Source organism: Helianthus annuus, chromosome 15 (genome assembly GCF_002127325.2).
Source record: "Helianthus annuus cultivar XRQ/B chromosome 15, HanXRQr2.0-SUNRISE, whole genome shotgun sequence".
NCBI classification, from domain to species: Eukaryota; Viridiplantae; Streptophyta; class Magnoliopsida; order Asterales; family Asteraceae; genus Helianthus; species Helianthus annuus.
Genome location: NC_035447.2, coordinates 32,187,041 through 32,259,129, shown reverse-complemented (window position 1 = coordinate 32,259,129; position 72,089 = coordinate 32,187,041). Strand labels below are relative to the sequence as shown.

Sequence of the window (72,089 nt, the reverse complement as noted above, 5' to 3'; positions counted from 1 at the left end):
TAGAGTTCGGATAGTTTACGCATAACCAGCACGTACACAGAGGAAAACGAAGCATGTTAATTATCGACATGGACCTATCGATACCAATGACTGCGGGTTGACCGTCCAAGACGGTTCGCAATACATTATTACCACCGTAATCCATGCAAGTAATTGTCCTTAACAACCCCCGTGTGAACGGGTGCTGAGTCCAAACTATAATACTATGTCGTTAAGGCAGGTAGACAGCATTCCACGTGTAAACACAATCAACAAGCATTCATTAAGTCATATAATACATGCATATTGGTTAGCGTTCAAATAGTTTGAGTAGTGTGATTGTTTGTGTTTTGATATAAGCAACGTATGTAACACCCAAAAGTGCTAAAAGCAAAAGGGATCGAGTATACTTACAGTGATTGATTATGGATTGAAGGGAGCGCTGGGAGTAGGGTTAGCCTGAATAGTTCGATAGCATAACAATGAGTAACGCGGGAATGTAAACAAATGAGGATGAATCGAATAGGCTGGTCGATCGTGTCACACCCCAACCGTTGGCGGAAACATCGGGATGAGACGAAGTGTGTATAGATTGCTAGAGACGTCATAACACTATGTGACAATATTTAATTTAATTCAAATTTCATTGCAATACTAAATGTCATACAAATTCATAAGGAGATAACAACATTGTTTCGACAAAAATCATAACAACAAAAGATAGATAGATTTAGGTGTGTAACTAGTCCACCCTAAACTTGTTTCATCAATCACCCATACTTCAATAATCAACCTGCAACATGTATTAAAATAGAGTTTCAATGCAAAAGCAAAGAGCGAGTATACAAGTTTGTTTACATAGCATAATAGAATAAAAACTCGTATCCAACATGAACATATTAAAATAGTTTCAACCATGCTAGTTTACGCAGTCCAAGTGATAGCCCAAGTTTCCAATGCGTTAAAGTACCTAACCCAAAGTTTCACAGGAGGTTAATATGTCTCCTCCTAACAATACCCCAAAGACTAACGGGGAGGTGCATTACCCCTATAGCGCTACCATTGTTAAGGCGGAACTACACACAAGGATTAAACGTTCACATAGCACCAAATAGTCTCAAGTATCACAAGTTTCATGTTTCATGTTTAAAAGGATAGAGCATGTTTCAAATAAGTTTCAAGTGTCACGTGCGTTTAATATAGAATACATGTTGCACCCAAAGTGTTTAAAAGTAAAATGGGTTCGAGTATACTCACGGTTTACAAGTCTTGACTTGAAGTTCCGAGAGCAAGTTTGGTGGATGAATTAGTTTGGAGCACCTTGTCCTTCTACACGAGGAAACGTAGGTGTGTGAGTTTGGCGTATAACGGAAGATTATAATTTGGAGTTTAACATAGCATAAGGTAGGATATCAAAATAATCATCCTTGACTTATACTCTTATATGACACTACGTAACCACTAGGGTTATATTGTATTTCATGGGTAGTAAGCCCATTAGAATCATACTTGGAGTGTTAAGTCTTAGATGTCATTCTACTACTTTAACATGTAAACACGAGTTTAATATTAAAGGTTCGAATGTGTCTATATATATATTTAAGTATTACATATTATTAAGTTCAATATTTCAAGTAGGAGGTAGAAGATTAGGATCTTCGTTTAGGTACCTCGAGTCATTCATGAATGTCATGTATGGGGTAGGAAGAACATGCTCCCATTTAGGGACCCCTTGAATGTTCACCACTTCACTTGACGTAAAGACAACCAAGGAGGGTCACGAACTAGGTTTAGTACAATAATACAAACAATCTAACTAAAGAGAAATCATCAAATCATGTGAGTATTTTATGTTGGAACAACCCAAGTTGTTCCATAATCACTTCTCATCAAGAACCAAGCTTGAACATGACTTGTGGGTGAAATACCCTAATAAAACAGAAAGTATTTGAGGTTTTAACCTCTGATTTATAGTGTCTCAACCTTGTTTTTAAGCTTTACCAACCATAAGAGAGGTTGTAAGCATTAGGACATAGGCTTGAGATGTGTTAGACACAAGTTGGATGAGTTTAAACAAACTTTTGAAGAACTTGAAACAAAACAGAAAGTTTGTGGACAATTTCGGAGCAATTCCAGGTCTGATTTCTCCAAGGAGAAGTCAAGGAATCAAACCCCATGATTATCCAAGCAAGTAGGAAGAAGAATCGAGTGATTTCGTTAAGAAATGAGCAAGTTATACTCACTTTTGTGCAAGAGTATGAATCTGTCCGAAAATGCAGATTTACAGCTGAATTGAGAGTGAATTTGGAGTGATTTGTGAGTGTTGAAAGTGTAGAAATGCTTGGAGAAGGTGTATATTTATAGTGGAAGAGTTTGAGCATGATTGGAGGTGTTTAGAGGTGGCTTAATGGTGATTGGGGAGTGTTAGAACTTAGGATTTCGTGCAAAAATCGCGTCAAAACGCAGCTGAATGTGTTTTCTGCGAATCTGAAGCCCATGCGGGCCGCGTAAGGGGACAGGGTAAGTCCACGCGGGCCGCGAGCCTCCAAGTTTCCGGATAAAGTTTCATTTTTTTACAATTTGGCCCCTGAAGTTGTGTATTTGATGTATTTAGGGTATTTTAAGGGCCATATTTGCCATAAAGGCATAGTTTAAGACATGATTAAGTATGAGAAGTATAAACCAAGTATAATCACGCGTATAAGTATCAAATCAAGTGTCGTTCTCGTTCAAAATACGTTCCATGCATAAGTTTAGATTATTTACAAGTTTCGCACATAGTTTCCAAGAATCACGATTAAACATAGATTGATTCACCAAATCGAACATACGAGTATACCTAGAATGCGTTTAACATAGATGTAACAAAATATAAGCTTCATTAATGATCCAAGTCTCGGTTTGACAATGATTACAAGGAAGAGAACGATTACAGGATTACAAAGTTTCCAAAAATAGAAATACGACCAAAACCTTTTATAAATGGAAAGTACAAAAGAGCCGGGCGTTACAGATCGAACGGCAGGTTCGATCGAACGGGCTGTTCGATCGGCTGTTATATCCGTTTGGACAATCCTGTTCGATCGACCGGTAGGCTCGATCGGCTAGGCCATTCGAGTGGATTGTTTCTTCCCCTGGTGTGTTTGTGTTTAAGGATTTGAACTTTTGAAGTTTTCGTTGTAGTATATGAGAACACAAAAATGTCCTTACCTTTCAGGTTGATCGATCGAACGGTCTGTTCGATCGGCCGGCTTAACCGATCGGCTGGGAACCTTAGAAGTGATTCTCAACAGGATGTCGCTCGATCGAACAGACTGTTCGATCGGCTGGCATTCCCTACTACGAACGAGTTGTAAAATCACTTGAGTGTTGAAGCATAGTATCTCATGATCCGAAGAGTAATGTTTACCAATCGAGTAGCATACTTGATCGAACATTACTTCGTCAATAGCATACTTCGTAAAGTTTTAAAAGTGTGAGACCATGTGCTAGCCGATCGGCTGGCCCGGTCGATCGGCTGGTATGCCCGATCGGCCTTTCGTCTAACTCTTGGCTGTTTAATTACTTGTTGTCATATCGAGGTAGTTTGATAACGAGTTGAACTATGATATCCTCCGTTCCTACTCGTTCCTTCGGCTCGGACAGGAATCACCCAAGTCTGGCCGGTGAACGGTTCGGAACGTCGGTTTAGAGTTTAACCCATCGTCGGTGAACCTTGTATATAGAATCCGAATCTTGAACCTCTTAACTGTTAGAACGATTAGTTAGCCGGTTCAAGCTCTGTTTCTATCGGTTTTTAAGGTTTCGAGTGTAAAAGGTTGAAGAAAGTTGGAAATAATTCATAAAAATGTTAAGATTCTCACAAATCTTAGTTTGTTTATGTGGAAACCGGTCAGATCTAAGCTATTCATGGTTGAATGAGGCCACCATGATGACATCACCCAAGAACACTTAGATCTTGGTGATTTCACGGTTAGAAATCAAGTTTCGAAAGATAGAAAGGTGTAGAATCATGCAATGATAAAAAATGTACAAGAATTAGAGTGAAAACTTACCGGAGTTGAGAGAAATCTGAGAAAAGGTGAAGAAGAAGGCTGGTTCGGTCAGAGCTTTCCAAAAATAGAAAGTGTGACAATGACAGCCCTATTTATAGGCTCCAAAAGAGGAAATTGGCAGCCGATCGGCCAGGAGCTCCGATCGAATGGGCTGCTCGATCGGCTAGGAAGATGCTAGCCGATCGGCTGGCCTGTTCGATCAGGATGCCTCCTGTTCGATCCGCGACCCACTTTGAGTACTTCGTGACGATTTGCGATGTTTCGATTTCGATGGACGATGATACGAATACGATAGAGTTCCTAGTCAAATTACTTTCAGTCCCAATCACTATATCTACATACAAGCATCTACATTTCACGTTTCGTTGTCAGTTTCGATTGAGTTCGATTGCTTTCCGAGTTTCGATTCGATTTTCGATTGATTTGCTTGAATACCATACCAAACATATAAGTAAAACACGCACAAGTAACACATAAGGCACACACACACGTAATACAATACCAGAGTTCACATAATTCGAGTCTCGAGCTTGATTGATGAATCGATTAACTTGATTATTGATTGATTAACTTTATCGCATTGTTACTTCCTACTATTCACAGTCGTAAATCGATTGCATTGATTAAACATTCGATTACTTCGATTCTTTCTGATTACAACACTTACTCCACAGAATACAACCAAAACATAATATAGACTATCTATAGTCAAAGAAAGTCAAAGTTGACTTGGACTTTAACTTTGACATTCGAAAACACGGGGTGTTACAGCCTCCCCTTGTTTAGGGAATTTCGTCCCGAAATTAGGTCAAAGGCTACACAACGCTGTGATTTACCAATTTGATGCTTCAGATCTATTTATTTAAACAACTGCGGGTACTTGGCCTTCATGTCGCTTTCGAGTTCCCAAGTGAACTCCGCGCCTCGTTTGCCTTCCCATCGGACTTTCACGATCGGGATGCGAGAGCGCCTGAGTTGCTTGGTTTGGCGATCCATGATTTCGACAGGCTTTTCCATGAAGTGTAACGTTTCGTTGACATGAAGATCGTCGAGCGGTATGATTGAATCATGATCAGCTAAGCACTTTCGAAGGTTTGACACATGGAAAGTCGGGTGGACGTTACTAAGTTCCTCCGGTAAGTCGAGTCTGTAGGCGACTTTTCCGATTCTTTCCAGAATCCTAAAAGGTCCAACATATCGAGGGGCGAGTTTCCCTTTCTTGCCGAATCGGACTACACCCTTCCAAGGTAATACCTTTAGGAGTACGTAGTCACCAACTTCAAATTCAAGGGGCTTGCGTCTTTTATCGGCGTAACTTTTCTGTCGGTTCCGAGCTTTCACCAAGTTGTCTCGAATCTGTTGGATTTTGTCAGTCGTTTCTTGCAGAATCTCGGGACCGGTTAGTTGCGAGTGACCGATCTCGTGCCATACAATAGGCGATCGACATCTTCTACCATACAAAGCCTCGAAAGGTGCCATTTGGATGCTGGCATGATAGCTGTTATTGTACGAGAATTCCACCAATGGCAGGTGTTTGTTCCAACTACCACCAAAATCTATGACACACGCTCGGAGCATGTCTTCAAGAGCACGGATCGTTCTTTCAGTCTGTCCGTCGGTTTGAGGATGGAATGCAGTACTTAGATTAAGCGACGTACCAAGGGCCGCTTGAAACGTTTCCCGCAAACGTGAAGTGAACCGAGCGTCACGGTCTGAAATGATGTCACGAGGCGTACCATGATTACAAATGATCTCGTCGGTGTAGATTTGGGCTAGTCGCTCCACCTTGTAGTCTTCTCGTATCGGTAAAAAGTGGGCTGATTTCGTTAGACGATCGACTATGACCCAAATACTGTCGTGACCTGATGGCATGGGCGGGAGTTTTGTTATGAAATCCATAGCTATACTCTCCCACTTCCATATAGGTATCGGTGGTTGTTCGAGTAAGCCAGAAGGTCTTTGATGTTCAGCCTTGACTCTTGCGCAAGTTAGACAACTTCCAACGTAGAGGGCGATATCTCGTTTCATGCCCGGCCACCAGTACTTATAGCGAAGGTCCTGGTACATCTTATCTGCACCGGGATGAATAGAATACCGGGATTTGTGGGCTTCATTCATGATAATCTTTCGCAATTGGGTCCGCTTAGGGATCCAAATTCGGTCCAGATAATAGAATATCCCATCGGATTTGCTTACTAACTGAGCTCCATCGTGATAGATTCTCTCTTTCTTCAATGTACGCTCGTTAAAGCAAGCATGTTGAGCTTCGCGGATAAGGGTTTCGAGATTGTGCTGGGCTTGGATGTTTCGAGTACTGAGCACGTAACTCTTTCTGCTGAGCGCGTCGGCAACCACATTCGCCTTGCCTGGGTGATAACGAATCTCACAGTCGTAATCGTTGAGAAGTTCTACCCATCGGCGTTGACGCATATTAAGCTCTCTCTGATTAAAGATGTGTTGTAAACTCCCGTGATCAGTGTAGATCGTACACCTAGTGCCATACAGGTAGTGTCGCCAAATCTTCAATGCAAAGACAACCGCGCCTAGCTCGAGGTCATGGGTTGTATAGTTCTTCTCGTGGATCTTGAGCTGACGAGATGCGTAGGCTATAACCTTGTCTCGCTGCATGAGCACACAGCCGAGACCAAGGTTAGAAGCATCACAGTAGACAATGAAATTGTCGCTTCCGTCGGGCAGCGTAAGAATCGGAGCGTTGCACAGCATATTCTTGAGGGTTTGAAAGGCAGTCTCTTGTGCGTTTCCCCAGACAAAAGGCTTGCCCTTATGAGTAAGAGCAGTAAGTGGCACAGCGATCTTGGAGAATCCTTCAATGAATCGTTGATAATAGTCCGCTAGTCCGAGAAAAGAACGAACTTCTGACGGGTTCTTAGGCGTAATCCAGCTTTTGACGGCTTCAATCTTCGCGGGGTGTACATGGATACCCTGACTATTCACGATGTGACCCAGAAACTGAACCTCCTCCAACCAGAATTCGCACTTGGAGAATTTGGCGTAGAGTCGGTTCCCCTGCAGTAACTCGAGAACCAAACGTAGATGTTGCGCGTGTTCGACTTTCGTTTTGGAATAAATCAAGACATCGTCGATGAACACGATGACGAAACGGTCAAGATAAGGCTTACACACGCGATTCATCAGGTCCATAAAAACCGCGGGTGCGTTGGTTAGACCAAAGGGCATAACAACAAATTCGTAATGGCCATAACGGGTTCGAAAAGCGGTTTTGGGGATGTCTTCCTCTTGAATCAGTAGCTGATGATATCCTGAATGCAGATCGATCTTAGAGAAACATGATGCACCTTGTAGCTGATCAAAAAAATCGTCGATTCGGGGCAAGGGGTATCGGTTCTTGATGGTTAGCTTATTCAATTCCTGGTAGTCGATGCACATCCGGAACGATCCGTCCTTCTTTTTGACGAAAAGGACTGGCGCGCCCCAAGGAGAGGTGCTTGGGCGAATAAAGCCTTTTTCGAGTAATTCCTGGAGTTGATTCGAGAGTTCCCTCATTTCGGATGGTGCGAGTCGGTAAGGGGCTTTGGCAACGGGGTTAGCTCCAGGAATGAGGTCGATGCGGAAGTCGATATCACGACTTGGTGGTAGTCCAGGAAGATCGTCAGGGAACACCTGAGGAAATTCACGAACCACTGGAACGTCTTTGACTTCAACTTTCTTTTTCTTTTCCTTCTCCGCTACTACAATGTTGGCCAGGAAAGCTCGGTATTCCTTGCGGAGATACTTGTTAGCTTGGACGCATGACATAAGCTTGAGACCTTTCGACGCTGTTTCACCGTATACACATAATAGATCACCATTCGCGAGCGAGAAGCGTATCATCTTTTCAAAGCACACAACTTCAGCATGGTTTTCGCGAAGAAAGTCCATGCCTATTATGACATCAAAGCTTCTGAGTTGCATTGGAATAAGGTCGATTGGAAAGATGTGATTGTTGAGTTCGAGAGTACAATCACGGAGTACAGAATTAATGGCAATAGTTCTTCCCGCAGCGACTTCGACTTCAAATGACGAGGACAGATAAGAGCGCTTACGACTAAGGAGCTTCTCGAATTCAAACGACACAAAACAGTTATCGGCTCCAGTATCAAACAAACATGATGCATAAATACCATTCACAAGGAACGTACCTTTAACCACGTTGTTATCCGCCTGAGCCTGACGGGCATTGATGTTGAAGGTTCGGGCATGGGCTGCTTGCTGCTGTTGCTGAGGCTGCTGTTGTGGCTGTTGCTGCTGGGGCTCTTGCTTAACCACCCTGTTCGGGCACCTGTTTGCAAAGTGGTTAGGGTCACCACATGCAAAGCAGACTCGAACATTGGTTGCTGGTGCTTGAGCTGCTTGTTGGCCTTGTGGGGCAGGGAGTAGAGCTTGGTTGACAGTGGCTTGAGCTGGGGCATGACGGGGACCATAGCGACAGTTCGCAGTGAAATGACCGTAAAGGTTGCAGTGAGCGCAAAATAGACAGGCTAGACCCACCGGGTGATGATACGAACACGTTGGGCAGAGTGGGTGAGGGCCTGTGTATGCACGCTTTGCTGGCGGTGCATTGATCACTGGAGCTGAGCGGTGCTGTTGCTGCTGTTAAGCTGGTACAGCTTGTAGAGGAGCAGCATCGGTTGTCACAGCACAGTTCTTGTTGCTGGAGCTGTTGTTGTTGTGCTTCTTCTTTCTCCTCGATGACTTGGAGGATTGAGCAGACGAGTCGGTGGGTGTTGCAGTGGCTTGGTGCAGAGACTTGGTTTGCTTATCCCAAAAACCAGACTTTACTCGCTTGTCATTGATCTCAGCGGCGAGTAGGTAGGTTTCTTTGATCGTTGCTGGCTTGGCGGCGTGAACAAAGTCGGCTACACAGTCGGGCAGGGCTCGAATGAACTTCTTGATGGCTTGATCTGAGGTCTTGACTTGATCGGGACAGATGATACTGAGCTGCTTGAAGCGAGCGGTGAGAGCAGCGTTGTCTCCATCCTTCTGCTTAATGACCCAAAATTCATCCTCCAGCTTTTGGCGTTCATGAGGAGGGCAGAATTCATCGATCATAATCGCCTTCAGTTCCCCCCATGTCAGTTCGTATGCTGCATCATTCCCACGCTTGTTTCGTTCAGCAGTCCACCAGTCTAAAGCACGGGACTGGAATACGCCGGTAGCATTGAGAGTGCGGAGATTTTCGGGGCATCCGCTTTGTCGCAGGGTGAGTTCGACCGAGTCGAACCAATGAAACATGGCAGTAGGGCCATCCTCACCGGTGAACTCCTTCGGTCCGCATGCTTTAAACTGCTTGAAGCTAAAAGCAGTCTTGCTGGAATCTTTAGGGGTATCAGCATGAGATCCTTCAGACGACTTGCTAGCGTTTTCATACACCTCACTCACAGCTTTCGCCACGGATTTGGAGATGATAGCAGCGAGACGCCTGTCTCTCTTTTCTTGGCGGGTCAGACATTGACGTGATCCAGACGACAACATGGTCTGCAATAGACATCGTCACAGGACTCAACACAACGTAATCGAATCTCACCTCACCCGTCTAGATTGCTAAAGCTTAGGAACACGTCGAAACACATATCACGTAATCTTATAGACACAAAAGCGCAAAATCCACATAACCACAGAAGCACATAAGCAAGTAGAGCACAGAAGCACATAGTCACGAAAGGCACATACGCATTTAATCACAGAGGCAGTCAGAAAACAGAAACCTATCCTTCCAAGTCGAGTGTCGTTCATATAACGATCGCGCATGGTGTATCGGGTGGCATAGTATAGTATAGCCTAACTTAGTCGTATAGCATAGCATAGCATAATATCGTCTAGATTGCAGCAACTGGAGTTCGAATAGGGATAGAATAACAGTACGAGTCGTGTGTGTCGATTGAAATGGTAGCAAAATCGAATAACATCCCAAAATATAAACACAAAAACAGAGAAAGCACACATAAACACATAAAAATCAACGAGTCATCAGAGTACACGGTTGCGGTTCTCATAATCGAAACACATAAAATCGAGAGGTAGATTGTCTACGGCTACTAGACATCGACTGCCCAAAGCAATCCGACTATTCACAGTGGACTTGTCGTCACTTTCGACCTTAAGGGTCGTGTTTCTGCCTCGATTCTTGGGCATTCAACACACATTCCTTAGGTCATACTTGTGAGTTCAGGTCGTTGGAGTCCGTCGAATGCCTTGGTGAGATGGAATAATATTCGGACAATTTGCCAAGGTTAGGGTTTCACCCTTGGCTTAGCAATTTCTTCCTTGTTTTTAAGAAAACCTAAGGTGGATTTTCATCAAAATGGGGATTTCACTCCTGATTTGGTATAATTCTCCTCGTATGTTATTGAAAATGTCAGGATAAGCATGAGTAATGGATAAATCATCATAAGTCAGTCAATTTAGTCGGGAGTTTGCGGTTTTCACACCTATTCCTGACTGAATCGCCTGACTTTAATTGAAAATTCGAGTGCAGTGATAGTGAAGAATTGCAGAATAAGGCACATAAACTGGGTCTGTTGGTTCCTAACTATAGTCTAGGTCTCTAAGACAGCGACCCGGACTAGGTCGTGTCTAACCTAATTCCCTATAGTTATGGCTCTGATACCAATCTGTCACACCCCAACCGATGGCGGAATCATCGGGGCATGGCACTGAGCGAAACAGATTGTCCAGAAGTTTCCATAACAACTATTCATAAAATCCAGTTAAAGATACGTCCCATACCGTATCCCGAATAAACAAATATATATTATTACAGATAACAACCAAACAAGTAATTCTGTTCCGACAACTCAGATTCAAATATTATTACAGCAATTGTTTATCTGCTTCTAGACCCCTATTCTGTTGACTTTCTGGCTGTAATGCCAGAGGACAAGATCTGCAGACAATTATGCCCCAGACACTTGTTCTTGGCAGACAACCATTTGTTGGGGGCTTCTAGAAACTTATTCTAGCCTCGCTTTCCTAGCAAATAAGCATCCTAAATACCTGTCACATACGTTAAAATAAAGTCAATACATATAATGTAAAGGTGAGCATACAAGTTTGATAATAGCATATAGAGTTTGGATAGTTTACGCATAACCAGCACGTACACAGAGGAAAACGAAGCATGTTAATTATCGACATGGACCTATCGATACCAATGACTGCGGGTTTACCGTCCGAGACGGTTCGCAATACATGATTACCACCGTAATCCATGCAAGTAATTGTCCTTAACAACCCCCGTGTGAACGGGTGCTGAGTCCAAACTATAGTACTATGTCGTTAAGGCAGGTAGACAGCATTCCACGTGTAAACACAATCAACAAGAATTCATTACGTCATATAATACATGCAATTGGTTAGCGTTCAAATAGTTTGAGTAGTGTGATTGTTTGTGTTTTGATATAAGCAACGTATGTAACACCCAAAAGTACTAAAAGCAAAAAGGGATCGAGTATACTCACAGTGATTGATTATGGATTGAAGGGAGCGCTGGGAGTAGGGTTAGCCTGAATAGTTCGATAGCATAACAATGAGTAACGCGGGAATGTAAACAAATGAGGATGAATCGAATACGCTGGTCGATCGAACGGGCTGTTCGATCGGCTGGTATGTCCGTTTGGACAGTCCTGTTCGATCGGCCAGTAGGCTCAATCGGCTAGGCCATTCGAGTGGATTGTTTCTTCCCCTGGTGTGTTTGTGTTTGAGGATTTGAACTTTTGAAGTTTTCGTTGTAGTATATGAGAACACAAAAATGTCCTTACCTTTCAGGTCGATCGATCGAACGGTCCGTTCGATCGGCCGGCTTAACCGATCGGCTGGGAACCTTAGAAGTGATTCTCAACAGGATGCCGCTCGATCGAACAGACTGTTCGATCGGCTGGCATTCCCTACAAGGAACGAGTTGTAAAATCACTTGAGTGTTGAAGCATAGTATCTCATGATCCGAAGAGTAATGTTTACCAATCGAGTAGCATACTTGATCGAACATTACTTCGTCAATAGCATACTTCGTAAAGTTTTAAAAGTGTGAGACCATGTGCTAGCCGATCGGCTGGCCCGGTCGATCGGCTGGTATGCCTGATCGGCCGGGCTGTTTGAACAGCCTAGCCGCTCGGCAAGTAAGTCTGACCTGGTCGGCCTTTCGTCTAACTCTTGGCTGTTTAATTACTTGTCATATCGAGGTAGTTTGATAACGAGTTGAACTATGATATCCTCCGTTCCTACTCGTTCCTTCGGCTCGGACAGGAATCACCCAAGTCCGGCCGGTGAATGGTTCGGAACGTCGGTTTAGAGTTTAACCCATCGTCGGTGAACCTTGTATATAGAATCCGAATCTTGAACATCTTAACTGTTAGAACGATTAGTTAGCTGGTTCAAGCTCCGTTTCTATCGGTTTTTAAGGTTTCGAGTGTAAAAGGTTGAAGAAAGTTGGAAATCATTCATAAAAATGTTAAGATTCTCACAAATCTTAGTTTGTTTATGTGGAAACCGGTCAGATCTAAGCTATTCATGGTTGAATGAGGCCAAAGTTTGGTTTTCTTCAAGAACACCATGATGACATCACCCAAGAACACTTAGATCTTGGTGATTTCACGGTTAGAAATCAAGTTTCGAAAGATAGAAAGGTGTAGAATCATGCAATGATCAAAAACGTACAAGAATTAGAGTGAAAACTTACCGGAGTTGAGAGAAATCTGAGAAAAGGTGAAGAAGAAGGCTGGTTCGGTCAGAGCTTTCCAAAAATAGAAAGTGTGACAATGACAGCCCTATTTATAGGCTCCAAAAGAGGAAAGTGGCAGCCGATCGGCCAGGAGCTCCGATCGAATGGGCTGCTCGATCGGCTAGGAAGATGCTAGCCGATCGGCTGGCCTGTTCGATCAGGATGCCTCCTATTCGATCCGCGACCCACTTTGAGTACTTCGTGACGATTTGCGATGTTTCGATTTCGATGGACGATGATACGAATACGATAGAGTTCCTAGTGAAATTACTTTCAGTCCCAATCACTATATCTACATACAAGCATCTATATTTCACGTTTCGTTGTCAGTTTCGATTGAGTTCGATTGCTTTCCGAGTTTCGATTCGATTTTCGATTGATTCGCTTGAATACCATACCAAACATATAAGTAAAACACGCACAAGTAACACATAAGGCACACACACACGTAATACAATACCAGAGTTCACATAATTCGAGTCTCGAGCTTGATTGATGAATCGATTAACTTGATTATTGATTGATTAACTTTATCGCATTGTTACTTCCTACTATTCACAGTCGTAAATCGGTCACATTGATTAAACATTCGATTACTTCGATTCTTTCTGATTACAACACTTACTCCACAGAATACAACCAAAACATAATATAGACTATCTATAGTTAAAGAAAGTCAAAGTTGACTTGGACTTTGACTTTGACATTCGAAAACACGGGGTGTTACAGATCTGGTTGAAATTTTTAAGTTTTACGAATCTGATGGTTTTTTGATATGTTTAGGGGGTTTTGATTTGTGTTCTATGAATTTGTGGGTTTTGATTCGATGGATGGGCGGCGATGATGCAAAAAAAAAAAAAAACGTAGATTTTGCTGACGATGGCGCGGCAAGGACGGCGGAGGGTAGGTTTTTTGAACCTGCAACCCCACTTTTTTGCAGCCTCTTGTTTTATCGTATAATCTGAGCCAAACCCCGTTTATTTTTTTTCGAGATACACTTTGTTTTGATGTTGTTGGTTTTTTTATTTCCCCCCTTAGTCGATAATGATAACAATATATCTGAGACACCTCCCGAGTTGCGATTTTTGGGTGCGTTCGTTTTTGCGTAAAAATGTTTTTGCAAAAAAAAAAGTTAAACCGTCAACTTTTTTAACGTAAAACGTAAAAACTTATACGTAAAACGTAAAAAATTTTACGTAAAACGTAAATTTTTTAACCTAAAACGTAAAACGTAAAAACTTTTTTACGTAAACCGTAAACTTTTTAACGTAAAAAGTTTTAAGTAAAACGTAAAAACGGCGCGTTGATAAAACGTAAAAACGGCGCGTTAGAAAACGGCGCGTTAAAAAACGGCGCGTTAAAAAACGGCGCGTAAAAAACGGCGCGTTAAATTTTTACGTTTTACGTAAAACTTTTTACGTAAAAAACCGTCAACTTTTTTAATGTAAAACGTAAAAAGTTTTACGTAAAACGTAAAAAATCGTTGACGTAAACAACCGGGATGTAAAACGCAAAAAACCGGCGCGTAAAACGTAAATAACGTTAACGTAAAAAACCGGCGCGTAAAACGTAAAAAAACGTTAACGTAAAAAACCGGCGCGTAAAACGCAAAAAAACGTTGACGTAAAAAACCGGGACGTAAAACGCAAAAACCGGCGCATAAAACGTAAATAACGTTAACGTAAAAAACCGGCGCGTAAAACGTAAATAACGTTAACGTAAAAAACGGGGGCGTAAAACGTAAAAACGGCGCGTTGAAAAAACGACGCGTGAAAAAGCCGGGCGAAAAAACGGCGCGTCAAAAAACGAGGCGTGAAAAGGCCGGGCGTAAAAATCTTAAAAATTAAAAAAATTATAATAAAAATTTGATTTCAAAAAAATTGTTTTACAAAAAAAGTCTGTTTATAAATAAAAAATAATTAAGTCAAAAAACTAATTAATGAATAGGACAAAAAAGGTAATTTAAAATTAATATATATAAAAAGACAAAATAGAGTGATTTTACTTAAATACCCTTTTGGATTATAATATTAAAGACATAATAAGACAAAAAGCTTTTAATATTAATATTAACTAATTTTAATCGCATCCATCCATCAAGTTGATCTAAGAGCCAGAAAGTGGTTCCCATGGTTCTTACAACTAGAGGTGGTTTTCATTTTAACGATTCCCTATTGCGAGAACCACCTTATTGCGAGAACCGTGAGAACCAATGTGAACACAACCTAAAATAGCTAAAAAAACCCTAAAAAAAACCTAACCCCCACCCCCCAAAAACCTAACCCCCCCCCCCCCAAACTAACCCCCTCCCCCCCCCAAGCTAAATGCTAAAAACTAAAACCCTCAAAAAACCTAAAAAAAACCTAACCCCCCCCCCCCAAAAAAAAAAACCTAAACCCCCCTCCCCCACCCCCCAAAAACCTAAACCCCCACCCCCTCCCCCCCCCCCCCCCAAGCTAAAATGCTAAAAACTAAACCCCCAAAAAACCTAAAAAATCTAAAAAAATAAAAAAAAATCTAATTTTTTTTTTTAATTTTTTACTATTTTTTACGTTTAAATCGCTACTTTTAGTAGCCAAAAATTTTTTTTTTTTTTTTAAAATTAAAATTTTTTTTTTCTTTTTGGATACTAAAAGTAGCGATTTTTATATAAAAAATAGTAAAAAAAATAAAAAAAATTTTTGGGTGTTTTTTAGATTTTTTTAGGTATTATTGTTTGTGTTCACACTGGTTCACGCGGTTCTCGCAATAAAAGGTGGTTCCTAACGGATCTTTGTCCTATATATATATATATATATATATATATATTTAGGATTAGGTTCAATAGTGACCACTAGTGTAGTTTGCGAACTGAGCGAATTAATCCTGGCCATACATGTGTGTACATCAATGGCCAGGATTTGATGATGAAATACACTAGTATATTTTACGATTTGATGATGAAATCCTAGCCATCCACGTGTGTAAATCAATGGCCAGGATTTGTTCACTCAGTTCGCAAAAACATTAGTGTTCACTCTAGAACCTCACCCTATATATATATATGGTAATGCTCCATAGAAAACCTTATATTTTTAGAAAACTTTGTAAACCCATCCAATGGCCTACATTTGGCCACATGTCCCAGCTTCCATAATATCCTTTTTAATCTTGAGGGCACATTGGTAATTCTACATATTCCTTGCCCACTCAAAAAGTTATCTTGTCCAAAGTGATTTGACACCCTCATTAATATCTAACATCACATTATTCTCTTTCATCCTCCTCCATTTTCGATGAACCAAATTCAAATTAGAAAGGTTGTTTTTTCATAATTTCTTCATCTTCTTAAACCACTTATTTCAAACTAGATCCACCATTAATGAACTATGGAGCATCCATCAACAATGGTAGATCTATGGAGCACCATTAATGTACTGTGGAGTATTCATCTTCCTAAACAAGATCTTTACTACGATCTGGGCTAGTGGGCTTTGGTTCGCTTTTCTTCTTCTTCTTCTCTCACCTTCCAATGTTCGTCCAGATCTTGTGGTGAACAGGGGTTTGAATAAAGTTTCTTCCTTTTTTATTATTTGATTCGATTTGGGTCCAATATTTGTGGTGATATTTGCGATGAGGTAATCTTGATTTAGTTTCTTGATTTGATTATTGCATTGTGGGTTTTTGTTTGTTGTTTGGATATGATGATTTAGGGGGATCTCGTTAATGTGAAACACGAACAACAAGTCTATTAATGTTCACGTTTTTATCTTGCTTGTTTGCTTCAGTAGTTTTTTTCTTTTCAGCCGATTATAGAATATGGGTTTTGAAACACGAATGCCAAGTATAATAGTTAATGTTTGTAATTAGACCGTTAATGTGTCATATAGATTACAGATTACAGTTTGTATAATTCCTACCGTTATTGTGAAACACGAACAACCGTTAATGTTCGTATAGATTACAAATTATAGACCGTTAATGTTTCGTATTTTAGATCTTTAATGTTTATGTCATTATCTTCATTTGTGTCCTTATTTGATGTTGTTTTCTCATTTTCAGCCGTTACACTTGCTGAATGAAAAAACCATGGTTATGAATGTGTTAATAGTTATGGATACAAGGGAAACAAGATCCACTTCTCGGGACCATTGGTTTCGTCAAACGTGGATCGGATGCTTAAGGATCATGACCATGTTTATGTTACAGCACAACACAACTAACACGTGTTATAGTTTAAATTTCTGGACATGCATGTGTTACGTGTGACATGAAACCCATGTACAACATAACATGTGTTACGTGTGACATGAAAACACATTTTTATAACTTCTCTGGCATACGCACACCCACATGTTTACAAACCGTTTCAAGACCGACCCAAACAATAAAGCAAGGGTAGCCGCTGAAAAGCTAAGGCAGCAAAGGTAGCCGCTGAAAAGCTAAGGCAGACCGTTAAAGGAAGCTCCACCATTTTCTTAGTGCTATGTATTTTCGTTTACTAGTAATATGTAATGTGAGACTCTTATTATCTTGTGTAGTACATGATGTTAAAACGGTATCGACTTAACACATTTTGTGTTGGAGTCGGCCGTGTTGGTACTTCTGCTGTTACTAAGTTACTATTGCTGTAACATTCACCAAAAACGGGTGTCTTAACACACGTTATAATAGACGCTTAACACACGTTATAACAGGTATACTCTGCTGTTAATAAGTTACTACTGGAGTTTATGCATCCATTCTGAAAGTCTTAACACACGTTATAATAGAGGCTTGACACACGTTATATCAGTATACGGGTATGGGTATAGTAAATGGCCCACCATTTTCTTAGTGCTATGTATTTTCGTTTACTAGTAATATGTAATGTGAGGCTCTTATTGTTTTCTCTAGTACACGATGTTAACTCGGTCTAGACTTAACACATTTTCTGTTGGAGGCACCCGTATTTGTACCTCTGTTGTTACAGTTACTATTGAAATAGGCGCTAGTCGGGCGGTGGAGTACCGACTAGCGATTAATCGGGATTAGTCGGATTGAGATATTTACATGTAATTTTTAATTATATATATGCACACCCATTTTTATACGTGGTTTTTAAAGTAGACATGCTTTAACACCTTATTAACCAATTGTTTATAAGTAATTGGCATAAATTTATAAGGTTTGGTCAAAAAATAGCCGACATATGGCCAAAATTTGGCCAGAATAGGATCGTCATTGACCGCCTAGCAATTAATCGCTCGTTAATCGGTGAACCACCGATTAGTGATTAATCGGGGACTATTCGGAGACTAGTCGGGATTTTTACAGCAATGGTGCTATGTATTTTCGTTTACTAGTAATATGTAATGTGAGACTCTTATTGTTTTCTCTAGTACACGATGTTAAAACGGTCTAGACTTAACACATTTTCTGTTGGAGGCGCCCGTATTTGTACCTCTATTGTTACAGTTACTATTGAAGTCTATGTATCCATTCTGGAAGTCTTAATACATGTTATAATAGAGGCTTAACACACGTTATATCAGGTTTACTCTGTTGTTATTAAGTTACTATTGGAGCTTATGCATCCATTATGGAAGTCTTAACACATGTTATAATAGATGCTTAACGCACGTTATATATTTCAGTCGATTAATACATGTTATAGTATGTATATACACATCATGGTGTTTTGGAAACCACTAGCTTATACATGACACCATGTTAGGTTAAACCAAGATTATAACAGAAGCTTAACACATTTTATCCCAGGTATACATGACACCATGTTAGGTTAAGCCAAGATTATAACAGAGGCTTAACACATTGTAAACCACTAGCTTATACATGAATACATGTCAGGTTACAAAAAGATTATAACAATGGCTTAACACATGTTATACATTCCAAATGTGCAAAACAAATGACCCGTTTCATATTATATATTCCAAAATTACCGGTACATGTGTTACCATAAATGGCTCGTTTCATATTACACGTTACATACTAACTTGTTCATTTATTACTTGTACAAGTTTTACGCTCAGTATCCACATTATCGGATATTTTAAACATCAACAAAAATAAAATAGATATTACTTGTTTTTTTTAATTAACAAAAGGTTAACACACGTTATATATCATTCTAACAGCGGCTTAACACATGCTATACATGAACACATGTCAGGTTACATCATGGTGTTCTGTTACAGCATGAACCACCAACACATGTTATAAATGAACGAAGACTTCTTTCCCAAAGGATGTGACTTATTCAATGTCCCGCATTAACGTCGCCTACATCCATCCAGCTTGTCAATTGAATATCTTTTATGGATCTGTTTCTGTAAATCAACACACGTTATATATCATTCTAACAGGTGCTTAACACATGTTATGGGTCTGTCTCTGTAAATCAAGCAACCCAACAAAAAAACAATTATTGTTAAGATCAAAAGCCCCAAACAAGCAACCAAACCAACAAAAAAACTCGTTCAAAATCTCATCCTAAAGTTTTGGATTTATTTAAAAAACATGAACATTAACCATTACTAAAACACGCATTAACTTCGCCTACATCCATCCAGCTTGTCAATTGAATATCTTGATGGGTTTGTTTATGTAAATCAACACACGTTATATAACATTCTAACAGGGGGGCTTGACACATGTTATGGGCCTGAGTCTGTGAATCAAGCAACCCAACAAAAAAACACTTACTGTTCAGATAAAAAACGCAAACAAGCAACCCAAACCAACAAAAAAACAGCTACTGTTAAGATCAAAAGCCCCTAACAAGCAATCAAACCAACAAAAAACCCGTTCATGTATAACGTCTTAAAGTTTTTGATTTATTTAAAATACATGAATATTAAGCATTACTAAAACACTTTTAGCACACAAAAACATATTAACAACCATTTAAATAAAAAATCAAGTGTGAAATGATATTTCAAGAACATTTACCGGATCTATACCCGTCCGATGAATACGAAGAAGATCTTCAAACCTTCTTCTCACACACACACTCGTGCGTGTGTCTTTGTGATAAAGATTGTTGTTTCTCTATCTAAACATCAACTTTCTCTCTCTAAAAACATTCATCTTGTCATCGTTCTCTCTCTAAAACAACATACTTCAAACTTCTTCTCTCTCACACACTTGTATGTGTGTTCTTGGTGTTATAGATGAACATGATGAAGATTGTTGTTTCTTTCTCTAAAACAAAAAATTCATCTCTCTAAAAACTTGTGTCCTACCATCATTCTCTCTCTAAAAGATCTGGGATTAGTGTTTCTTGGAATCTTGAAGGTAGATATTTGAATTCTTAAATGAGATCATCATCTTCTTGTTCTTCTTCACGTTTGTGTGGTGGGGAGGAAAGAGAAAGAGGTAAGAGAAAGAGAAAGAGTTGGTGATTTGATGGTAATGCATGGGGAAGTGGAGTGGGTTATTGCAATGGTCAAAAAGCCACTTTTTCACAATATAGTAATTACCCAAAAAAAGTAGAGCCATTGATCAAACACAATCAATGGATAAGGTTGGGTTTCCAAAGTTTTTTTAAAAAAGATGGGGTTTTCTATAGAGCCCAACCCTATATATATATATATATATATATATATATATATATATATATATATATATATATATATATTATTTTATATTAAAAATAGAATTTAATAGAAGCTAATGAATAGTAATTTTAATATTATAATAATATATAGTTTTTTTTAATATTTTTATTATTTTAATATTATAATAATAGTTATTTTCTTTACTTTTTAACTTTAATCATTTTTTTGATATCACGGGTTGGGATAAGCTTGGTATCAACCGGTATCGAGCCAGTACTGGTATTGAAAATACCGGTACGGTCCTGTTCGGTATCGGTACATGAAGGTAAAAACTGACACTAATACAAAAAAACACCAAGAGTTGGTGTCGAATTGATATTGGAAATCCTTTGATTTGAGAAATTCAGTGCTGCTACCCGGTACCATTTGTTTATCCTTGATCATGGGTACCGTACGAACAACAACGGTATCATACAACTTTTTTTTGTTGATTTTCTTCAACTTTTAATTTTTTCTTTTTTAGTTTCAGGGGGTAGGGATGAGCTCGGTGCCAACCGATACAGAATCGGCACTGATACCGAAAATAACGGTTAAGGTACCGGTATATGAAGGTAAAAAACGGTAGTGAACTGGTACCAGGAACGCCAAAAGTCGGTACCGAATTAATACTTAATAACTTTCGGTTCGGCAAATTTGGTACCGGTACCCAGAACCATTTGCTCATCTCTGACCACGCGTTTCATACGAACAACATCGTTACCAAACAACTTTTTTAGTTGATTTTTTTTTGTTATCTTTTAGTGTTTTTTTCTACATTTTCTTTTTATTCTTGTCAGAAGTTCCGTTCGCAACGTGCTATTAGTGATTTTAAAACACATGTAAACACAGACTAAATAACAAAAGAAATTCGCCGCAATGCGGCGAACTTATTTAAACCTAGTTTATAATTTAAAAACAAAAAAAAAGTTGTGAGTGATAGAATTCCATCACAAGTGATGACCATTTCCACTAAAATCCATCACATGAAATAATGGTTGATAACATGGCGAAACTTGATTGGAAGTTGTGAGTCCAACCCCTAAGCCCAGGGTTTGTTACAACACATTTATAATGTTATAATTTTGTGCTTTCTTGTGGGTTTATAATGGGTGCTACTTTCTACACCCCCCTATTTACTGTTTTCACCCCCCTCCTCTCACATACTTACAGGTGAGGCCTGCGTGGGACCGACAGTTTTCCTCTCACAAGGGGGGGTGTAATCAGGAAGGAGGGGGGTACGTATAGAATGGGCCTTTATAATTATACGTTCAACGAACTTGGACTTGTCCTTTCACTTCACATTCTCCAGTTTATTCAAATTTAATTACAAAAGGACATAGAAGATATAATATATATGTAAAGATTCTATTCAACTCATGTCGGTTGGTAAGAAATTCAATAGAAAAGGTTTTTCCTTTAAGCAGACGAAATATCCGTACGAATAGTTTCTTCGTAGTATAATTCGAATAAAGAGTTAAATCGTCATTTTGTTGATGGATGGGTTTGTTTAAACATGAATTATATAAGTTTGCCTTTTTTTAAAGCAACTTTCATTAACAAAACCAAACATCTTCACCTAGCAAGGAGCTAGAAGAAGGCTGGCAAAACAACCAAAACAGAACACAAATATTACAAGTTAAACTTCTTCCAGATTTCGGTATGTATCGATACGGTACCGACGCTAATATAAAACCACAAGGATGCATACTACAACAGAAAAAGAGTAGTTTGGTCTTTCACAACATCTTTAAATGAAATATAACGTTACATAGGCGGCATGGGGGCGCAAAGCGCAAATAAACTTTGGGGAGGGGGGGGGGGGCAACTTGACCAGTAAATTGCACTTTACTCTAAACCACCAAACCAAACCATAGGAAAACAAATTGCACTTTACTCTAAACCTGTAAATGCAAACCGTGCCTTGCGCGACTCAATCCAGTATGAAATTTATATGCAAACACATATAAAAGTCAACACGTCGCAATGTATGTTCGCTATCCAAATGCCCAAAAGGATAAGAGTATGTTTGGGGATTAAAAATAGAATTTATTTCGAAGCGTTAACATTTTGGCCGTATAAAAAAAACCAAAAACAATGTGTTATAAATAATTAAAAATTTTTTTAGTTACATAGTAATGGGAAAGAGATATAAAAATATAAAACTAAACTATATAAATATTTTTTTAAATGCAATAACTGTAAACGGCTCTACAAACTATTAATGGTCTTAACTGGTATTAGAAAAAATTCATTTTTCAAAGACTTTTATTGTTAAAAGAAAATGAGAGAAAATGGAAGTGGAATTCTATTAATTCAACAATATAACAATTACATATATCATCTATGTGTGATCTATGTGTGATGTATCTATATATACTAGGCTGGGGTTTTAGAGTGAACACCGTGTATTTGCGAACTGAATGAATAAATCTTGGCCATTGATTTACACACGTGTATGGCCAGGATCTCCTCATCAAATCGTAAAATACACTATTGTATTTTAACATCAAATCCTGGCCATTGATCTACACACGTGTATGGCCAGGATTAGTTCACTCAGTTCGCAAGCTACACTAGTATTTACTCTTGAACCTAATCCATATACCACTAATTCTAAGTGACGCTAACTCATAATTAAGAAAATTATGATAGATTATGACTGTCAATTATCATCATTAATAAAAATTGTATCATTGACTTTCGTTAGCAGTGTAAAATGACGAAGTTTTTTCATAAATATTTCCTTAAAATCACTTTTTTTTTTAAAAAACATTAGTTTGACCAAATGATAAACAAAGATTTCTTTAAATATATGATAAAACACTAAAACCATTAATCGAAAGTGTTGGTTATCTTTTTATTAAATTTAGAACTTGATTTTTTTTATTATTTTGACAAAGCTTTTATTAATCTTATCTCTACTTTTTTCATACAATACTCATTTAATTGGGATTAGGTGTATACATGGACTTATATAAAGTATTAGGGGGTGTTTTGAGGTTGTTGGCATCTTATTAATATTGTCTATATAAAATTATCCTTTTAAAATAGATAACTTGAACTAACATCTTCAAATAAATAGTTGGGAAACTACTTGTTTCACTACCAAATCATCTGATTAACAGTTTGAACTAACTTTTCAATTTGTCTTAATAAAGTGGTTGGCTGCTGTATTGAAACCCAATATGCAAATAATTAGGTTTGAGAGGTTGCTTAATATTATTTATTTATATTGTTTAAAAATCTACCTATTGCATTTTTAGTTGTGGATATGCATTTCAGCTTGCATGAAAAAAGTTGGGTATTTACATCTTTCAATAAGCAACTACTTATAATATCAGTGATGGAAATTGGAGTTTTTTTTTTTTTTTTTTTTTTTTTTTTTTTTTTTTTTTTTTTTTTTTGAATGGCTAACGTTGCACACTATGGGGATTGAACCCCTGACCTCTCCTATCCTAAGTTTTATCTAAACTCACCAAGACCACTGGGCTATTCCCAAGTGGATAAATTGGAGTTTGTTTAATTTATAAAATTTTCACATAAGTGACATAAACAATATATGTAATAAATTCATCTTCCTTTATTAAAGTTAAAGACAAAGACATACATCCCAAAATAGTGTTTGAATCAGTTTATAAACTTATAATGGTAAAATAATAAAAAAGATGTGAGTTCTAAGGTATAAAGAGTAAAAAAGGAAGATACGGGCAAACCAAGCAAGCAAACTATCGGTGAAGAGCTTATGAGGAACTAATTTAATCTAACAAGTAACAAGTTTAACTACTTATAACAAATTACTGCTTTTTAGCAACACAATAATCTAATATGTTAAGGCTCTTTGTCATGGAAGGGTGAAAAGTAAAAAATAAATGTTGTCATGTCGCTATCATGTAAACAAGATGAAAAGCCTCAAAACCGGTTGGTTTTACTCTTTAACATAAAATTCTTACATAAAAAATTTTATAACTTACACAACGGAAACATAATCCATACAGTCGACAGTAGTATTCTAAATTACATGCCTGAAAAAAAAACATAACTTGTCTGAATAATATAAAGCATAACTAGGATGCCAGTCCAAGATGATTAGGAGTGAAATAAGCTTTCAATCGATACCTAGACGGCTAGACGTCCACAAGCTTCCAAGGCAACCGTCAATTTTAGTAACCATAAAACATGAAAAGCATATGAGACACATCGGCACATCACATAACTTTATACTATGTAATAAACATAACACTTTAACATAAACTTTAACACTTTCAAAACTTTACCGTTACTTAGCAAACTACTCTTAAACTATATCGTACTATATCACGTTTTACAAATAATGCTTTGCTTTGAAAATATCACGCAAATATAAGGGTGTACGGGGCACTAGCGGGGAGGGGTATCGGTGACCCCATTCCCCGATCGGGAACACCGCCGCCATCACCGCGGGGACCCGAATCGGGGTTGGTTCACCGCTTGAATGTGCACATGGATCGAGGAACAGTCATCTTTCAAACGGTCAAATTTATAAAAAAAAAATCAATTTTTAAACAAATATAAATAACCAACTTCACTAATTTTTTACAACACCCACCACTCTCAAACTTTTACCACACCCATCACTCTCAAACTTTTATACTCTGAAACCGAGCAATGGAGAACCAACCCCGCGAAGCCAAGAAAAAAACTAAGGGACGGGGATCGCAACCGTCTCGTGGTGGTTCGAGCGGTGCAAGTGCACAACCACAACCCCCTTTCGGATATACTTCACAACCCCCGTTTTTTTTTCCAACAACCTTCACACCCCTCCTTTTACAACACCCAACCACCCAACCATCAACCCAATTTCGGCTATTTTCAAAATTTGTTATCAATGGATCCTCCTCAATCCCCCGCCTTCGACCCGTATGGTTTTCGTTCCCCACAAGTTCCATCTACACGAGGAAATGTTGAACGTCCTCTACCTATTTACGACGACGAGGACGAGGAGGTAGTGCCCGAAACTCAAAATTTGGGCGACTATGAAGATGACACCGGCGACGATGAATATAGTGTGGATGAAGATGCCGGTAACGAAGAAGATGACGCTCGGGATAAAAAGGGAAAAATGGAGAACCAAAAATGGACAAAGGTCCAAGAAGAGGTGTTGGCGAATGCGTGTGGGTACATTGCTCTACCAACAAAAAGAAGGGCAGGGCAATCAACAAAACCGCGACAGTTTTTGGCGTAAGATTTTAGATCATTTTAACGTCACCGTTGGTGGAAGTAACCGGACCGTGCATCAAGTACGGTCTAAATGGGGCCCGATGATGACGAAAATAAACTTTTTCAACAGCCTATACCAACAAGCGGTAAAAATTATATCTTTTAACGTTGTATATTTTTTAATTTTCTTTACTAAGTTCATATTTTTTTAACACTTATTATTTTATAATATGTAGGATCGCCCACGAGGAAGCGGGTGTAGCGATCTCAACGTGATGAAAGTCGCTTTAAAGGAATTTAAAGATAAATATCCGAACGGTTTTCAACATGTCGAGGCATGGGAGGTCGTTCGAAAACACGACAAATGGGCCCAAGTCCCATTGTTGGGTGAGGAAGGGGAAGGTTCGGCACAAAAAAGAAAGCCCGTTGATGTGGACCCTTCCATACCCGATATGAACGAAGACCCCTCGCCACAAAGAACACAACGGCGAGACAAGCGTCAAGCGACATCGTCCGAGGGCTCGGCCGAGTTGGCGACACAATTCAAAGAATACAACGCCATGAAAGAAGCGAAGCACGCGATTGAATTGAGGAAGATAAGAGAGTCGGAGGCTCGCGAGCTCATATCGGAACAACGCGAGACGATGAGAAACTACAATTACGATCGAGATATGAAAACATTCCTCAAGCCGCACGACGATGCTCCGCCGGAAATGTTGCGGTTCATCCTCGCCCGAAAGCGCGACATCGTTAACAAGTACGGGTGGCCGTGCAATTTCTAAATTTTTTATTTTCTAGTTTGAATGTAATTTTTAGTTTCTAGTTTGAATGTAATTTTTATTTTCTAGTTGAATGTAATTTTTATTATCTAGTTTGAATGTAATTTTTATTTTCTACTTTGAAATGTCTTTTGTTAAATTTTATTTATTTTTTATTAATATTTTTTTTAATTTATAAACATGCATAATTTTACAACAAATAAAAAAAAAAGCAAGTCCTCTAAGAGAGGAGTGCCGCCATTAAATTGGGATGTAAAAGGAGTTTAACAGAAGAAGTTGACGTGACATAAAATGATTGGGTGTACGTAGGAGAGAAGAGAGGAGAGTGCCCTCTCACCCTAATGCTTTGCATTGAAAATATCACGCAACCGCTGTAAGTTTGACCAATGGCTTCGCTTTGGCGGCGTTGACTGAACAACATTAATACCTCTATAAATTCTTTCACACCCTTCTTCATCACCAAAAATTCACGAAAAATGGACATCAAAACCCTAATTATATCCCCACCCCCACCCCTCCCTGTATTCTTCACAATGTTCCTAACAATTTACTTACTCGCCCACTTCATCATCTTCCGTAACTGGACCCCAAAAACCCGACCCGAAGCCGCCAGCTGCTTAATCTCCTTAACCCACGGCACCCCCGCCGCTATACTCGCCGGAATCGCCATTTTTTCCGACCCGAAACACCACTTCGCATCACCCAACACCCGCTTCCAAAACTCGGTACTCGAATACAGCATTGCATACTTCATCATGGACCTTATTCACTACCTTACATTTTACCCAACAGATGTTTTATTCATTGGTCACCATTTGGCAACCCTGTTTGTGTTTGTTACTTGCCGGTACGTTGCGTTCCACGGAGCGTATTCTGTGTTGATTTTGCTAGTCTTGGCCGAGGTTACGAGTTTGTTGCAGAACGTTTGGACGCTTGCGGGGGCGAGAAAAGGGGATTCGGAAGTTGCACGCCAGGTGTTTGATAAAATGTCTGTGTGGTTTTACGGGGTTTATTCGGTTGTTAGAGGGGTTGGGGCGCCTTTGTTTGTTTATAGGATGGTGGGTTTTTATGCTAGTGGTGTTGCGGATAGTGTTGTGCCGAGGTGGCTTTGGGTTTCTTGGGTTTGTGTTGTGGTTGCTGCGATTTCCGTTAGTGTTCTTTGGGTTTCGAATAACTGGGTTGAGTTGTTTAGGGAGAGAGGGGTTAGGGTTGAGAAGGGGAAGAAAGTTTGGTGAGATATTGTGATTTGGGGTGTTTGATGTATCATATTAGTGAGGGTTATATATAAATTGATACTTGTTGATGAAATATTGAAATAAAACTGACTGTTGTTACTCATGGTTCTTTGTAACATGTTGTTTGAATGATCTGTTTTGTTGCTGTTGCTTCTTGAGCTAGTGAATATACTTTATTTTACTTGATAAAGATTGGACGGTGTGATGTAGCTAGCACCTTAGGCAAATCACATGAGTGATACTGAGCTCATAAAGAATGCTTGCCTCAAACTCCACAGTTAAGCATGCTTAAAACAAACAAATAAACACTTGTACCCAGAACAAATAAATAAACAAATGTAAACAAATAAATAAACAAATGTACCCGATAAAATTTCACTCATAGCTGAGCTAGTGGTAGGGTGTTACATACCAAATGAGAGAACTCAACCTAAAAGACTAGTCAGGTGAGTGAGAGATGTCATTTGTTATATAGACCCCACATCAGTTGTCCATACAACTAACAACTGATGTGGGACAAGTCTCATACAATGGTATTAGTCCTTAACAATCAAGCCTCCTTAAGAGACAAGGATACAACTGAGGTGAGACAAGTCTCGTACCTTGCAATGGTATTAGTCCTTAACAATCGACCCTCCTTAAGAACCAACGTCCTCATTGGTCACGGCCCTCTCTCCAGGCCACCACTCCGAGTTCTGGATCTGATACCAATGTTACATACCAAACGAGAGAACTCAACCCAAAAGACTAGTCTGATGAGTGAGAGAGCAACAACAACAACAACAACCATACCCAGTATACTCCCACATATAGCGAAGCTATTGATAGGGTCTGGGGAGGGTAGGATGTAGGCACGCCTTACCTCTATCCTAGGGGATAGAGAGGCTGCTTCCAGTGAGACCCCCGGCTCCAAAAACCATAACCAAGACATAAGCTTCTAAAAAAACATATATAAGCACGCCACTACTACAAAAGATAGAAATAGAAATAATAATAAACGGATAAATAAGTAAGTGCTTGTTAGTAAAACTACGACACCGAGAATAGGTGAAAACATACATACATACATATATATATATATATATATATATATATAAAACTATATCACACCTCATAGAAACTGAAAAAAACTCATAAGATAGGAGCCTAAGCTAAAAACCATGCCAAACTCCTAAAAATCTTTAACCTTAATCCTACGTCTCCACGAAGATCTGTCATCGACCATGTCCTCAAAGAGGTGCAAATCTAGCAAATCTTGTCTAATCCGCTCATCCCACGTCATTTTCGGTCTGCCTCTACTCCTCCTTCCATCTACCGCAAGTGTTTCAACTATTCTAACCGGGTCTGTCGTCTGCCTCCTCCTGACATGCCCAAACCATCTCAGTCTCCCCTCCCTTATCTTGTCTGAAATACTAGCAACTCCTAATCTCTCTCTAAAAACCTCATTTCTTATCTTGTCCAACCTAGTGTGCCCACACATCCATCTTAGCATCCTCATCTCTGCTACCTCTAGCTTTCGAGCATGAATTTTCTTGATGGCCCAACAATCTGTTCCGTATAACATAGAGGGTCTAATTGCAGCCCTATAAAATTTCCCTTTTAATTTAACAGGGAACCTCTTGTCGCACAACACCCCTGTGGCTGCTCTCCACCTACATCATCCAGCCTGGATACGGTGAGCTACGTCACTGTCTATCTCTCCATTGCTCTGAACAAACGATCCTAGATACTTGAACTTAGTTGCCTGTGGAACCACCTGGCCCTCAATGGTGATCTGGGTGTCGTGCTCATCGCCTGCTCCACTAAAATCACAGTAAAGGTATTCAGTCTTAGAGCGACTTATCCTCAAACCTTTGCATTCTAAGGCTACCCGCCAATCTTCTAACCTCACATTCAAGCTCTGTTTACTTTCTTCAATCAACACAATATCGTCTGCAAAAAGCAAGCACCACGGAACTGACTCCTGAATCGACTTTGACAACTCATCTAGGACAATCGCAAATAGAAAAGGACTCAACGCTGACCCTTGGTGGAGTCCTACTTCCACAGGAAAGAAATCAGTATCCCCTACCGGTGCACGAACACTAGTGTTAGTCTTAACATACATATCCAGGCTAGGTCAGATGAGGGTATATAAGCCCCACATCAGTTGCCCATACAACTGATGCGGGACAAGTCTCATACCTTGCAATGGTATTAGTCCTTAACATAGGGTCTAGGTTAGGTCAGATGAGGGTGAACCTTTCATCAATCCCAGCTCCTACCGAGACACAGTTAAGCGTGCGTAACAGATGAGACTAATTCCTAGATGGGTGACCTTCTTACCCGGGCAACCAAAACCTAAGCTTTGAGTTCCTTGTGGGCAAAAATCATACAATATTGGTTGGTATGAGAGACTGGATGTTACATTTAGTCACTTGAACATATGGTACGACATAACCGAAAACGATAATTAACAGAAAAACAATCAAATAAAACCACAAAGAAATAGGGCACTAACTGTATTGTACAAACATGGATAGTATTTATCTTTGCAGAATGATAAGTGCAAAGCAGGCAGCCAAACCCCATCAAGGGTGGTTCTCTATGCTGTTATTTATATGGTTACGTGGCAAAGAGACGATTAACCGAAGAACTTATAATGGCTGGCATTCTTTATAATATTTCGCAACCCTCCAATTGGAGCTAGAATCATCAAACACAGACCGAGAACGATGCAAATCTGAAATTTAAAATATCAATTTTAGTCCCAATATCATAATAAAATGAGTAAATTACAAGTTTTGTCCTTTATGTTTGTCCCAAATTGCAGGCGCTGTCCTTTGTCTTTAAAATTGACGAGTTTTGTCCTTAATGTTTGCAAATCTTGCACGTTATGTCCTTTAGGCCAAACTCAGTTAGATTTTTTAGTTAAAACTGATCATGTACAAGGCACATGAGGGCATTTTAGTCTTTTTACCTCATTTATTTAATAGTATTTAAAAAATAAAACAAAATAGTTAAAAAATATTATTATTATTTTAACTATATACTGTATATATAACCTCCATCACCACCACCAGCACCCTCCACCGCCACCGCCACCGCCACCACCCTCCACCGCCACTACCACCCTCCACCTCCTCTGCTCACTGCTACTTGCATCAAAAACCCCCAAAATTCAAAAACCTAAATACCAAATCAAAAACCCCCAATCACCTCCCACAACCACCACCGCCCCGCCCTGAATCACCTCCCACAACCACCGTCGCCCCTAACCCACCTCACACAACCACCTTCGATGCCCCTAACCCACCTCATCCAATCTACCCATAAATTTCGTCAGTAAATCAACGCCGGACAAGGTCTGAGTGCTTTGTCGCCGATTTCTGTATACAATTTCTCATTTTTTGACAGAACTTTTATGAACACTCAACTTCACAATAAACCCTTGTTTACCAAATAACACAACTTTCAAATCCCCTGTTCCATCTTCACCAAACTCAATAGACACCATTTTATGAATCTTCAGACCTTAGTTAATCCAAAAAGATTAGAACCCACAAAAGTTTACAAGAAATTTTCAGCATTTCAAGACACTGAACGCAAATTAACCTAAAAAGATAGGAACCCACAAAAAAATTCTAAGAAATTTACAAGATTTCAAGAAACTGATTGCATATTAACCCATACAGGTGAGATTCCTCTTGTGGTGCGACGTCGGAGAATCATTCTGTTCCTCCGGTTCCTCTTGTGGTGCGATGGTGCCATACTCGCTGGAGATTTGCAAGAAGGACGACATCGGAGAATTACCTCCGGTTCCACCCACCACCAAACGCCACCGCACCTAACCCACCACCACATTCAGTCGTCGCTTCAGATCATGTTAGAGAGAGAGGAGAGAAGAGAGAGAGAGAGGGGACTTGCAGTTGTGAGAGAGAGAAAGATGCTATATTTTTTTGACTTTTCAAGTTATTACATACTAGTCCCTACATATAAGTATTTTACACAATAGTCCCTGAAGAGATGATATGACTAAAATGCCCTCATGTGCCTTGCACATGATCAGTTTTAACCAAAAAATCTAACTGGGTTTGACCTAAAGGACATAACGTGCAAGATTTGCAAACATTAAGGACAAAAATCGTCAATTTTAAAGACAAAGGACAGCGCCTGCAATTTGGGACAAACATAAAGGACAAAACTTGTAATTTACTCTAATAAAATTATAGAAGTTAAACAAACATCATGGGTTCAAACCTACCCAATTAGTGCACCAAGACAAGCTGAACCTCTTTGGCTTGTAAATGGCAAGCCACATTATGCATGGCAGCTAGCGAGAACAAAACAAGATAATATTAAGCTTCTAGGAAATCGGAAAACGCGTATAAGTTGTAATCCGTAAATGTATGTTGTTAAAAGACATTCTTACAAAATAAGTTGTGGGGGCAAATGCAAAGCCTCCAAAGAATCCAAGGAGTCCTCCAAAGAAAGGGAGGCATATTGCAACAAACATTGTTAATGCTGAACACAAATTAAACAAAGGTCAATGATCCTTAACTTATATAAAGATATAAATGTGTTTCCATATAGCCTTATACGTGATTGAGGCTGTTACTAACCTACGTAAGTAATACGTGTGTAAAAACGAAGAATCCAGCTTGGTTTGAAGTTCAATTGCTTCACCAACAAGGTTTCAATCATGTCAAAAACTGGCATTGCATAAATCTGTAAAAAGAAAAAAAAAAAGGTTAGTAAGCACCATTAAGGAAAGCTTATAAAAAATAATAATAATAAAAAAAACTAGAATAACCCGTTAGGGGAAACTCACTGGACCACCAATACCCTGCTAACTAGTGAATAAATGTTAAAACAATGTAAATCATTAAGGCGAGAGTCTCTATTGGTTGATACCTGATAGCTGCCAATGACATGAATGACCACAAACATGTTAGCAGCTACAATAAGCCATTTAGGCTTCTCTAATGAAATAAGAATATTATCATCCACAGCATTTCCAAACATATAGTATCCAATTAAAGCAACCGGAAAATAGCACAATGCAACTACAATATAAGCCACAACCACCCCCCTCCACATGGGTCCCTTAGAAGGCTTCTCGGGTGTTGAAGGGATTGTTGCTTGGATCTCTAGCACAACATTATGGCCTGCGTATGCAAATGCCACATCACCCAAAGCGTTGAAAAAATTGAAGGTGGTTTCTGATGGGTTCGTTCCTTTGTACCCGTATTGTACATTTTCTTGCAACCCCTTGTGAATAGAAGCCGTCCATGCAATTGTTGAGTAACTGTTTAGTATAATCACTTTCATTAGTTGGATAATGCTTGATGATCTTAGATTTATACTGAAGGAATGTTTGGATGTGCGTTTTGAAAGCATGTATATGATATGGAATGTTTGGATGTGCGTTTTGAGTAAAATGCCATTTTCGTCCCTGAGGTTTGGTCAGTTTTGCGACTTTCATTCAAAGGATTGTTTTTCCGCATCTAGATCCAAAAGTCTGAAATCTCGCTATTTTCATCTGGCTCGTTAACTCCATCCATTTTTCTCCGTTAAATCAGGGGTATTTCCGTCTTTTTTGTTAACTTAAAGGGCAATACGGTTTAATGGATTCGGTCAGGGGTATTTTAAATGCTTGTACATAAAGTGAAAAAGACTAAAGTGCCCTTTAAGTTAACACAAAAGACGAAAATACCCCTGACTTAACGGAGAAAAATGGATGGACGTAACGAGCCGGATGAAAATAGCAAGATTTCAAACCTTTTGGATCCAGATGCGGAAAAACAAACCTTTGGACAAAAGTCGCAAAACTGGCCAAACCTCAGGAACGAAAATGGCATTTCATTGTAACCAAATAGAAAAAAATTACAAATAACCACTAATCAAAACGAGAGGGATGTGAAAGCTTACCTTAAAGACATCACTGCAGCAGCCAATGAAACACCAGATATGGAGTTAAAGTTTGGAAGGTGAGACAGTACAAAATGTACAGAAGCAAAGATCATAATGAAGAATGTCAATTTGATCCTTGGACAATCATCACAAACAACAGTATCATGAACCTTTTTTAATGATGTCCCTCCTGTGACCATATAAACTATACACACACTAACTTCACAGATCAATTGTTGAGGAACCACAATATATAAACCGAGTTTTTCACCGAATGCTTCTTGCCCGAGTTCATGGTACCTATCGAACCGTTTTCCAGGTACCATTTCATGCATTTCTACCATCTGCCATAGTGTGTACAATGTTATTACCCATGACAGAATAAGTATTACCACTCCTGGTCCCCTGTTTTCAACATCAATATCTCCAGTTAGTATGTTTTAAAGATCTATATTATATTTTTTGGAGTGAATTTCAAGGATTGTCATTTATCTTTATACCTATTTTCAGGCGCTGTCCTTTATGTTCAAAATTGACGAGTTTTGTCCTTTATGTTTTCATATCATACACGTTTTGTCCTTTAGGCCTAACCCAGTTAGTTTTTTCAATTAAATTTAGTCATGTGCTTTGCACATGAGGGCATTTTTGTCAATTTAAAGGTTGCAGAAGCTTTGAGCTGTAAATCTGCCGTTGAACATACCTTTGAATTGACAAAAATGCCCTCATGTGCAAAACATATAACCAAATTTAACTGAAAAAACTAACTGGGTTAGGCCTAAAGGACAAACATGTATGATATGAAAACATAAAGGACAAAACTCGTCAATTTTGAACATAAAGGACAGCGTCTGAAAATGGGTATAAAGATAAAGGACAATCCTTGAAATTCACTCTATTTTTTGTAGTGAAATATTTTTAGTTTTTTTTTTTTTTTTTTTTTTTTTTTTTTTTTAATTTTATTGGTTTACTACATCCCCTGATCATTCTTTGTTTTAAATATTGTGTTTTACCCAATGTCATTAGTTAGCAGGGTATTGATGGGGTCCATGAGTTTTTCTGATAACAAGTTCTCACGGTTACCAAAAATAAATGTTTGTTTTGACAGTACATGCCCTGATCGAAAATCTTGTATGCTTGACTTGAAACAAGCAGACTGATTTTGTAGTTAGTTGGTATTATCTTGATTTTCGATAAAAATATTATTTGGGTTTGTTTGTTATCGTAGAAGTATTACCATCCGAGATTCGACATGGCATACGGAAGACTTAAAACTCCAGCTCCAACCATTGCGGTTACATTGTGGAAAGCGGCATAATACCATTTCGCATGTCTTGATGAAGTAATTGGAAGCCAATCATCTATTGCCTTTTGCTCTGCTGTCCTTTCATCCTGTTATCACATAGTTATGAAGACAATAAAGGTACATATTAATATTATAATAATGACTTTTTATATTCTGTTATTTGACATTCAAGCGTATGGTGGATCAAATTATAGATACATCAGGCACACATCTTTAATAATCTTTTTGTGTATTTTCTCTCATAACAATCTGAGTTAGGTTGACATTTCATAAGATACTTAAAACAATATGGAAGAATAGCCTCATAAGAGCCTTACAAAACTGGGTGTATCTTCGGTTTGACTTTTTGGGTCGAAGCTTGACTTTACGTCGTCTGTATATTGAGTTCCCATTCTCTTTGCAACGAAGATGATATCCCGGAAAGATGAAATAGAAAACAGGAGTTGATGTGGTTATTTAAGTGCTAGGTTGCTTGATAAAACCTGTGCATATATGACGGTATCTGCCGGCTGAATATTCTGTATTTAGCAGGCTGTGTGTTTAAAAAGTCTTAAGGATCTTAATCAAACATGACTTTGGAAACTACATAAAATGTCTTTTATGTAAGCGCCAAATGTCGCATACGTATTAACTGGACATGAAAGGGAAAGACGAACGTGATGTTCTATTTTAAAAACATTTGAATTAGTATAAGATGCATACAAAGCAAATCTTGTTGTCATATACCACATAAGAGTATAAGACTGCATTGTGTAACATTGGTATAGCTGAAACATCATATCCAGCCAATTCTTAACCTGAGCGACGCCTCTCACATACATGATGTGCGCGCCTCACACCTCACACTTTTTTAAACCAAGTTACCCGTAAATCTGGGAATCGTCCATCACAATAGAAATCCATGTCGATTATCGTTATGTTATTAGACGAAAATCGGTTGTTTCCCTTGTCTGAGGACAAATGGAAACAAAAGTAGAACATTTAAGTATTCATATAATAGTTCTATTTAATATATTTAGAGAAGAAACTGTTCAAGACACTAGTTTTATAGTAGAGTTAATTACGTTTTTCGGTCCATTAGTTTAAAAATTGCCAAAACAGTCCCTGTGGTTTCACTTTCGTAGCTATTACAGTCCACCCACACTAACGCCATCCAGTTATTCTGTTAGTTTATTTGTAATGACCATAATGCCCTTGTTATTAAAATTAAAATGATAAAAGAGTTAGTTACGTTTTTCGTCCCTGTGGTTTGTTAAAAATAACCATTACAGTCCATTAGTTCTAAAAATTGCCAAAACAATAGACTGTAATGGTTATTTTTAACAAACCAGGGGGACGAAAAACGTAAGTAACTCTTTATTTATTTTAATTTTAATTTTAATAACAGGGGCATTATGGTCATTTCAAATAAACTAACAGAATAACTGGATGGCATTAGTGAGGGTGGACTGTAATAGTTACGAAAGTGAAACCACAAGACTGTTTTGGGAATTTTTAAACTAATGGACTGAAATAGTGATTTTTGACAAACCACAGGAACGAAAAACGTAATTAACTCAATTGGTTATTGCTTGGTGTCTTTCTGCTACTCACAATACACACACAATAAATAGTGAGTCCCTAAATATAGAGAACGAGAATTAAATATCTAAGCGAGATCCCTATTTTGTAGAATGGGATTTAGTGTCAAATTTGATTAAAAACCTGAATGTTGTTTTCTTAACCTACAGAAAAAAGGTTAATATTAGGGAATGTGAATGCTCTAAAGCCACCTCTAAATCTGATCAAATATCCATTATAAAAATGAAAACCCTCAATCAGTTAAGTTAAAGAGAAACACACTTTAATACCGTAAGAATTAAGCCCTTTGGCAGTTTAATAATCAGCAGAGGCGTCTCTGAGAATTCACGTACCCTGTTCGAGCTTGGAAAAAATGTGTCCTTCCGTTATGTTATGTTATTATTTAAAAAAAAAAATTAAATTAGTATTGGGCTCAATAAACCAAATTCCAAGTAGGCTAAGTTCTAAACCATAAAAAATGATTTTTAAATGGGCCTATATTGTAAGTGGTATGCGTTTACTATTTAAAAAAAAAAAAAAAAAAAAAAAAAAAACCATATACGGATTTTTTTAAATTGCATTCCCCTTGAAATCGCGGGCCTTGTGCGGACGTCCTCCCCGCACACCATCAAAGCCTCCCATGATAATCAGATGAGTACATGACTTATAGAAATAAATGACATTGATTGGGTTGATCGGGGGAAAACGTTTGGGCGCGAATCTTTTGAAAAATAGACTATATAAAATTAGGCCTTTTTACAATTTATTGCTAGGCCCTTTACATGAGCCCATTTACCCAGTCCAATTCAAAATCCAGTCCTCATTTTCTTTTCTCTCGTTTGGTCCAAGTGAGTTGGAATTTGGAGTGGTAGCCTGGAGAGAGCCAGCCGTGACCAACGAGGCTCGGAGTGGTGGCCCATGGAGTGGTGGCTTGGAAAGAGCCAGCCGTGACCAACGAGGCTCGGAGTGGTGGCCTGGAAAGAGCCAGCCGTAACCAACATGGCCGTGACCAACGAGGACGTTGGCCCTTAAGTAGGGTCGATTGTTATGGACTAATATCATTGCAAGGTATGAGACTTGTCCAACACGAAAAACGGATCACCCTGGTAAACCCAATGGCAAAAGGCCACCCACGCCCGTGAACGCAGAAGGGCGCTGGTAACCCGGCCCGCTGCCATTCCAAAGGAAACTCACCGCTCGAAGGCCCACTGTGATAAAAACCCTGGCTCAATCGAAAGCAATTTTGCTCCAGACGAGACTCGAACTCATCACCTTCACTTTGAAGGTCATGAGGCTGCCAATTTACCATAAGGTCATTGTTAGTTACTTATTTAATAGGTGTGGAATTACTTTGAACTGAAGATTTTGAAAGAAGAATAGGGTTATAAACAAATGTATATTCTGTTCATATGCTTTTGGAATTCCTTTGATTTCTTGAATATTTTATTTATTTCTTGTCACATTGCTTAATTGTAAGTTGACTTCGTTTTTAGTAATCTTTTTGTGTATCTGAACTGTCTAAGGCATCCTTACAACGTTAGCTGTGTCTTCGGTTTGACTTTTTGGGTCAAAGCTTGACTTCACATCATCTGTATATTGAGTTCCCATGCTCATTGCAAAGAAAATGATATCCAGGAAAGTTGAAACAGAAAACAGGAGGGGTAGATGCGGTTATTTAAGTACTAGGTTGCTTGAGATAATCTGTGCATATAAGACAATTTTGCCGGCTGTTTATTCTGTATTTAGCAGGCTGGTTGCTATAAAGTCTTAAGGATCTTAATCAAACATGTCTATGGAAACTACATTTGATGTCTTTTTTGTAAGCGCCAAATGTCGCATACGTATTTTCTGGACATGAAAGGGAAAGATAAAACATAAGTTGGACATTTTAGTATATTAATAATAAATATAATATATATATATATATATATATATATATAATATTTGGACAAGAAGCTGATCAAGGCACTAGCTTTTTACTTTTAAAGGTTATAAGTAGCAAATACAAACTTTGGGGTACAATTCAATTCTACAAATACAAGTTCAAATATTCATAAATGTATGCACACACAATAACTTCGAACATAAAAAAAATATATATAGATAACAAGGCTGAAGTTTCTGCTGGTAATTTCTTTGGCGCCACTTTACTTCCTTATGAACCCTCTTTTCGACTGCAATTCCCGAATAGCTTTTAATATCATCATGAGCCAAGTAAAAGATATATGGGCACATAGCTACTAAAAAAACAATGGAAAAACATAGGGTACTAAAATATTCTTAGTAAGCTACTAAACAATTTATTGGTGAAAACGTATACCAGGGACAGATAACACACCATACAGACACACAGGCGATGAGCCATTTAACTTATATTCAGGCTAAATCCTACACATGAATGCACGGCTCGACACTTATGAGAAAAACTCATAGTTTTTGGCTTGAACAATGATTGATCTTAACCCACCAATAGGTGAAACAATCATCAAAGCAACTCTACAGATCTGAAATTCACAAATTGACGTTAAGAAGTGACTAAAATGTACCATAAAATATTTAAATGTTAGATGATAGAATAGTTTTATACCCAATTAGTAAACCAAGACAAGCTCCACTTTGTCGGTTTAACTATGGACAGCCACATTACGCAAGGCAACTGAACGAAAAAGAACAAAGTTAGAACCGTAAATCAGGTGTTTATGTAGAGAGTATTAGGAAAAGATGACGTTGCTTACAAAGTATGTTGTCGGCGCGAATGCAAAACCTCCAAAAAATGCAAGTAGTCCACTGAAGAATGGGAAGCAAATGCCTACGAACATCGTTAATGCTGCAGCCAAACAACAAAATTAATAGGTTGCGTAATCCCCTACAAATCATAACTAATTATCGGTATGTATAATCTAGCTTGCTTACCAACATATATATTCCTCGTGATAAACCGAAGCATGAAACTAGGGGTAAACTTCAACTTCTTCACCAACAGTGTTTCAATCATGTCGAAGACCGGCATTGCATAGACCTACAGGGCAAAGAATAATATTTCAGATAATATTAATAATAGTAAAATGCCATTTTCGTCCCTGAGGTTTGGTCAGTTTTACGACTTTCGTCCAAAGGTTTGTTTTTCCACATCTGGATCCAAAAGGTTTGAAATCTTGCCGTTAACTCCACCCATTTTTCCGTTAAGACAGGGGTATTTCGGTCCTTTTTGTTAACTTAAAGGGTAATTCGGTTTTTTTTCACTTTATGTGCAAGCATTTAGCATAATGTACAAGTATTCAAAAGACCGAATTGCCCTTTAAGTTAACAAAAAAGACGAAGATACCCGTGACTTAAAGGAGAAAAATGGGTGGAGTTAACGAGCCGGATGAAAATGGCAAGAATTCAAACCTTTTGGATCCAAATGCGGAAAAACAAACCTTTGGACGAAAGTCACAAAACTGGCCAAACCTCAGGGACGAAAATGGCATTTTACTCTATTAATGATGACGTATAAACTTCACCCGTAGAGTTAATTACTCACCTGGTAACTACCGATAATGTGAACCACAACGAACAGATTAGCCATGGCGATTAGCCACGTTGGCTTATTTAGACTAATAAGAATATTGTCCGAAACTGCGTTTCCGTACATCCAGTAGCCAATAAGAGCAACCGGGAAATAGCATAATGCAACGACTATATACGCAACGGTCACACCTTTCCACATGGGACCCTTTGACGGCTTTTCCGGAGTTGATGGTATTGTGGCTTGGATTTCCAACACCACGTTGTGACCCGCGTACGCAAATGCCACATCACCCAGTGCACTAAAGAAGTTGAACACGGTGCCGGCTGTGCTCTTAGGTTTGTACCCGTATTGTACGTCTGGTTGTACACCCTTTTTTATGGCGGCCGACCATGCAATAGTGGAGTAACTGAGAGACATGACGGCTGCGGCCAACGAGATTCCCGAGATCGAATTGAAATTTGGGAGATGTGATAGAACAAAATGCACAGAAGCAAAGATCATAATAAAGTATGTAAGTTTGATGTCTTTGCAATTTTCGTCGCAAACTAAATCATGAAATTTCTGCAATGATAGTCCTCCAGTGACCATATAAACAATGTTTAGACTAACTTCTACAATCAACTGTTGCGGAACAACGATATAAAGACCGAGTTTTTCCCCGAACGCTTGCTGCCCGAGCTCGTGGTACCTGTCAAATCGTTTCCCGGGTACAATTTCGTGCATCTCGACCATTTGCCATAACGTGTATAGCGTTATAACCCATGATATTATTAAAACCGTAACACCGGGACCCCTGAAATTCTATAGTTATGGTTTTATACATTATAATGGAAAAGTGATGCTAAAACGAGGGAAACCAACCATCCGAGTTCCGACATTGCATACGGGAGACTGAGAACACCGGCTCCAACCATCGCGGTGACGTTGTGGAAGGCAGAGTACCACCATTTTGCGTTTCTGGATGAGGTGATCGGAAGCCAGGCGTCGATGGCTTTCTCCTTTTCAGTTTTGTCGTCAACCTGTTTATATCACCGTTAGAATTTTCAGTTATACCTGGTTTCAGGTCTGACCGGCCGGTCTGATCTGGTTCTGTGAACAATATCTTTAGCATTAGGGGTCATCGGTTGGTTTTGCGGACATTCGTTTTTACCTTTTTTTGAAACGTGACGGCTTTTTCCTTCAAACCAAACTGAACAATTTAGTTTGCGGATCCTTTTAAAAACCGTCTGGTATCAAACCGGAGCAACTGATTGCTTAATCCTAGCTATATGACAATACCAAGGAAACGTTACAATATTACATAGCATTAAACTGCCAATGATCTCTAGATCAAGTGGTGGAAAGCTTGCATTTCTCTTGAGAGATGCAAGTTCAACTCCCACCCACTTGGTGCAGAGTGAGGCATTGGTGGGCAATGATAGGAGACCCAGGAAAACCTGGGTTCGATCCTTGAGCCAAACGGGTTTTACCGGTAATTTCACTATCGTGCCTACGGGCGGGTGAGTTACCGGGCTTTCTCAGGAATTGGTGGTAGACTTGGGTTACTCTCGGAGTACTCCGTTTGGTCCAGTGGGTACCCCGGGAGTGCTAGGGATTGATTCTGTTGACCGTTCAAAAAAAAATTACATAGCATTAAAAGTCTCTGTTGTTTTATAATTATTTTTCTTTTTGCATACATGTTATTTTGCTTTAAAAAGCTATACATGTGAGTTAATATGTTATAATGCTATAAAATCCTAGAACTTGTTTGACTTGTATGGATGAATGGGTTACACAGGTAGAGTTCATGTTACAGGTTTTAAGTGTGCCCGTGAACCCTGTAGGCAACCATCCACATGAGGGTGGTGAAGGGAGGGACCGAATTGGTAGAAAAACCTACAATCCCTTGGAGTTATTATACAATTGGAAAAAGAAGTAGAAAAAGGGAAATTTGATTCTTCGTCGCCGCCGTAACAAGTAGGAGAGAAAATAGAATTCCTTTCTTCGTCTTTACAAAAAAAAAAAAAAAAAAAAAAAAAAAAAAGAGGATGTTGTGACATGTTCATTAAAAAAAATCCTTTTGTAGCGAATGATTTATTAAAAAAATAGACACCCTTGAGTCAGAAAAATATAATAATTTGGGAAAACGACAGGAATTGAACACGTGCATGGTGTATTCGCAACAACTTCCTTGATCCACTTGGCTACATCTGCCGCTCTGCTATTATCTAGTATCAGGTTAGAGTTTCTAACCCGTCAAATTATCACCCTTATAACCAATCAATTCAACATCAAATTAACACGAAAACATGTAAAAAAAAAAAAGATAACAAGGCCAAGTAAAACCATTATAGCCATGAGAAATAAGATAACAACTCAAAACATATAAATACATCAAGAAAACAACAAGCAGGTTATTCAAGTTAACTTTTGAGTATAACGAGTTATCGACATGGTAAACTCGACACTAATTTTTATACAAAAGTAGATGGTTACTGATAAAGAGGAGTCAGGAGGAGATACCTTGTCGTTATATTGTTGATTTTGTGTGTCCATGGTGCTATCGTTAACCATTACGACACAAAACCTTGATAAACCGACTAGTAGCAAACAAATGACTGATCGAAGGGATTGTGATATGAGATTTGGGTTGGTGCTTAGATGTATATTTATAGACAGAGATTAAGCTATCTTTCAAACACGAAAGTCAATAACTTATCTTGGTCAACTTTATCAAGTTTAAGAATCCAATCACAATTATAAGTGTCACAGTTAGATAACTTATTTTATCAATAAAAAAATTATATGGTCATATTAGTTATTATTATATTTTTAGTTAAATTGTAAAAAAAAATCCAGCTAATAAACTCTGTTGCAGTCATTGGTATAGCTGAAATAAACTCACTTGCAGATGTTTCTTTTGTTTAACATCATATCCATCCAATTCATAACCTGCCCAAATATACATATTTAGCTATAAATGGAAACTTTTAACTTAAATTTAGGGAATTATGTAAACTGAATTCCCCCCTGAGTAGGTTGGATTAGCTTCCTAAAGTAGAAGAAGTCAGAACTCAGAACTCATAAGTATGTTGCTAAGTTGAGGGTACATTTGGTTTAAAAATACAGATTTGAGACAATGGGGTTTCTACAAGGGAAAATTACGAAATTGTTGGTTGACCAATAGTGTTTTCAATTTTGTCACTCTCCTGCGTCCTTGGAAGGACCACTGAGCTTCGGAAGAGTCCGCATGTTATGTTGATGCGTTCATGTCCCTAGAAGCTGACACGTGTCCCACATGTTTATGGGAAGAGTCGGTGACTCTTCTGAAGCGTCGGTGGACTCTTCCGAAGGAGCGTGATACATGGACTCTTCAACATGATACGCCGACTCATCCCATGCTCAGTGGTCCTTCCAAGGACGCAGGAGAGTGACAAAATTGAAAACACTCTTGGTCAACCAACATTTTCGTAATTTTCCCTTTCTACAATCTTGTTTTAAGAGGCGCGCTAGTTGGAAAACACCTAATGTACTTCTTGGTCAAATTTAGGGTCTGTAGGAGGCGGATATGTAAAACAAACCAAAGAGATGAAAAATTACGAAAGATTTGCTTGATATAAAGGTTGATATGTAAAACAATTGATAGACGGAGCTTCTGGTCGTAAATAAAACTTATTTGGTTGTACATAGAGCAATGCTTGACTCTCGTGCCTCACGCTTTTTTAAACCATGTTACCTGTAAAGTCAAAAGTCCTCGATACTTTTAGAAAACCAATATCGATCCTCATCATGTTATTAAGCCTATACCCATAGTGATTCCTAACTGCAAAACAAACGCCACCTAAGTTGCGTAATATGGGAATTGAAGAAAAATAGGTTCTTGGTGTCTCTTCTAAAAACAGTGGAACTATAAGTAAAACATTTCACAATAAAAATAATGACTATAGTTAAAATATTTAGACAAGAAGCTGATCAAGACACTAGCTTTATATCATAGTATACAGGTAGCAAATATAAACTTTGGGGGTACAATTCAGTAATTCACATCTACAAATACAAGTAGAAGTATTTTTAAATATATGCACACACAATAACTTCAAATATGAAAAAAAAAATATAGATAAAAAAGCTGAAATGCTTGCTGGTATTTTCTTTGGCGCCACTTTCTTCCTTATGAACACTCTTTTCAACAGTAACCATTCCCGAATAGCTTTTGGTATCATCATGAACCTTTTCACTTATATTCAGTCTAAATCCTACACACGAACATACAGCTTGATGCTTATGAGAAAAACTCGTAGTCTTTGGCTTGAACAATGATCGATCTTAACCCGCCAATAGGTGATACAATCATCAAAGCAAGTCCAAGTATAATACAGATCTGAAATTTATGACGTGACGTTAATAAGTGATCAAAATGTACTAAAAATGTTTCTTTTGGATGTTAGATGATAATAGTTACATACCCAGTTAGTAAACCAAGACAGGCTCCACTTTTTGGGTTTGACTATGGACAACCACATTATGCAAGGCAACTGAACGAAAAAGAACAAGATTAGAACCGTAAATCGGGTGTTTATGTAGAGAGTATTGGGAAAAGATGAAGATGCTTACGAAGTATGTTGTCGGGGCGAATGCAAAACCTCCAAAGAATCCGAGTAGTCCACCGAAGAACGGGAAGCAAATGCCTATGAACATTGTTAATGCTGCAACCAAAAAAAGAAAGTTAATAGGTTGCTTAAAAATACATAAATAGCTGTGGCAATCTTAACGTGTTTATTAACAAATGGGTCGATTAGGGTGTGTTTTATCTTACACGAGTCAAATGGGAGCATGTCAAATGATTTAAAAGTCAGACAATGTCTGCTTATTATGCATAGAACCTCCTAAATTGTTTTATCTGATCGAACATGAAACTAGGGTGTGTTTGACATACTAGTTTGCTTACCAACGTATATATTCCTCGTGATAAACCGCAACATGAAACTAGGGGTAAAGTTCAACTTCTTTACCAATACGGTTTCAATCATGTCAAAGACCGGCATTGCATAGATCTACATAGAAAGAATAATATTTAAGATAATATTAAACAAGGATAATGACCGTATTAACTAAACTTCACCGGTAAAGTTAACAATATCTCACCTGGTAACTACCGATAACGTGAACCACGACGAACATATTAGCCATGGCAATTAGCCAGGTGGGCTTATTTAAACTAATAAGTATATTATCTGAAACTCCGTTTCCATACGTCCAGTATCCGATAAGAGCAACCGGGAAATAGCATAAGGCAACGACTATATACGCAACAATCACACCTTTCCACATAGGACCCTTTGATGGCTTTTCCGGGGTTGATGGTATTGTGGCTTGGATTTCCAACACCACGTTGTGACCCGCATATGCGAAGGCCACATCACCCAGTGCACTAAAGAAGTTGAACACAGTGCCAATTGTGCTCTTAGCTTTGTAACCGTATTCTACGTTTGGTTGTACGCCCTTTTTCACAGACGCTGACCACGCAATAGTAGAGTAACTGCATTGTGAGAATAGTGTTAGGAATTAGGGGTTGTTTGGAAGACTCGGTTTCGACGGCTATAAAAAGTTTATTTATAATGGTTTTGATATACAAAAGGTGTATGATGTAACCCAAAAAATAAAGTCGTGTTTTACATCGATTGGAAACTATAAAACCAATACCGGTTCCGATAACACCGATACTAGTACTTGATATTGTTCGGTTGGTACCGGCTTGGTTCCTTACTATGCCGCCATTTCGAATACAACTCCGTTTTTTTATAGAATTTATATCCAAATGTCGAAAAAAATTAAACACAAGAGCGTATTTAGTGGGTAAAAAGTAACCATACGTTGCGGCAGGGATGTTAAAGTTTGTAAGGCTGACTTTTGACGACTATATAAAAATAGTTTATTTACAATGATTTTTGGTAAACAATACTTGTATGATGTAGCCCAAAACATAAAGTTGTTTTTACATCGACCAAAACCATATTTAGGCGGCGTTTGGGAGTACCTGAGAGACATGACGGCTGCAGCCAACGAGACTCCGGATATGGAATTAAAATTCGGAAGATGTGACAGGACAAAATGCACGGAAGCAAAGATCATAATGAAATAGGTAAGCTTGATGTCTTTACAGTTATGGCCGCAAACTAAATCATGAAATTTCTGCAATGATTTTCCTCCAGTGACCATGTAAACAATGTTTACACTAACTTCTACAATCAACTGTTGTGGAACAACGATGTAGAGACCGAGTTTTTCCCCAAACGCGTGCTGCCCGAGCTCGTGGTACCTGTCAAATCGTTTCCCGGGTACCATTTCGTGCATCTCGACCATTTGCCATAACGTGTATAGAGTTATAACCCATGATATAACTAGAACTGTAACACCGGGACCCCTGAAATTTGTATAGTTTGGTTTAGTGTTTTACGCGTAATAATGAAAAAGTGATGCTAAAATAAGGAAAACTGACCATCCAAGATTCGACATTGCGTAAGGGAGACTTAGAACACCGGCTCCAACCATGGCGGTAACGTTGTGGAAGGCGGAGTACCACCATTTTGCGTTTCTGGATGAGGTAATCGGAAGCCAGGCGTCGATGGCTTTCTCCTTCTCAGTTCTGTTGTCAACCTGTTATGTATAACACCATCAGAAATTCAGTTATGTACTTGGTTCCTAGTCCGACCGATCTAGTTTTGAGAACAGTGTTCTTAGCATTAGCAGCAGAGCCGGCTCAAAATATTATTGGTCCAAAGCGGTTAACAAAATTAGGGCGTTTTTCGTAGAAAAAGAAAAAAAAATGTTTTTAGGAATTTCAGGCCTTAGTGAAGTGGGGGCCCAAAGCGCTAGTTCGATTCCATTCCCCCTTGAACCGGCCCTTAGGGGTGTTCGGTTGGTTCAAATTAATAAAACAGGCCGATTTGATCATCGTTGGTTTTACAAGCACTCTTTACATTTTGAATTGGCGGTTTTCTCCTTCAAACCCAATCGAGCGATTTTACTTGTGGATTTGTTTAAAAAACTGTCTGATATTAAACTGGACTGGTTCTTAGTTATATAACAAAACCAATAACAAAACAAGAAAGTATTACATTATTACATAGTATTAAAAGTTTCCTAAGTACTGGTGTAATTTTTTATCTTTTTGCTCGACGTTACATTTTCTTTAAAAGTTTGTACATGTCAGTTAATATGTTCTTGGTGGATCTAAAAGTTGCGTGTGAGCGGATCAACCAAACATGTGCCAAAAGTAACAAAAGTACCAAACCGTAACTACTGTTTGGTCTGTTTCGGTTTCAATCCTTGATATATTGGTGTTGGTTTATAGAGACTAAAAACCGTTTTTAATGGTTTGATTTTTGTTTAAATTAAAAACCGTCTAAATCGATGCGAGTGTGTTTGATTACTGTTTAAACTAAATCGATACAAGGGTGTTTGATTTACTATTTAAACTAACGGTCTAATAAATCGATGTGAGCATGTTTGCACCTTTCGAGATAGTTTTGTGTGTTTGTTTTATAATAGCGATACCAAATTTTGGTGGGTTGTATCTTTCTAACGTCTAAAGCTTTTATTTTCTATAGAAGATACATTCCTCGAGTTTTATTAAAGGAGAGAAAAGAAAGAATTTGGATTTGGATTTGGAAGGAAACAACTTTTACTTGTGCTCTAGAGTTTTATTAAACATTTTTTTAGTTGGGTGACTTGTGTCATATCTAACCTTGTTTAACATGCTTAATTAAACATGACTATCTGTTAACCCATTGAACTTGTGTACTACAACTTTTTTACAACCAATCAACTTGTTTGACTTGTTTAGGTGAATGGGATACACGGGTAAAGTTCAGGTTACAACTTTTAAGTGTACTCATGTAAAAGTAGATGTATTTGACATGAATAAACATAAGGGCCGTTGTGTACATCTTCAACCCATCAATCGACAAGACTGTTACCCTTGAAACCAACCTACCCATTTTCAATTTTTTTTTTCAAATTAAAACAATAGGAAAACATGTAAATAAAGATAACAATGCCAAATGAAACCAGAATGTTGTGTGTAGTGGATTGTCTGGCATGCTAGCCCATAGGGGTGCCACACTGCCCCAAAGAGGTGTCATAGGGGCCTTTAAGGGCTCGGGCGTGAGTGTGGCAACGAGCATGAGTCCTGAATGTGTGGATTTTTGGAGCCAATGAAAATAAAACGAGTGTCATGGGATGTTGCCGCATAACACACACTCTAATTAATAGCTATAAGAATTAAGATGGCAACTCAAAACATATAAACATCAAGAAAAAGAAACCAAGTTTTTCATTTTAACTTATGAGTATAACGAGTTGTCGATATGGTAAACTCGACACTAGTTTATATACAAAAAATAGACGGCTACTGAGGAGGAGGAGGAGGAGGAGGATGTACCTTGTCGTTGTATTGATGATTCTGCGTGTCCATGGTGCTATCGTTAACCATTATGACACAAAAATCCGATAAACCGACGATTAGCAAACAGACAACTGATCGAAGGGATTGTGATCTGAGATTTGGGTTGGTGTCTAGATGTGTACTTATAGACAAAGAGATGAGGCCATCTTTCACACATGAAAGTCAATAGAGGTTGCCGTTTCCACGAAACCATTGTTAAGATACATCATGTGCTTTGCTGGGTCAACTCTCTCAAGTCTTAAGAATCCAATCACATTCATCGATGTCACAACTATATAATTTTTTATTAATAAAAAACAATTATATGATCATGGAGGTTATATACTTATATTTTAGTTTACTTGTAAAAAATCTAATGGTAATTATGTTTTGTCGTTTACTGTAAAATAAGTTAATATCAACTGACATTTAAATATTATATGTTTATTAAATTGATCCTTTTTTACACCATGAATAAAACTTTTTCTTTATTTTAGTAGTTATATTAGTAGCAGTGACGGAACTAGAACATTAATTCAGGGGTATCCAAAAAAAGAAAAAAAAATTTACCGTGCAATCATACAATATTAAAAAAAAAAACAACAATACATAAATAAAAGTAAAACAAATACCTAATAGATTTGTCCTCTTCTTTTTTTTCATAGCTTGAAATCGTTCTATCACATCGTCATCTTTTACTTCACTTAAAAAATTCTTTTCAACTGCACAAACCATAGCATTGTTCAAGAATAAAACTAATCAAACTAACCAAAGTGTGATGACTCGACGTGGCGAACGTGCTATTGCCAAAGTGCCAATTCTTTTCGAACTGTTCGATATTCAACTGCCATTAACAATAAGTAACAATATTCTTAAAACTAATCAAAGTTTCCTAAAACTAATCATTAATCAAAGTATCAATCAAACTGAAACAATCGAAAAGAATTGTTTACAATCAACTAACAAACCTAATCAAAGTAGAACATTAACTAATATTCATAAAACTAATCAAAGATGAAAGTATCAAACTGAAACAATCAACTAACAAACCTCCTGCGACTGCGAATCTGCTGCGATGAGTGATCTGTGTTCGTGTTCAACAACAGCAAATCTGCGAGACTGTTCGAGACTTCGAGTGTTCTGTGATTTCTGTTCGAGTTCGTATAAAAGACTGCGTGACTTCCGAGTTCCGACTTCGTGACTTCGTGTTCGACAACAACAATTCAGCCAATTCTGTTCCTTCCCTAACTGTTCGTGACCTTTGATTATCCGGTGCATTCAATCTGCCGCCCAATGCACTGTTGGGTTATTAACTTATTATTTTGTTATTTGGGCTAACTAGTATTGGGCTATCAATTGGTTATTTGGGCCAATATAATCAGTATTATTTTGGCTTAATTTCAGTTTGTAAAATTTTTTTTGAGGGGTGTCCTAGTACTTATTGAGGGGTGTTCTTAGTATAAAAATCGGAAAAAAAAAAATTTTTTACGCTAGCGGATAAAAGTTGAGCCGTAGCCCGGGCTATGCCTCGGACTACACTAGATCCGCCCCTGATTAGTAGTATTTTAAATTTAAATGGAAACTTAAGTTGATACTTCATATTTCAATTTGGTATTTGAATATACTGGTTTGATGTTTAATATTTTGGTTTGGAATTGAATATTTTAACTTAATATTTCAAAGTACGTTTAATATTATTTACTATTCTAAAATACTAGTTATTATTTTAATGTTATTTATGTGTATCCTTAATAATCCAATAATAATATGTGACATCATAACATGTGGGAACAAAAATGTTTCTACGTCAATTAGCAATATCAAATATCAAGTGTTGGATGATGAATATGGGCAGGAGAATAAATGTAGCGTCCATAAGACCATCCTCATTTATGACCTTTTTAATAGGTTGATCATGGGTTTGTTTTAAAAATAAAAAAAAAGTTTAATTTTCTTTATGAAGGGGCGTGGTTCTAAATCCGTGCCAACTAATCAGATCGCAGGCGGAACCATACTCTTATCAGACTAATTTGGTAGCTTTCCCAACCTCGCGTCGGCTAATCAAGTGTAACCTAGGCCGTGCGCGAAGGCAGGGCCAACACAGGACCAAAATTGACACTTAGCTCCTTGGATGAAAACGCCTAACTTCCTGGACCTTGCGTCGGCTACACGGATTATCTCTAGTGGTCGCGCGGAAGAAAGAAGCGCAGGTAAACCTAGGACAAGTACCAAAGGTACAAGTGGCATAGCAGTGGACCAATGGGCGTCCAACATGCTGTATCTGATCATGCTGCACGATTAACAATCGTACAGGAGACAAGAAGGTACACAAGGACGCACACGTGGCACCAATCAGCGTGCGCCGACCACTGCTCCACGATCTCTACTTAGCTGCTGATGACAGTCCAGACAACAAGGGTGACTATCAGGACATTTGGATCCATTCAGCGTGCGCCAGCTATCCTCTCGCCTAGAAGCACCAACGGTCGCGGCAGAGGAGACATAATGGATATTCCTTGTTGTCGACTACAGGCCCAAGGCCCATCAGCCCATCTCCTTGACAAACCACTCCGACTATAAATAGTGAACTTCACCTCCAGGTTTAAGGATCGCTCTCTTGCTCTCTCACTTTAATCACGCACTATTATCCTCAAAGCATATACTTATTCTCACGCCGGATGGTGGTTACGAGGAGAACCCTCCTATTCCCCTCCTCGTAACGAGCTTAACGGTGTGTTTAGTGTTTTGTAGGATCACCATCACGACAGCTTGGAGAGACAAGAAAATTAACCTTATTTGTCGAGGCACAAACCACAAACTAACTACCAGATTAGTTTGGTGTTTCTTCACTTCACAACCTGGTCGCTCAAGCAACCCTTGCAAGAGGTTGCCATGTTCTTTTGCCACTTGTCAAGATTGGATCGGTTTCATCTTCCAATTTTCTTTTTCATTTTATCTCTTAATTTGCAATTGCTCCAATAATTTAATAACTCAAATGATTTATAATGTATAAACTTAATAAAGAAAACTAAATACACCGTATTTCTTAAAAAAATTGTCAACATTACGATAGAAACTTTATTAAAAATGGAGTTCGTTCGAAAAACATATATATTCTAGTATATTATATATATTGACGGTTTAACTTTTTAATTTTTATATTAAAAATAAATAACTTTTAATTGTTTGAAATAAAATAACTGTTTCTAATATTATTATTTTTAATACAACAAAAAATAACCATGTGTTACATTTATTTAATAAAAAATTAGGCTGGGTTTGGTTGTGAAGGTGTGTCAAAAATTGACTTGGGTTGTGCTGTATATGTGGAAGAGAGAGAAATTAGTTTTTTTATTAAAAGTTGAGTTGAGTTAGGTTGTGAATAAGGCTAAAGGGTGTGGGGTTATGGTTGAGACATGATTTGCCACCTAGGAACATGAATGAAAGGCTACACCACCCCATTGCTTGATCCACCATGGTTCGCATGGATTAAACCATGGCAACCATGATCCTCCTTTCCATTTTTCAACAAATCATTTCATTTTTCTTTAGACATAGTTAAATTAAAATAAATAAGGGGCTAGTGGTTTGGGTCATGACCACACCCTTAGGGTAGTGGTTTTGGATGGTGGATTAGAGGTGGGTTACATGGCACTGACGTGCATGGTCATAGTGGTCATGAGGGTCATGACCACACCCTAGAGCCTAAGTAGGGGCGTAGGTGTCCCTACAATTATTTTGCCTAAATATTTATACAATATATAAATCAAAGTAAAGTTTGCTATCACTTTAAATCTTAAAGTTCGTCGGGCTGAGTTGTGATTCTTCGTCCATGTTTCATTTATCTCGTACCATTATATGTATATATTGGTCTTTTGTTTGTTAAACAATATTTAGTTTTTTATATGTAAGAAGAGGTCTTTTGAATGAATGATTTTTTTTAGTTTTATTTGAAACTATTATCATTTGACCCGACCCGAATCGAATAGCCGATCTGACCCAAAATATAACGATAGGAAAAAAAATTGGATCTCATAACTTTACGCCCCCTAGAAACTTTTTGTCAAGCTCCGCCTGTGTGGGATAGTTTAATGGATAGAACGTTACTCTCTCAAGGCTAAGAGCATTCACATCCTGGGAATCAAAATCTGTGTGTGGGTTTTTTAAAATATAAAGAATATAAAAAGTGATTGTGAGTGGAGGAGAGAGAAAATGTTACTGTTCATCTGTATATTTGGGGGGATACTGTTCACCCACTATAACTTTTTAATATATATTGAAAGTGGTTATGAGTGAAGGAGAGAGAAAAATGTAATGATAAATGTATAAAAATATTATTTAATTGAAAAGGAGAGAGGAAAAGTATTTGTTTTTAGTGGAAATATATTGATATATGAGTTGTTTTTTAGTGAGATGTAAAAGGAGAGATGAAAAGTATTTGTTTTTAGTGGAAACATATTGATATAGGAGTTGTTTTTTAGTGAGATGTATGTATATTTTTAGGGAGCTGAATGTGAATGCTCTAAGAATCCAATCACGATCATCGTGGTCACAAATATATAAATTGTTTTATGAGTAAACTGCCATTTTGGTCCCTGTGGTTTGGGCAGTTTTGTTATTTTAGTCCAAATCTCAAACTTTTTAAATCTGGGTCCCTGTGGTTTGCATTTTGTTGCCATTTTAGTCCAAATCTCAAAAAGTCTCATTTTTTACTGTTTCAACATGCATTTTTTGTCTTTTTGTGCAAGGGTAGTTTTGTCCATTTACTTTTCATTAAAAAAAAATTCTTAATTAAAAAACCCAAATAAATACCCCCCTATCAGTTCACCTTCCCCATTTACATCATCTTCAACCTCCTTATAATTGCAACAATTGCAACAGTACTTATTTTTCCACCACTACCGTGATGATCGCCACCGGATTTCTCACGACGAAACGACGTCGTTGACGGCAAGGACGTCGGAGAAGACGATAAAACTGTATCCAGTTTATCCACCGGGCACCGGCGACGCTAGACCGGGTTACGTACAGTTACCCACCGGAAATCCACACAAATTTTTATTTTTCGAGAATGCAGATACCGGAAAACTCGACAGTACGGATGGAATCTCATCAGAAATTTCATTGCCGGAGATATTAAACTCCTGTAAATTTTGCAGCTTCAATACAGTAACATCACCGGAAAACCGGTTCTGCTCCAACCGTAATGTAACCAAATGGTTCATTTGGTTAATTGTGGCTGGAATCTCGCCGGAGAAGTTGTTGAACGAAAGATCGAGACGGTAAAGAGTGAATAACGAGGGTAGGGACGCCGGAAAGTTGCCGGAGAATTGGTTGGATAGGGTAAAGAGTGAATAAGGAGGGTATTTATTTGGATTTTTAAATTAAGAAAATGTTTGAATGAAAAGTAAATGGACAAAACTACCCCTGCACAAAAAGACAAAAAAAGGCATGTTGGAATAGTAAAAAATGAGACTTTTTGAGATTTGGACTAAAATGACAACAAAATGCAAACCACAGGGACCCAGATTTAAAAAATTTGAGATTTGGACTAAAATGACAAAACTACCCAAACCACAGGGACCAAAATGGCTATTTTGACCCCTGTACTTTGACCTATTTAATACTTTCAATCCAAAGAAGGAATTTTTTTAACATTTTAACACCTGATATTTAAATTTGTAATAATTTTAGCCCCCTAATACTAACTTTATTAACTTTTTCTAGTTAAGTCTTAAGGTATTTAAGTTCTTCACACATAAGGACAATTTAAGAAAAATATTGACATCATTTAATAGTTTAGGGTCATGTTAATCTTTATTTTATTTTTTTTTAGTTTTGTTATTTAATAAAACAAGTAATATATATACAGATATATATGTCTTTTCCGTAACAATTCGTTTTCATTTAAACCACTTATTTATAATTGTTTATAATTATTTTTCTTTTAACCATTTGTTTTATTTTATATCGTTACTTTTTAAAACCATTCGTATTCGGTTGTTTTTTAAGACGTTCATTTTTTTTACTTCTCATTTTTTTTAAACTGCTCGTTTATTACAAACGTATTTTTAAAGAATTCGGTTTATAAAATTATTTTTCTAAATAGTTTTTTTAATTGTTCATTTTTAACCGTTAGTTATTTAAAATTAGAGTGATATAAAAACAAAAGTTAGCTGAAAATCTAAAAAGAGAAACAGACTTAAGATATAATGTGTTGCTAAATGTACCTTTATTTTCCTTATTTTTATTGGTTATACACCCTCCTTCCCCCAACTTATGTTTTTAAATAAATACAATCAAATTTTAATTTTCTATTTTTTTTAAATTGCATCTACTTTATGTTTTCAAATAAATACAATCAAATTTTAATTTTCTATTTTTTTTTAAACTTATCCAAAATTTTACGAAGTGAATGCATGTCATATGTTTATGCATATCTATACTATATAATAAAAGAAACCTGTTTTGGGACACTTGTCATTCTCTCATTTAATTGATTAAAATTATTAATAATACTAATAATAATAATAATATTTAATCTAATCTAATACAAATAATAATAATAAAATTTAATCTAATCTAACACATAATTGTATATCGAAATTACTGAAGCTTTTGCACATATTTGTTGATGATTTAATTTCAAATTTAAGGCATTTATGTCGATTTTATTATTTAAATCTACAATAATATATCAAAACTACATACATAAAAACTGGACAAACGTATAAATGCAACCAACAAAATAAGATGATGAAAACCAAGGAATTATGGATCATGAGAAATTACACACACACTTCACGCTTTTACATTTTGTTGTACATTTAATTCCTGATTTTAAACTTTGTTTTAAACCTTTATGTATATCTATATACTATATAATAAAAAAAACCAATAGAAGGACATATATTACTCATTGAAGTCATCTATATCAATTAAAAGATAATTATACAATTAAATAACTAATTTTAATCACTAATATTTATTAATGTATTATGAATTTACAACGGGATAATTGGTAAACGGGCAACAAGCTGCGCCGCTACCCCTTTTTGAATAGCAAAACTAAGCCTTTTAAAAACTACGTCCATAGATCTCGGGGTCATAACATTACTATGCATGACCCTTTGAAATCGACTAAGTAGTTCCACAGCCTCTGGCATTAATGTAAATGATTAAAATTAAACAATTCATATAGGAGATAATATAATATTTTAAAATATTTATCATATTTCAAAATTATTTATCCTGAAATTAATGTAAATGATTTATTTATTTTATTAAACTAAAGTAGTTAAGAATAAAACCTATTTCAAAAAATGTTTAAAAGAGGTTTATTGGTTCTATACTTTTATTTTTCGTGTTCAATTCTCAACTCAAATACGGTAATCACTATGTTTACGTGACATTTATAAGAACCATTAAAAATATACTTTTTATTATTTGGTATATAAAATTACATTTATTAACCTAGTTATATATATTAAAAGAAACTGCTCATGAAGAGTGTTTTATAATTATTTTATTGGTGTTGTTTGTTTTTTTAGTTTTGAATACTTTTATTATATTATTTTAATTGATTAAAAGATCAATAAGACAAGGTGTGAAAAGTCCTTAAAGCATGTATTGTATCATTAATGCAATCAAAGAACTCATAAATTAAAATATGTTATAAACGGTTCTTTTGTTTCTTAACATTCGAGTATAAATTTTGTTCAGAACGAAGTTGCATTCAACTTAGAGTGTTTTTTGATACCGTGTTGGTACCCTAACAAAACGAATTAATTACGAACGAACATCGGTAAAAGTATCGGTATGGCTATCATCACGCATATCTATTTATTATACATATGAATTCAAATTGATCATGAACAGTGATCTCACTTCTAATATTTTAATGTTTCATTTATTTTTTAATTCTATATTCAACTTTTATGTATTTTCTTAAAAATATTTATCCATCATCCAATTTGTTTTGTTGAGTAAACTGCAATTTTACCCCCTGAGGTTAGGGGTCATTGGCGTGTCTAACCTCCCCCCTAAGGAAATAATTGCAATTTTACCCCCCACTGTTTGCTCTTATGTCACAACCTTACCCTCCGGCGTCAAAGTCAATAACAGATCTGTTAACTCTAAGTTGAAATGACTATATTACCCTTCAATTTTACCCCCCAACATTCCTGTTAAGTCGCACAATTACCCCCACTGGTAAATTACTAATTTGTCCTTTGTTATTACCCCTTGTACTTTGTGTTAAGACACAACATTACCCCCCTGCAACTTCCAAAACCCTTCCCGCCAAAATCAAAAACCTGATCTATGATTCTATAATAAAAAATCTGAACCTGTTCTATGATCTGAAACCTAATTCTGATTTTTGAACACGTAATCTGATTTTGATTATATAAATACCTAATTCTGAATCAATTCACTGTGATTTTGTGTTATTTCTTAAATCATCTAACCTAATTAAGATTTCTGAATCATGTCTACCCCCCTAAGATTTTTTATTATAGAATCAAAATCAGATTACCTATTCAAAAATCTGAAACCTGTTCAAAAATCTGAAACCTAACAAACATACCTGTTCAAAAATCAAGCATACCTGTTGCAATGTGTTCTATACTCAAAAAATAAAGCATACCTGCTGCACTAACAATTTCATTCAATGTATCTGATCATGTATCAAACCACTGCTGCTTTGACCATGTATCAAACCACTGCTGCACTTACAATGTATCAAACCACTGTTGCACTAATAATGTGTTCTAGAATCTGATTAAGCACACTCACATTCAGACATTGTAACACATTCAGACATTGTAACTCACATTCAGACATTGTAACTCACATTCAGACATTGTAACATATTCAGACAATGTGTTCTAGAATCTGATTAAGCACACTCACATTCACTGCTGCACTAACAATGTGTTCTAGAATCTGTTATGACTATTAAGCACACTAGAATCTGTTATCACATTCACTGATTAAGCACACTCACTGCTGCACATTTTGTGTTGAAAGACTTTAAACAGGTTGTTGATCAAATGCACAAAATGTATATCCTAATCAAACATCAAACTTTCACAACTGCACATTTTGATCATGTAAGATCATGTAACTGTCATAACTAGGCACATTTTGATCCTAACCTGTATGATCAACTTATCAGAACATCAAACATAACAACTGCACATGTAACTGTCATCAACTATGTTCAGTAACTGCACATGTAACTATCATCAACTATGATCATGTAACTGTCATAACTAGGCACATTTTGATCCTAACATGTATTAAGAACACCAATATACCATCATGAGAGTATAAAAAAGGCTTATCAATAACACATTACCTGTAAACATTGGTCATAACTAGGCACATTATATTAAATCAAAAGATCCTAATATATATACAATTAGATCAGTATTAAACCAAAAGGTCCTAATATATTAAACCAAAATATCCTAATATATTAAACATCAACTACACAACCATTTCCTGCTGCAGGGGAAACTGGAAGTGCAGGAAAGGGCGGCCCCGCATTTTCACAACCACGGAAACCACAATCGATCGGACTGAAAAACGAATCCTCATGTCCACTGCAAACACAAAAAGATCGATGTTTCAATAACCCCCTGTTTTTTACTTGTTCAGAAAGATCGATGTTTATACCTGACATCAGAGACAACAGGGAGGATCGGTGGTTGTCGTCGGCAGCCAGGTGCATCGGCGGAGGTGTGGTCGCCGTTGTGGTCGCCGGAGGTGGAGGTGGAAGCATGGGGTTCTGCGATTCACTCATTGTGAAGTGGAAGCCGGTGGGTGTTGACGTTGTGGTCGCCGGAGCTGGAGGTGGAAGCCGGTGGGAAACTGGAAGTGCAGTGGAGGTGGAGGTGGAGGTGGATCGCCGGTGGGTGAAAAAGAAGGAGTGGAGTGAGTGAAACTTAGAGGGTGAGGGTGAAGGTGGAAGAGAAGTACATGGGGGTTATAAAGATCCAAAGGGTGAAATTACCTTTATGCCCTTTGACCGTTTAAAGATAACATTGACTTTGACGTCGGGGGGTAAGGTTGCGACATAAGAGCAAATAGTGGGGGGTAAAATTGCAATTATTTCCTTAGGGGGGTAGACATGCCAATGACCCCTAACCCCAGGGGGTAAAATTGCAGTTTACTCTATTTTGTTTTATCTAATAACATGTGTTTGTTAATTTTTCAAAACATTTAAATCCGCATCAACGTTTTCTTTTCAACATTGCGATATAAGTATTATTGAAAATGAACACCATGCCACTGTGATACACTGATGCCAACCAAACTTAAACCGACGATGAATGGTAATTTATTATTTAAAACTATCTATTTTTCATTTATACAACTCTGTACGGGTATTTATTTTTATTGTTTTTACTTTTGATAAGCTGACACGTATCGTACTCTAATAAGATGTGTCTATTAATTTTTTCAACATATTTAAACCGTATCAATGTTTTCTTTTCAAGATTGCGACCCGAACTGAAACCGACGATGAATGGTAATTTATTATTTTAAAGCATCTATTTTTCATTTATACAACTCTGTACGAGTATTTATTTTTATTGTTTTTACTTATGATAAGCTGACACGTACCATATCGAACAAAATCGGTACCGATACTCGTATTCATTTTGATGGTTGCTGGTTTCAATAATTTTTCATTTATACAAATTGTCTGCGACGATAAATGAATTTCGATACTAAACCAATCAATACCGTTCGACGACAACATCAATATAAACACGTGTTGATTTCTTTAGCGAGTGCAATCGTTCCATTACTGTTGCGAATCAAACCAATACCAATCAAATGCTCGCAGTAATCTACCGCTGCAACGCGCGGTCAATTAACCTAGTAATAACTATTAAAAAGAACCAAATTTATCATTATCTCTTTATAGTTTTCTAGTTAACAATGTTGGTTATATAAAAACACTAGTTTTCTAATGATTTAAAATAAAACAAACCCCTTTAAAAAAATAGTTTTCTAGTTAAGAAAGCTGGTTATATAAAACCCCAAGTTTTCTAATGATTTATAATAAAAAGAACCCCTTGAAAAAAAATTAAAAACAACTATAAAAAAGTGGTTTATATAACAAACGAATTGTTTCAGAAAAGACATATATATATATATATATATATATATATGGTCAGGATTTAGAGAAAACGATGAAAAGTGTGAGAACGCTTATCGATCGTCTGATTAAAACAATCTATGGACTAGATTGGTGCGGCGGCGTTTTCGTAAATAACACGAATTCTATTGAGTCGACCCGCTTCATCAAGGGTAAAAAGGTCTTTACACTTCTATACCAAAACGCCAACTAATGAATAAAACGCCATTACTGGCCAAAACGCATCCCTATATAAACAAAACATTCTCATACATAAGAACACCCCTCCCCCAACCTGAAAACGCCATATTTCTACTATATAACATTCATCTTACAACGCCAAAAAATGCAAAACATCAAACACACCTACTCAAAAAACGTCATATTTTACTATATATCAATCATCTTAGAAAACGCCAAATCTCTCAAATATCAAAAATTTCCAAAAAATGGACTTTTCTTTCAGATACACTATTTCCTCAGAAAAACGCCAAAAATCGTTTCTTGTATATTCAATATTGTTCTACGCGAAGTTTCGGAAAATGCATTCTTTCCTGAGGTGCTACGACTCAAATAACATTTTGCTGAATGAGATGGACAAAACTTCAAGAAAAAGATACTGAGGTCAGACTTATGTCAGTTTTTGTGTTTTGTTATTGATGAATATTATAATGGCATGAATTAGACGAATGACACTGATTAGTGGTTTGAAGATACATATTCAAATAAAAAACTCATGTCATATTGTCTTTCTAAACGGCCAAAAAAAAACACAAGCATGACAAAGCCAAGCCGCCAGTGAACATGTTTCAAAGAAAAAGAGACTGACGATAGTGAAGATTTGAAAGATGAATTGTTTATATTTTTATTTTTTTAATTTTCTTTTTCTGTTGTTTGTTATGTATTTTTCAACTTATAATAAAAAAATAACATTATATTAATAAAATGCCAAAAGTCATAATTATTATGAAACGCCATAATGAAGTAAAACGCCAAAAACTCTCAACCTATAATAAAAGTAATTTAGAGAAGAATAATTAAAAGCTAAAAATGGAAACAAATGTCAAAAACTACTTAAAGCCATTAAAAAACGCCAAACTTGGAAGATGGAATGTCTAAGACCATAAAAACTCATAAAAACCTTAACAAAATCAGTAAATAATATACACAGTAACTGAAAAGATAGCTACTTTATTAATATCATTTATTATAAATAAAAATCCCGCCTAAACTACGCGCCAAAAACATCTTATAAGAGAGACGTCTCTGCATAATCAATTGATCACACCACCAAAAAAATAAACGCCATCTTTCCAACAAACCATTCACTTTAAAACGCCAAAAAAGATACTTAAAAAAGCCACAGATGCGGAACGTCATTTCTTCTTTATTTAGTATTGTTCAGAATGAAGTTTCACTGAATGGATTCTACTCTGAGGTGGGTATATCTATAAGCTTTTGCTGAATGAGATGGACAAATTATCATGAAAAAACGAAGAAAAAAAGACTTTTACCCCTTAATGAAGACGGGCGTTATGTAGGAAAAAAAGGATCTACATAAGGTATTCAAAACAGGTGAAAACGCCAAAAAGGTTAAAGTAGAAGAGGTTGATGACAGTGAAGATTTGGAAGAGAAATTAGATTATATTTTTTATTTTTTTTTTCAGTTTCTATTGTTTGTTATCCAATTCTCTGATTTTATTATCTAATTCTTTACTAAAAAAATTAATATAAAACGCCAAAAACACCAAAACGACTGATAGTGTGAAAACTGAGAGAACGGATGCTAGCAAAGCACGATGTTGCTATAAAACGCCAAAAACGCCAAACAAGGTATTACTGAAAAATCAACACTAATTCACCGATGAAATTGAACGAAACAGTAATTACTAAACAGTAAAATGAAGAGACGGTAACATTATTGCCAAACATTTATTATATTAAAAGGCACTACATGGAAAACTGAATTTATTTATCTTTTCAAAACGCCATAATTGTCTGTCAAATTATGGACCTGTATCCTACTTGATATAATAAACATCAAGAAAATTACTGATATTTTTTACATCATAGACATGCATCCTGATTTAAAAAACAATAAAAACGCAAAAACATAATTAAAACGCCAAAATATTAACTATGATCCTGATCTACAAACAATAAAACGCGGCGTATTTATTAAACGCCAAAAAATGGAAACGAGATGTGACACGCGTTTAAAAAAAGGAAATATGAAAGGACAAAAAAGCCCCTCCGCCCTTCTATATGCCGCGTGACACGTGTTAGGCCAGGAAGCGTTCTCACCGTTCTCACACTTTTGAGCGTTTTTTCCTGATCCCGTTTCTATATATATATATATGTATGTATGTATTTCATGTTTTATTAAACAATAAAACTAAAAAATAAAGTAAAATTAACATGACCCTAAACTATTAAATGATGTTAAAATATTACTTAAACTTTCCTTATGTGTAAATGACTTAAATACCCCAAGACTTAACTAGAAAAAGTTAAGAAAGTTAATGTAAATGGCTAAAATTGTTATAAATTTAAATATCAGGGGTTGAAATGTCAAAAAGTTCCTTTTTGATTTAAAAGAGTTAATAGGTCAAATCAAAGAGAACAAAATAGTAATCTTCTTCCTATACTAATAAACAAAATTTTTTTTGTACACGTGTCACTCTCTGGTGCCTCCTCCCTCTTAATAATAATATTACATATTAATTTTTATACACAAAATATAATATAATATTAATTAATATAGTTAGAAATAAACGTATAAATTCAAATTTAATTAATAATTATCTGTAACAAATATAAATGTATCAAATAATATAATAAGTATAATATTATTTAATATAGTTAGAGATCAAACGTATAAATTCAAATTTAATTAATAGTAAATTACTTTTTAGTCCCTATGTTTTAGTGGTTTTAACCACTTGAATCTGAAATCAAAAAGTTTAACGCCCTGAGTCTCTAACCGCTCATTCACACCCCCTGTAAAAAATTCAAAAAAACTTTTTGTAAGACCGAGTTCTCTAAGTTCTCACAACTTGTAGAAATGTAATAAAGTATCAAATCACATGTACAAGTACTTATAGTATATAACTTAGAAGACTAAAATTACAAGCGGGTTAATTAAATAAAGTACCAAATTATCTTTAAAGCGAACACTAAATGGTTTTTAAAAGACATATTTTTTTGTTATTAAGTATATAACATTATATTTACTTAAACCGTGTAATACACGTGTTTAATATTTTATTCCAATTTTAAATTTATGTTAATATCAATATGTTTTCATCTTAAAAAATGGTCCAACTTCCTAATAACGTTGAGTTTTAAATATTAAACTTAGTTTTAATCATATTACGTAACTAAAAACATTATCATCATGCTAAATAAAGACATTATATAATATTATAAAAATTTTAATTTGAATATTTAAAGGTCGACTACTAATTAAAAAGTTATTGTAGACGCTCAAATTTATAGTTTAAAAAACTTTAGTCCTATTTTTTTAAACGTCTACTTTATTTTTAGTATGATTTTTTAAATGTAATATTTTCTATACAGTGATGGTATTCATATATTGTCTCATGATCCATATATCTAAAAATAGTATTTATATCAAAGAATTTTTTATATCAGTAATATACATAGTAGAATTTAATTACAATTCATTTACCATAACCTAATAACTTATAATTATTTTTAAAAATACTTACAATTTTACGATTATTATTATTTTTTTAATTTTTTAGTGTTACTTCTTTTTAAGACATAAAATAAAATGGATTGTAGTATCTCAAATGAGAAGTGAAAACTTAGAAAATTATTTTGAATAGCGAAAATATAACTGTTCTTTTGTTTAACTATTTCATTAATAAGGATTATATACAAGTTTATAATTTATATTTTTTCGTCATTTAACCCGTGTAATATACGGGGTTGTAAGTTAGTTTACTCTTAATAAAAAATAATTATGTGATCATGGAGGTTATATACTTATATCTTAGTTTAATTGTAAAAATCTAATGGTAATTATGTTTTGTCGTTTACTGAAAACGAAATTAATATCAACTGACATTTAAATATTATATGTTTATTAAATTGATTTTTTTTACTCCATTGAATAAAACTTTTTCTTTATTTTAGTAGTTATATTATATTATTAATTTTCAAAAAAAAAGTTGTATTATATTATAGTATTTTAATTAATGTAGAAACTTAAGTTGATACTTTATATTTCAATTCGGTATTGAATATATTGGTTTGATGTTTAACTTAATATTTCAAAGTATGTTTAATATTATTTACTAGTTATTATTTTAATGTTAATTACGTGTATCCTGAATAATCCAATAATAATATGTGACGTCATGGGAACAAAATGTTTCTATGTCAATTAGCAATATCAAGTATCAAGTGTCGGATGATCAATATGGACAGGAGAATAAATGTAGCGGCCCTAATGGGTTAGAACGTTACTTTCCATCAATATGAGAACATTGACAATTCATTTTTAAGAAGACTCAAGCTACACTACACCTTAAAAATAATTATTACTTTATTAGAACCATATATACGTTGGATTTTGGAGCTCGAGTATCTTGAAAGATTCACATTTGTTAGGAGTCCGATGATATTAAAAATTTTCAAATTATACGTGAAACAAGTGTTAAGAGTTCTAAGTCCAGATATTTTCAACGAAGTTTGTGTGAATGACCGTGCAACCTAAGAATGATCAAAACAGTCGATTGATATAAGCGACCACGCTAGAATGGTTGTTCAAGCCACAAATATCCATTGTTTTATGAGAGAGAGCCATGATGCACCACCATTCAACCAGGGTTATTTGTTTATGAGATTACAGATATCCTCTGCGATTAGTAAAAATCAACCCACAAATAGATATATGAAAAAAAGAGCCCCAACAAAGGGGAGAAAAAGTGAAGTTGCCAAGTTTAGATCACATGACCTCACATATATTGTAAAGAGGGTCTTACAAATTCTTCTATTCATAATTTTGTGTTTAGATGTGGATATAAAAATATATTAGTAGAATGGTTGTGTATTAGGAATTCTGTAAGTTCTGTAATTATTTATAGTTTTGAAATGATCCTTACCCTATATATATACACACACATAGTGTTTGCGTGTGTGATGTTCAATGGAGAACCGCAAAAAAGTAGGAAAACTTAAATTTTTACTTAATCTTTTAGGAGTTTTTATATACAAACACATGTAGAAGTTGTCTTAATAAAAATAAACTTAAATAAAAAGTTTAAAAAATTACAAAAGTTAATTTTTTTCTTTGAACGTCTTCTTCATGTGTTTTGCAAATTTTTTTCGTTTTATGTCTAGGTTTAAATTTTGCGAGCTAACACATTGCAACGTGCATACGTGGTTCAACATTTTTACGTTTATTTTTTCTTCCGTTTAATGGCCCCGTCTCAATGCATGGGTCCTAGGTCTACTTAGTTATGGTCTAATTTTTCGTGTTAACAGGCCGTAACGAGCGTGTGTAGTTCAACGTTTTTACGTCTAGTTTCCGTTCGATTTGAAGATCTTGTCGCAACACTCACGTCCTAACTACTAGTTAAGAAAACAAAAGTTACTAATAAAAAAATCGAGCTCGTCAAACCCAAAAACATTTCATCTTCTTCATCCTTGTCGTTGCCGCCATATTCGGCAACCACCACCATTGCACCTTGTAGCTTCAAAACACTACTTCGATGAGTCCACCTCAAGCCGCCCCCTTAAAGACCATTGTTGGCGATCTAATCTTGCTAACATATATCCGAGCAGGGCTCATAATAAAATTGGTCCCCTTTTGTTAGAAAAAAATCCTTTCAATCCTATGTTTCATATCATCTATGTGTATGCAGAATTATAGACTATCTATGTGTATGCATAATTGTAGACTAAACTCTCCACCACTAATAATCTTCAAGCCCAATTTACCTAGATATGTGTGGCGAATAGTACCGGCTATATCTTTTGAGTTTAGAAGGTTATCTTCTTTTGTAATTACCAAAAATTCAACCCACAATAAGATACTTTAGAATTGACCCAACATCAAGTCTACGCACAATTTTTAGCACGCTATGCTTTTATCACGACAACCCCCCCTATTTTTCGTCCATTTCATAAATGTTAATAAATTATTGAATCTAAATTCAACGAATTTGAACCATGTGAACACCTACCCACCCACAAAGCAAAGCAAATTGAATTAGAAAAATCACCCCCTTAATATCCTCAATAGATTCTTTTTTATTCCAGTTTACAGCTCTACGCCACGTGCATCTTGTAATATTTTACTCTTTCTTGTTAATTGTTATCTGGAGTAGTTTATTTGGTGATTGTTTTATAGGTTTTGTAGAAGGAGATGGAGATGAAACCCGCCCTAGATGAGTTTGTACATCAGCCGGCCTTTAGGGTGGAGTGGTGGACGGGGAGGATTACCTGTCAGGGCTCGATATTTCGAAGGGCACGTTATTTAAAAAAAAAATTTGATATGTAAATGTAAAAATAAATTAATTAATATGGTATAGTCATACAAACAACAACATTGACCCACTTACAAAACTATTTTTATGGTTTAGATTAGTTATTAGCCCATTGTCATTAGGTTTAAACCTTTAATGAGCCCAATACCGAATTTCGTTAACGTTTTTTCAAGCTCGAACAGGGTACATGAATTCTCAGGGGCGACCCTTAGCGAAAAGTTAACATATAATATATTTATGTATCTAACCCATACACGACACGTCAGCTAGGATATTAGATTTTAACCCATGCTTTTAAAAAAATACATTTTCTCTCAAACGTTTACAAAGATTGTTTCATTTTTACCATCACAGCTTTTTACATTTATTTTTCATCACCAAATTTTATATGAATAAAAATATTTATAAAAATTTAATAAACATATACTTTGTTAGTAAACTTATTTATATAGATTTGATCATTATATAAGAGAAATAAAATATTATAAAGGTATATAAATCATTATCTTTTTAAACAAAAACATTACATATTTCGATCATTCTATCTGAATGCTACATTTAAAATTATTTAAATTAGAGTAAACTAGCTTATAACCCCGTGTATTACACGGATTGAATAAATGAATTTTATATACTAAATAATAAAACATTATCTTTTTAAAAGCCTCCTTTATTGCACGGGTTAAAGAAATGTAATTTTATATATTAAATAATAAAAAGCCTCCTTTATTGCACGGGTTGAAGAAATGTAATTTTATAAATTAAATAATAAAATAAGTTATATCTATAAGAACCATATGTATTGTATGGGTTGAATAAATGTAATATTATATATCAAATAATAAAAAAAATTATATCTTTAAAACCATTATTGTACGGGTTGAAGAAATGTAATTTTATATATTAAATAATAAAATAAGTTATATCTATAAGAACCATATGTATTGTACGGGTTGAATAAATGTAATATTATATACCAAATAATAAAAAAAATTATATCTTTAAAACCATTGTATTACACGGGTTGAATAAATGTAACATTGTTTACCAAGTAATAAAAAAGTTATATTTTTAAAAACCTCCGTTTATTACATGGGTTGAATAAATATGATTTTATATACCAAATAATAAAAAAAATATATTTAAAAAAACTAACAGATTTTTTTATATTTAAAGTAGGATAAGATTGAATATTAATCTGAACTAACGGATTTTTTTATATTTAAAGTAGGATAAGATTGAATATTAATCTTTATATATTTAATTAATATAAGATTGAAAAATCATATGATTGAATAGGTGGGAGGTTGTATGATGATAAATCTGTTAACCTTCCTGAATGATAAAGATAATAGTGATTGTTGAACAAATTAATTAATCGAATTTAACAGAAACATTTGTGATGTTAGGCGGATTTTTTTTAATTATTTGAAAGTTAATATCAACTTTGGAATTCGTATGAATTCTTATTAGATTTTATTAAATATTATTGATAGTAAAAATTTGTATTAGATTAGATTTTAGATTTGATTAAATATTATTAATAATAAGATTTTGTATTAATTTAGATTAAATATTATTATTTTTAGTATTATTAATAATTTTAATCAATTAAATGAGAGAATGACAAGTGTCTCAAAACAGGTTTCTTTTATTATACAGTACTAGCGGTAAGACCCGTGTGCAAACACAGGTCGTTTCTTAGAAAATCATGCATAGCTTATATTGACAGAGAGTAAAAAAATAATTAGTGCAAACTTATAAAATTGATATACATTAATGGTCAATAGGTTTATTCAACAGCAATTCCATTATGTTGATAGCAAACTACTGTTGTCTATTAATTGTTAAAAACTTCTGTTGCTTTCCAACAGACTTTCCTAAAAAATGTTATCCATTATCTCCAACAGAGCTTGCCAGATAGATAGATAGTAAACAGATATGCATGTTAGTCAACCTATGTTAAAAAAGTCAGTCAACAGAAATTACAAAGGTTAGTAAACAGATGTTAAGAGAATTATGTTATTAACAAAGAATTTAGTACTCTCATTAAAAATGAGAGCTGCAAACACGAGTCATTTCTTAGACAAGCATGCATAACACATATTAATAGAACATATAGATATGTGCATAGATATTGTACCAAAACGTGTTATCTATTATAGCTAAAAGACAACTATAAACATAGATTATCGGTTAATATATCAATCACATACAATTTAATTGTTTACCCAAAAAGACAATATAAACTGTTTATAGACATACGTACTTCATAGAATTTGAATACAACTTAAAGTTCAACAAACATTAACTACAAAAACACAATCACCTGCCTCAACAACTTTCAGCAAAACTAAATCAAGGAATCAGCAGATTTTAGAAATCAGCAGATCTTTATTCTCTCATCAACATTTTCCGGATTTGCCCTTTGAATTGGAGCTCAAAATCCAAGGAATCAGTATCATCTTCATCCCTATCAAGCTGAAGGTTAAAAACATCTTGGAGGTCAACTGGATTCAGACCAAGTGCATTCTCCCTTGATATCTTTTCAACACTACCATCAGACTTGATCAAAGTCAATTCATGGGTCTGTTTGTCAGACTTCCACTTTATTATTTTTGGGTCTGATGGGTTTCTTGGGAGAAGTTTTATTTGAGAGGAGTTTGGCGATTGAGGCCTACTTGCCAACTTCTGAAGTGTTTGAGCAATTTGAGCTTGTAATTGCAACGAAGCATCATCCAATCCATATCGTAACTGATTTCTGATAGACTCTTTTCTGTACTCAGCATACCTATTTTCATCTTCCTCATCCATCAGTTGTTGTCTTTTTCTTTGGTTTAAGGCAGCGATAGATACATCTGCTGATGAGAACAGCTTTTTAGATGTAACGGTCTGCCGACGTATAACAGTCGTTTCATCTTTGTATACTGGCTTTTTAGGAAGGGATGGATCTGTCTTTCTTCGCTCTTCTAATCTACTGTAAGCTCGATCAATAGACTGCCTAGTCCATTTTCCAATTTGTCTAGCAGTCCCAACCTTAGCTGCTACAAGTTCTACCTTCATTCTCTTATACTTCAACATTTCATCCACTTCAACCTTTTTGTAAATTTTCCAGTTGGGAGCAGATTTTCGCATTTGAGGATCTTTATTCATCTTTTCAATTCTATTAACTTCCTCATTAAGAGCCTCAAGGGGCCAGTCTTTGAAATCAGATCTGTAGGCTTCGTAGGGCTTGGTTTCCATGATAGTGTTCAAGAAATCATTTCTTAATGTCTTTTCTAGCTCAGCATTTGTTGACAGATTTGACATATTCTTACTCAAGTCTCTAGCAAAATCTTCCAACTTCTTGACTTCACCAAGCCAATGTTGCATACGAGATGATAAATTAATGTCTCCTAGCCCTTTACACTCTTCATTTGCCTTATCTTCTGCTTGCTTCCCCTTTAGCTTCAGATATTCATAAATATTCTTTGGAGTTTCAAATCCCTGAAGAGATGGGAAGGTTCTTTTGGATGGATCATCCTCTGTGTAAAATTGAGTCATTTCATCTTGAACTGCAAGCAGTTCTAGAGGGAAAGTTACTGCCAATGAGTTGATCTTTGTTGATGGAGGTGGGACAAATGATTTAGGTGAAGTTTGAATGAACGGAGTAGCTGATAATGAAATTGGTGCGGGTATATCTTTTTCTTCCTTCTCTTCTTCATGCACCATGAATTTTCTCTTTCTTGTGTAAACAGATTTTGGAGAAGGAGGAGTTAGGGAAGAAAAAGGTGCCATGACTGTAAGGGTTGATTGTGATGGAAATTGAAATTGGGTAGAATCAGTGGATTGACTAACAACTGTTGAAACAACTGGTGTCACAACCGTTGTTGTCTTAACATATGCTAAAACATTTGTTGCACCAACAATTGTTTCAGTCGAGGTTGGCAGTGGTGATGAGGATTTTGTATTCTGCTTTTTGACAGGTGGTTTTTCTGGTGAGAGTTTTGTTTTAGGTGTATCAGAATCTGACTTCTTAGGTTCAGCAGTGGTTTTGAGTTTCACAGCAGTGGTTGGTTTTTCTGGTGGTGATATTGGTTTAGGAAATATGAAAATAGGAGATTCGTTATCTTTCTATGATTTTCTACTATTTGAAGTTCCAATATTGAGCACTTCATCTTCCTCTTTTGTATGCTTCCTCTTCTGTTTTCGTTTAATCTCCTTATCTGTCTGTTTGTTAACGGAATCATCAATTCCCTTTTTCTTACCAGTATCAGATTTTCCAGGAGATTTTCCAGAAGTTTGCTTGGCAGGCTTTGGATTTTGTTTTGGCTGATTCCTTGGTGTTGGTTTGTCAAAGTTTTTCATGGAATCCTTTTCCCTCTTTTCAGCATCATCTTCATCGTCTTTTTCAAACACAGGTGTAGGGGTAGTACCAGTTAACTTTGCAATGCATTCTTTTATGCCCTTGATGTCAGCCTGTGTGTCTTTGTATCTTGCTTCAACCATAACTCTAATTAGTTTCATGTGGGAATTAAGTTGAATCTCAGCCAGTTCCCTTTGGGCTGCAAGAATGGGTTGTACCGAATTCCAAAGCTCTTGGCATAACTGCTGATGAGAAGGTCGACTTTTGAAAGCATCCACCAACTACTTCAATTGATCTTTCATATCAGCAACAGTTGTTTCCAAGTTAGATATTCTGTCCGTCAAATCCTGGTCTTTTAATCCATCACCTAACTTAATAGGATCATCTGAATTCCCACCAGAGGTGGTTGTATCTGCTTTTGAAAGAGGAGGTATCCCCAAATTTTCATTAGCAGATGCCCCTTGTTCTTGGTTCTGGGGACTTCCTTCTGCATCAGTGGTTACCTTAGTGATCTCACCTGTGGTTAACTTGAACTCACTAGTGGATACCTTGATAGACACAGCAGTGGTTGCCTTCAAGGGAGTCTGACTGATGAAACTACTGTCCAAATGTAAATCAGTGGATTTGACATTTGTAGTAGCTGCTCCACTTGAAATACCATCAAGAATTTGCTGAAATTCAAGAGGTGTAGCCTCCTCAACTATTTCTGGATTAGGTAATTGAAAAGGTTCAGACATAGCTATTGTTGAAGTTAAACTCTCAGTAAAGTGTTCGTGAGAGGGATTGCTATCACTCTGGATGTCAATAGCTTGAAGCAGTGTTACAAACTTTGGTGGAATGGAAGATGAAGGGATTGTTGTCGAAAGAGACATTGCCGCGGGAGAAGGGCTTTTAAGTATACTCTCATATGAGGGTATGACATCATATTGTGGTGTCCCTGTGAATACAACATGTTCCTTTTGTGAGGAATCATGAGGAGTTTGGTTTATGGGTTGAGATCTTTCCACATGTTGTGAGGAAGTAGCAACAGTGGTTTGTAGTGACATCTGTGTTGTCATGGGGTTAACCTCTGGGATCTCATCTTCCAGAGGACCCGTTTTGCTGGTTTCGGTGGGCTTTTTGGATTTTGTTTTGGTCTTTTTGAGTTTTGTTGGTGGGGGTTTCACAGCAGTGGTTGTAGTGCTGTGATCACCAAGAGCAGTGGGCTCAGCAACAGACGTTTGAGGAGCATTTGTAGACTCATCTAAAATTTTCTCATTCCCCTTTGCTTCAGTTTTGAAAACATCTGACTCTTTAGCCATAAGGCGAGTAAAAGTTAGACTATTCATTTTAATAGCTTCACCTTTTTCAAAAGCTTTTTGAGAAACATGTTTTTGCAGGTAGTAGCTTAATAGTCTAGGAAGCATAAGAAAACCATCAGTTTTCCCCTTTTTAAGAGCAGCAGCTTTCCCCCTTTTAATAGCAACAGTTTTGCCCTTTTTAATATCAGCAATTTTGCCCTTTTTAATGTTATTTAAATTTGCAACCAAATCAGCAAACAAGGCTTGAGAGTAGTTAAAATCAGTATTTGTCAAAATTGCATACCCCAATGACTGAATTTTCAAAGGTATTTCATTAAAAGAAGTAGTTTTATTTGAAAGACAGGTTAAGAGAGTATGGAACAGGAATTTCATTGGTGGTGGAAAATTAGCTTTAAACATAGTTGCTTGATTCAACTCTCCATTATATCCCCTCCCCATCAAGTATGTTTGAATCTCATTTTTCGGTAAAGAGGTCTTACCTGCCAAGTCGTTTACCTCAAATGTTGTTGATATGGTACTGG

The 72,089-nt window shown here is 36.4% G+C and overlaps 4 protein-coding genes across 5 annotated transcripts; 1 reads left to right on the top strand and 3 right to left on the bottom strand.

Moving 5' to 3' along the window:
• Positions 1–26,786: 26,786 nt before the first annotated feature.
• On the top strand, positions 26,787–27,677 carry LOC110911197 (TLC domain-containing protein At5g14285). Its single transcript, XM_022155798.2, has one exon. It carries the CDS (start codon positions 26,803–26,805, stop codon positions 27,559–27,561), a length of 759 nt encoding a protein of 252 aa, XP_022011490.1. The 5' UTR covers positions 26,787–26,802; the 3' UTR covers positions 27,562–27,677.
• Positions 27,678–29,944: 2,267 nt separating this feature from the next.
• Positions 29,945–35,199, bottom strand: LOC110909539 (lysine histidine transporter 1). The gene is made up of 8 exons (XM_022154443.2): positions 35,074–35,199; positions 34,688–34,842; positions 33,472–33,858; positions 32,455–32,848; positions 32,163–32,268; positions 31,973–32,064; positions 31,805–31,873; positions 29,945–30,283 (listed from the first exon to the last, which is right to left on the bottom strand). The coding sequence occupies exons 1-8, from the start codon at positions 35,146–35,148 to the stop codon at positions 30,185–30,187; spliced, it is 1,377 nt and encodes a 458-aa protein (XP_022010135.1). The 5' UTR covers positions 35,149–35,199; the 3' UTR covers positions 29,945–30,184.
• A 3,090-nt stretch (positions 35,200–38,289) lies between these two features.
• Positions 38,290–42,421, bottom strand: LOC110911196 (lysine histidine transporter 1). 2 transcript variants are annotated; one of them, XM_022155797.2, is made up of 7 exons: positions 42,330–42,421; positions 40,689–40,846; positions 39,840–40,620; positions 39,230–39,335; positions 39,052–39,143; positions 38,904–38,972; positions 38,290–38,820 (listed from the first exon to the last, which is right to left on the bottom strand). In XM_022155797.2, exons 1-7 carry the CDS (start codon positions 42,378–42,380, stop codon positions 38,731–38,733), a joined length of 1,347 nt encoding a protein of 448 aa, XP_022011489.1. In that variant the 5' UTR covers positions 42,381–42,421; the 3' UTR covers positions 38,290–38,730. The 2 variants fall into 2 exon arrangements, with proteins under 2 accessions (XP_022011489.1, XP_035839916.1); XM_035984023.1 differs by lacking the exon at positions 42,330–42,421 and adding an exon at positions 40,978–41,741.
• Positions 42,422–43,775: 1,354 nt separating this feature from the next.
• LOC110911195 (lysine histidine transporter 1) lies at positions 43,776–48,501 on the bottom strand. The gene is made up of 8 exons (XM_022155796.2): positions 48,250–48,501; positions 46,306–46,463; positions 45,844–46,230; positions 44,952–45,345; positions 44,755–44,860; positions 44,421–44,512; positions 44,273–44,341; positions 43,776–44,187 (listed from the first exon to the last, which is right to left on the bottom strand). Exons 1-8 carry the CDS (start codon positions 48,298–48,300, stop codon positions 44,089–44,091), a joined length of 1,356 nt encoding a protein of 451 aa, XP_022011488.1. The 5' UTR covers positions 48,301–48,501; the 3' UTR covers positions 43,776–44,088.
• Positions 48,502–72,089: the final 23,588 nt, after the last annotated feature.

Bases quoted from the DNA above. Each gene is read 5' to 3' on its own strand.
- LOC110911197 (XM_022155798.2), top strand. From the start codon at position 26,803: ATGGACATCAAAACCCTAATTATATCCCCACCCCCACCCCTCCCTGTA.
- LOC110909539 (XM_022154443.2), bottom strand. From the start codon at position 35,148: ATGGGAACTCAATATACAGACGACGTAAAGTCAAGCTTCGACCCAAAA. The intron at 32,849-33,471 runs GTAAGCTTTCAC...TATACTAAACAG, and splicing joins GCTGCAGTGATGTCTTTAAG to TTACTCAACAATTGCATGGA. The intron at 30,284-31,804 runs GTAGGTTTGAAC...TTTAAATTTCAG, and splicing joins TGTCTTGGTGCACTAATTGG to ATTTGCATCGTTCTCGGTCT.
- LOC110911196 (XM_022155797.2), bottom strand. From the start codon at position 42,380: ATGGTTAACGATAGCACCATGGACACACAAAATCAACAATATAACGAC. The intron at 39,144-39,229 runs GTAAGCAAGCTA...GTTTGGCTGCAG, and splicing joins CACGAGGAATATATATGTTG to CATTAACGATGTTCGTAGGC. The intron at 38,821-38,903 runs GTATAAAACTAT...TGTGAATTTCAG, and splicing joins TGTCTTGGTTTACTAATTGG to ATCTGTAGAGTTGCTTTGAT.
- LOC110911195 (XM_022155796.2), bottom strand. From the start codon at position 48,300: ATGGTTAACGATAGCACCATGGACACGCAGAATCATCAATACAACGAC. The intron at 46,464-48,249 runs GTACATCCTCCT...TATACATAACAG, and splicing joins ATCATCAATACAACGACAAG to GTTGACAACAGAACTGAGAA. The intron at 44,861-44,951 runs GTGAGATATTGT...CTTTCTATGTAG, and splicing joins ACGTTATCGGTAGTTACCAG to ATCTATGCAATGCCGGTCTT.